This window comes from Microplitis mediator, chromosome 6, assembly GCF_029852145.1.
Source record: "Microplitis mediator isolate UGA2020A chromosome 6, iyMicMedi2.1, whole genome shotgun sequence".
Lineage (NCBI taxonomy): Eukaryota > Metazoa > Arthropoda > Insecta > Hymenoptera > Braconidae > Microplitis > Microplitis mediator.
In genome coordinates, this window is record NC_079974.1 from 2,894,526 (window position 1) to 2,966,614 (window position 72,089).

At 31.4% G+C, this 72,089-nt stretch overlaps 4 protein-coding genes across 8 annotated transcripts; 1 reads left to right on the plus strand and 3 right to left on the minus strand.

Moving 5' to 3' along the window:
* Positions 1–16,242: 16,242 nt before the first annotated feature.
* Positions 16,243–18,650, minus strand: LOC130669551 (uncharacterized). Of its 3 annotated transcripts, none has more exons than XR_008990215.1 (3): positions 17,074–18,650; positions 16,781–16,973; positions 16,243–16,416 (listed from the first exon to the last, which is right to left on the minus strand). XR_008990215.1 is itself a non-coding variant. In XM_057472513.1 (2 exons), the coding sequence occupies exons 1-2, from the start codon at positions 18,529–18,531 to the stop codon at positions 16,413–16,415; spliced, it is 1,755 nt and encodes a 584-aa protein (XP_057328496.1). In that variant the 5' UTR covers positions 18,532–18,650; the 3' UTR covers positions 16,243–16,412. The 3 variants fall into 3 exon arrangements, 1 of the variants encoding a protein (XP_057328496.1); XR_008990216.1 differs by having other exon boundaries at positions 16,781–16,991; XM_057472513.1 differs by having other exon boundaries at positions 16,781–18,650.
* A 3,265-nt stretch (positions 18,651–21,915) lies between these two features.
* LOC130669994 (cyclin-T1-like) lies at positions 21,916–22,338 on the plus strand. The gene has a single exon (XM_057473166.1). It carries the CDS (start codon positions 21,916–21,918, stop codon positions 22,336–22,338), a length of 423 nt encoding a protein of 140 aa, XP_057329149.1.
* Positions 22,339–27,567: 5,229 nt separating this feature from the next.
* Positions 27,568–36,055, minus strand: LOC130669996 (uncharacterized). The gene is made up of 2 exons (XM_057473167.1): positions 32,248–36,055; positions 27,568–27,695 (listed from the first exon to the last, which is right to left on the minus strand). The coding sequence occupies exons 1-2, from the start codon at positions 36,053–36,055 to the stop codon at positions 27,568–27,570; spliced, it is 3,936 nt and encodes a 1,311-aa protein (XP_057329150.1).
* A 12,256-nt stretch (positions 36,056–48,311) lies between these two features.
* LOC130669509 (uncharacterized) lies at positions 48,312–50,935 on the minus strand. 3 transcript variants are annotated; one of them, XR_008990202.1, is made up of 3 exons: positions 49,143–50,935; positions 48,850–49,042; positions 48,312–48,485 (listed from the first exon to the last, which is right to left on the minus strand). XR_008990202.1 is itself a non-coding variant. In XM_057472461.1 (2 exons), the coding sequence occupies exons 1-2, from the start codon at positions 50,598–50,600 to the stop codon at positions 48,482–48,484; spliced, it is 1,755 nt and encodes a 584-aa protein (XP_057328444.1). In that variant the 5' UTR covers positions 50,601–50,935; the 3' UTR covers positions 48,312–48,481. The 3 variants fall into 3 exon arrangements, 1 of the variants encoding a protein (XP_057328444.1); XR_008990203.1 differs by having other exon boundaries at positions 48,850–49,060; XM_057472461.1 differs by having other exon boundaries at positions 48,850–50,935.
* Positions 50,936–72,089: the final 21,154 nt, after the last annotated feature.

A 72,089-nucleotide genomic window follows, 5' to 3' on the forward strand; every position in this document is an offset into this window, starting at 1 on the left:
CAGGCATAACAAATATTACAGTTTCACACTCGATATTGTCCAGTTCTCTATAGTAAACAGATTTTATAATTTTAAATTGTATTTTAAAAATTACAATCTCACACTGTAATTTTTTCTACAAATTCTTCAAATTTTATTTCCTGAGACAAAAAAATTTTATAATTACAGTTTCATATAGTAAAAAGTATTTTTTTTGCTTGAATTTATACTTCGAAATTGCTAAAATATGATATATAAGCTACAATCTTTACAGTTTCATTCGACAAAAGAGATTCTTTTTTTTCGAAATTCGATATTTATAATAATGATAACTATAGTTTAAGATTAAAAAATTTACAGTTTTATAAAGCAATATCTATTTTTTTCTTTTAAATTTATATAATTAAAATTTTTATATCTATAGCACAATAATTTTTGTTTTTTAGTTATTATTGAATTTAATTGTGTTAATAAATATTCATAACCTTCAATAGAAGTTGTGACAGAATCAGCTAATCCCATGTCCAGTTCATAAATATTGTCCGAATATGACGAAAAATATTAATATTGACTAAAAAAAAAAACAAATTTTCCTTACTATAATTTTTTAGTTTCCTCTTACATTGATTGAGCTTCTCCATCTATATATTAATCAGTAATATCAACTATTGTAGATGAATAGTACCACAAAACCACCAATTAAAAATCAATTTTAACGATATAAACTTTTATTTAATAATTCAAATAATCACATAAAATTTGTGACTTGACGCATTCACATCTAATCAAGAACTGTCTATAAAACAGAAACACAAAGCACAAGTTCAAATTTCTTTGTAGCCGTTTGTTACTCGAGCTATGGGCAAGATGCCTCCCTGAAGCTATTCGACTTATAGTCACTGCCTTAGCGTGAGTGAGATACTAAAAAGCGAAATATTAAATATTGAAAAATAAAATTTTCAAACTGTAAAACTTACTGACTAAAATTTACAAGTTGCTATCCGAAACTGTAATTTTTATTTACAATATGTGAATACTCTCTTACAAATTAATTTAGTTAAAATTACATTTTCGATCGTTAATATTACTATTCCGTATAGTAGAGTTCTTCTTAAGATATAGAATTTAAGAATTACAGTGTGAGCTGTGATTTTTCTCAGATCATTTATCATTCTCGACAATTGATAACTCACAGTGTAATTTTTATATTATGAATAAATAAGAGGAATTATTTCAGAGAGCAAAAAATACATCACCAATAAATTTTAATTTTTACAGTTCCACCTGTCAATTATTAATTTTGAAATAAAGCAAGAATTCAAAATAAAAAGTAAATAATACTTTAAAGATTTATTCAACTAAAATTACATTTTGAACTGTAAAATTTACTGCTTCAAATTGTATTAATTTTATTACTATGACAAATTTCGAAAATTACAGTTTAAGTTTTAATGTTTAAAGATTTTTGCCCCGAATGCCTATTTTTACTGTAGAAACTGTAATTTTTCAACTGCTCTTTTTTCCGTGTTACATTGTCATTGGATCGCAGATACCGACGTAATTACTATTGTTATTATTTTGTATCGGTAACTGCGAGCCACTCATAGGTGAGAAAATTTCCCCTCTCTTTAAAAAAAAAATTCAATTGGCTCGCGGATACCGACGCAGTTATTTTTCTGATTATTTTGCATCGGTAACTGCGAGCCACTCACAGATGAGAAAATTTTTCCTCCACTGCTAAATAAGTTCTCATTGGGTCACCAATACCGATGCGACTATTATTGTTGTTATTTTTTTCAGAACTAACTTCTAACATAAAGGGATTTTTTTTAACAAAATTTTTTAGCCAAAATAAAACACAAACACTTAATAAATATAAAAACACAAAATTAAAACATATCAATAAACTTTGTAAAGTTTGCGAGCAAACGGGTACAAAATAATATAACTTAAGAAACATAAACTATGTAACAACAAACATGTAATAACTAAAATGATAAATAAAGAGAGTTTTAAAAGTAAAGCAACTTTTAACAAAATTTCATGTAACTCTTCCACTATTCTTTCTGATTAACCACAACTCAAATTTTACCACCAATCTTCCCACACGGAAAAATTATATATGCGGCATATATTCAGATTTGCCCGAATATATACGGATATATAATTTTTCCGTGTGGGTTTCCCGACGGAGATTCGGGAGATCCGAACCCTGGTCCATCTTTACCATACCCGGTAAACTGGCTGCATACACCCCCAATCTTCAAGTCTTTTTAAGTAAAAAATGAACTTAAAAAATTGCCCGTGTAAAAAAGTTGCGGTATTCCACAGGTGATCCGCTGAATATCATGTAGAAGTAATATTTTGACACAAATATTTGAATTTCAGATGAATTCTTGATGAATACACAAAGATAGTATAGAAATATAGTTTCAGTGATAGATTGTATGAAAAATTTTATTACAAAACAATTTTTTTTTACGGGGAATTTGGGAGTTTTTTTAGCGAAGTGATCTCGGAGTGACGTGGATTTTATGTCATTCCCAACTCACTCCTGTCCGGAGTTTCAAAATTTCAACGAATTTATATTAAACTGTTAAACACTTCGCAAATTTTTTTTTAGTGTATTGACCTAAAAGAGCTATAATTGGTAAATTTTTCAAATTCATTTTAGTTTAGAAAACAAAAAATTTTTTTGTAGAAAATTTTTTTTCAGGTGGTCCATTATGCCCCAGATATCGCCGATCAGCTTAAAATATCAAAAATAACATGATTTGACCGAAAATGAAAAAAAAAATTTTACTAAATTTTTGAGGGGGGCCTTCATCCCCTAGGTTCCCCTATTAATTCGTTATAGTCCATCGGCTGAAGAGGAGGTCCCGTAAACATTTTGTTGGCACCGGGTAAATCCAACTGTTTCTTATGTATTTTGGGCCAAGGATCACGAAAATTGGGTCCATTTTGTTCAAATGTGGTGCAAACAATTGTTTATAACAATTTAATTGTTTAAATCGAAATAACTCCCGAACAGCTGGTTTGTTGGGGCAGTGTAGAGAAAAAAAAATGTTCAGAATAAAAAAATACACAAATAAGGTATCACATGTTTTTTTTGCATCTCGAATATTTCGCGAGATATAATAAAAAAACGAGCCGGCGCTCGGACCTCTCCCTCTCGCACTAGCGACTGCCTATGCGCGAGCTCTCTCTCCGCCAAATCGCGTCAGATGCTTGATTGGTCGGAAGTTTTTTACATTAAAAATCAAAGAAAAATAAAAAAAAAATCGATTAATTGTCGATACTACCAATCGACAGCATTTTTTCGGAAACGAATTTTTGTCGTATCGTCAAAAGACGTTTTTTGGTAGTGTCGACATTTTTTCGATTTTTTGAACCCATTTCGGACTTTGAAAAAATCCATTTGTTTATAACATTTGTGAACAAGAAAAATTCCGGCCTATCCAGCATCTGACGCGATTTGGCGGAGAGAGAGCTCGCGCATAGGCAGTCGCTAGTGCGCGAGGGAGAGGTCCGAGCGCCGGCTCGTTTTTTTATTATATCTCGCGAAATATTTGAGATGCAAAAGAAACACATGATACCTTTTTTGTGTATTTTTTTATTCTAAACATTTTTTTTCCTCTACACTGCCCGAACAAACCAGCCGTTCGGGAGTTGTTTTGATTTAAACAATTAAATTGTTATAAACAATTGTTTGCACCACTTTTGAACAAAATGGACCCAATTTTCGTGATCCTTGGCCCAAAATACATAAGAAACAGTTGGATTTACCCGGTGCCAAGAAAAAGTTTACGGGACCTCCTCTTCAGCCGATGGACTAAAACTCTTCATTTAGTTACTATCGATTGTCTGAAACATCATGGACTGTGATTTTCTAAGTTTAACGTGCACAAGTGCAGGTACCATTGCGCTGGAGAACTTCGACGAACTTCTGTACACCAACGAGACTGGGACAATTACTCCGTTATACACGGAGTTTTCTACAGGTCTCAGCGTTAACGACGTTTGGGGCTTCAAAGTGGAGGTTAGCCACGACGAAGAAGATGAACACTGGATCTCCTTGGGGATCCTTCCATTGAAAACGGAGCATACCTTAATCAGCTTCGAGCTCGAATGCTGTGTGGTGGATGAGGAAGGTAACATACTGCGACTGCCTGCAGAAATTGAACCTTTCAAAGACTTTTTTTTGAAAGTTCAAGTTAAATTTTAAAGATAAATTATTTATTGAATCATTAATAATAAATATCAATGTCTTGATGTAATATAGGATAAACTATAATACAATCCAAAAATGTAATTGTCACTTTGTCAAATGACAGAGTTGTACTGATGCCGAAATTGTTTTTAGATTTGGAGTTTAACAGTTCTGAGATATATATCTTGCCAGGGACACTACACAGCGGCTGGGCGCGATCTCGTGGCGAGCATCGAACTACTCCCGCTACTGCTGTCTGGTACCGGTGACTTTTCTCTCCTCCATACATATGTTTTTTCTCAAGAAATTTTTTCTCTTGGTTTAAGCAATTTTATTTAGATATTAACTCGTAATTTGAACATTTTAATTTGTTTATGATTATTTGCCTTAAACGCAAAATTAAAACATAAATCACACATATACACGCTTGACGGAGGAAAAATTTCTAATTCCCACCGCTTAAATTTAATACAATACTCAGTAATTTTCACACCACAATTTTTACACAGACATTTACACTACACCGAGTCCAATAATATTTTACAGTGTAAAGAAACTAAAATTTGAAAGACGCATTTATAGGTTTTGATAACGTACAAATGAAGAACCTTATTAGCTAAAGGAAAAACTTTTGTCAGCTATTAATATTGATCCTTAATGTTGTTTAAAATTATCCGATATTTTTGCGAATTATAACTACATCGAAAAAAGTTAACTCGAATCAAGCAAAAATGTTCTTGATTCAAGAACACTTTTTTTTTAACGATTCGGAACATCAAAATTTTCTTGCACTAAGTAAATAATTATCTTATAGTTTTTATTTTGAATCAAAATTTTTTTTCTCAAGTCAACATATTTTTATGCTTAAATCGAAAATTTTTGTACGACAGTTCAGTTTAAGTATTCCAATTTATCTTAAATAATTGATATAAATATGTATTTCTATTTTCCAAATATTTTTAACAGCTGAAGTTTTCTAAAAAAATTGAGATATAACAAATTTTTTGGAAAAAAAAATTCTTTGAAAAATAATTTTTTCAAAAAACAATAATTTTGCAAAAAAAATATGTTTGAGCAAAAGATTTTGATTAAAACTTTTTGGCGATTTAAAAACATTTATTTACTCAATCATTAAGTTTTGAAAAAAAATTAAAAATCCATTTCCTGCCTACATTTAACTCAATTACAGTAACTTGAAAATTTTAGTTCCATTAACTAGATTTATATTTATAACAACTTTTTTATTTTAACTTTAAATTAGCAGTTATAATAGAAAAAATTTTTATTTACATACACTAAAAAAATTAAGTTATAATTAATTTTAAAATTCATATAGTATCAACTAAATTTTTTTAGTTAAAACAACAATTTTCGGAGACTGAAAAATTTTAGTTGCTTTAATTAATTTTTTTTTAGTTTAAGCAACTACTAAATAGTTAGCCATACTAACGCATTAGTACCAATAACTAATTTTTAATAGTTGAAGTCTTTTTAGTTAAAATGACTATCGACTTTTCTCTCAGTGTAAAGATAATTGATGATACTGAAGTTAGCAGACGTCTAATAATTTTTGGTTTTTTTTTTAAGACGATAAACCATAAAAAAAATATTTGAAAAAATTGCACCTGGAGTTTTTTTAATTTTCTACATGTGCATATTTTTATCTTATTTTTTTGCAATTAATTTGTTGAAAAACAAAAATTCAAAAATATTTGAATGTCTGCTAACTTCAGGATGATGGTAATTAATCTAAATCTTCCCTCCAATATTTTTCCAACATTAATGCCTACTTCTCAAATGTCAAAAAAAGTTAAAAATTTCCAAAGGAGCTTGAAAACATCACTCTGAATATATTTTCGAGCTCGAAAATGCTATTACATGGAATCATTTTTTTATGAACTTTTCAAGCTCTAACAATTTACGTTTTATGCTAGAGTTTGAAAAGTTAAGAATCGAAAATTATTAATAAAGAAGCGGCTTTTAAATTTTTATTATCGATTATGTTCTCCGAAATAAATGTGTTGAGGCAGAAATCAATGTCATTGATCAAAATCAAGATTTAAATGAGTTTTGACTTAGGTCAGAGCAATAATATATGGAATATCCGATAAAAACATTAAAGACTGGGTTTTTCAATTTTTTGCTGACAAACTAAGAAACAAGATTTATGACATTATCTGATGATCGGAAGAGACTATACAGAGAAAGAGTTGGTATGTTTTCAGACACATTTTAGCACATTTTATTTTGATTTATCATGAAAAAATAACATAAAAAGTTATTTTTTTAACGTTTCAGCGCCGATATCTTTTGAACTAATCAACTGATTTTGACGTTTGAGGTGGCAATCGGCGCGTTTTCTTGAATTTCCAATAAGAAAATAGACGATTTTCGAAAAATTGGGAAGTTATTGTTTTCACTCCGATTTGCTAAAATCGAAATTTCATCAGATGTCGAGGTTTTGAGGTCCGAGAAAGCTATTCTCACTATTTTCAGAATGATGTCCGAGTGTCTGTATGTATGTATGTGTGTGACCGGTCTATCACTTTCAACTAATGAACCGATTTGGATGGATAAGGCGGCAATCAAAAGATCTGGTTGGCCATCAACTTTTCTGAAAGTTTCAGATCATTTGATCAAGTGGACTCGAAAATATTGGCGGATTACGGAAAAAAAAATTTTTTTTTTTCAGTTTTTTATTGATTTTTCAGAATCGACTCATACGATCATCTTCAAAATCTAATCAGCTCTAGGAATTGATAAAATACATCAATTGACGCCTCAACCATCAAAATCGGTCAATTCGTTCCGTAGATATCGTGGGAGAAAGAAATACTAAAATGTTTTTTTTTTCGAAAACAATGGCACACAAAAGTATTATCAAGCTCCTTAAGCTCGAAAACAGCGGAAAGATTTGGGGCTGGCCCGCAGGGCCAACCGACGCCTAGATTTTTTTTTTTTTTTTTTTGTGTGCAAGTACAGTAAGACAATATTTTGAAAAAAAATTTTTCATATTAGACATAAACAGTCAGGCGCCGATTCTAAAATGTTAATTTTCAACTTGATGGATTTCAAATTTTAGTTTTAAACTCATTGAAAGTAAAATGATCACACCTTAAGTATATCTCATTACTATACATATTTTAGTTATGGATTTGAATAGCCAGGTCATTAAAAGGATCATCGATAAGCTTACGAAATTACTTAAATTTAAAGAGATCCTAATCGCTAGACAGATAAAAATTTTGTGTTATCGTGTACAAAAATTAAATGGTTAAATATTTTGTGTCAATTTGACACCATCAAGTGTAAGTTTAAGGAGGTTCGAGACCGATTATCTTTCTAAGGGGTCTCGTAGATTTTCTATTGTATTTTTGCAAGATTACAACTCCTTCACACTAAAATTTCAATGATAATATATCTTATAAATTGACTTTGTTTTAAGAATTAAGAGAATATATTTTTATTATTATTCCATTAAATCATAAAAAAAATTTTTTTTTAATAAAATAAGTGATTAAAAAATAAACGCGGAAGTACGACAACAGCGCACTAGTTTTTAGTAATTTTTTTATGTACTATTATTGCCTGTATGAAAATAACATATATGTAAAAATGTATGATAAATGTTAGAAAATATATGTGGCGAATTTAACTATATTTTCTGATATATGTTTTTTTATGTTAAAAAATATAATACTCATCTTATACGTGTCCGTCTATGTTTAGCATGTATAAAATATATATGTCAATGATCATATACAAAAAATATATTTTTATCATATATAAAAACATATATATATATTGTGTATGGAAAATAAAGTTTCTTATTCCTATGACCAACTGCAATTAAATTAGATCTAAATTTTAATATACTCTTTAAATTGCAGTTAAAATTTTCAAAATTAGATAATTTGATGCGAATTTATATACCTATATACATATACATACACTGAATAAAATATATGGTGCTATATATAATATGAATTATATGCTACCATATGTGTCATATCATATAAAAATTTTATATTTTTTGAATATAAAAGGAAATATATCAATACAATAATATAAAAAACATATATGAATACATATATTTACTACTGTATATAATTTTATATTAAATCGGCCAAAATCTCTATATGATTTTTTATAATATACAATATAATATATCATATATCAAAAAAATTTTTTGCCATATTGTTACAGGTTGCTGTTTTTGTCATTTTTTTATGTTCTTTTTTTCATCATTTTTTCACCATTATATTTAGAAATGCAAATCATGATTTTTGAAATAAAAACAATTCCTTAATTATTTATTCAAATAATCGAAATATGAAAAAAACGATTGTAAACATTAAGATATTGCTACTAAAAAAAAATTTTTCTTTTTTAAATCATCATTTTCTTACGCTAACAATATGGTGAAAAAAAATTCTCAAAAATATTCAATTAATCCATTTGTTTATAAAAAATTTATAAGCAAATGGCAAGAAAAATTTAAAAAGTAACCATATAATACCTAACAAGAATATGATATTAGTAATAGCTTAAAATTAAAAACAAAAAAATATTTAGCATACATTATTTAAATTTTTAAAGTTTTTGTTACTTCAAAAATTAATAACTAATGACATAAAAAAATTTTTTAAACTTTTATCACGTCATTTTGTTGAGTATGTTTATAAAAAGGTCTCCAAGAAACTGAAAATTTATAGATTAATTATTTAAACTTCTACACCGCCTTCTATGACAACACATACCCGTAAAAAAAACGTTAATTAACAATCGAATAACTTTTTGAAAAATGGTGATACAACTTTTAGTACCGCAAAATCATATTCTTTCAAGTGTCTAGATGACACCAGAATTTTTTCAAATTTTTTAATTAATATTTAATTGCATAAAAAAATGATTTAACAACTACGCTAACTAGAGCGGCGGAGCGCACATGCCTCATCTGCCGCGAAAAAACCGATTCTCAACGTTAATTAAAAATTATAAATATTGGAGCTACAATTCAGGAAGTCAAGAACTTTTTTACTCAAATTTTCTGCTCTTTCAGAAACTTTTTTAATAATTGAACTATCCCTTATACTTTTTGAGATTTTGTCGAAAAGCTGGACGGCTAAGTTTTTTAATGGTTTTTTGCTAATAACAAATGTAATTTTGTTTTGCGAAAAAAATCGAAAAAACACTTTTTTCTGGACGGCATTTTTGATCGTTTAGGCCATCAACAATATTTTTAGGAGACTTGTAACTATTTTTCGAAGATTTTCATCTTCTCGACAAGACTCTTATGAGTAATGATCTTACAGAACATTTTCAGGTAATTTGTCCTTTAAAATAATCCCATTTGTCATTAACGTTAAATATAAAAATACTCATTAGAGTCTAAACTATGGAGATAATGAACTGGGAATTTTCACACATTAGACTGACTACTTAAAATTATCAACAAGATCGAATTTTTTAGAAGTATTGAATGACAATTAACTTCTTTGAGGACCGGGACAAAATGTAGTACTTCTGAGTCAGAATATTGAGACTTACCCCCCATGAAAAAAATTTATAAAAAAAATATATAATAAAATATGAAAAAAAAAATATTTTTTATATAAAAAAATATATTCAAAATACATAAATAATATATGAATATATATAAAATATAAATTAACAATATATTAAATATAGTTTACTTTTGGCCGATTTTCGTATATATTTTACAAATTTTAAATATCTTAGAATGTATAAAAATATACAAAAAAATATATTTTTCATATAAATTTTTTAAATTTTATTTTCTATGTTGGTGATAACCTCAAAAATATATTACTAATATAGTTTTTTTATATTACCATACCTATATTTTGTTGTATATTTTATATATTCTAAGATATATTTTGAATATATTTAGAATATATGAAATCAATACAAAAATCGGCTAAAAGTTGCTATTTAAAATATATTTTTTATAGAACGATTTTTAATTGTTTTTGCTGATATATAATTACATATAAAGAAAATCTGTCTATCAGTTGACCCTGCGGGCCAGCCCCAAAACTTCCCGAGCTCCTTGAGGTCGAAAACATTGTTGTGAATACTCGAAGAGCTCGAAAACAGTGGGAAGATTTAGGGCTGGCCCGCAGGATCAACCGATAGACAGATTTTGTTTATAAGTTTTAGGTTTGAAAAAAAATTGGAAGTTTTAAGACGGCTAAATCGTATATCATAAGCATATGTTGGAAATTTTTTGACATTTGAAAAGTAGGCATTAATGTGGAAAAAATATTATAGGGAAGATTTATATGATCCTGAAGTTAGCAGACATTTAAAAATTTTTGTTTTTCAACAATTTCATTGCAAAAAAATAAAATAAAAATATGCACATGTAGGGAATTGAAATAACTACAAGTGCAATTTTTTCAAATATTTTTTTTTATGATGTATCATCTAAAAAACAAAATTCAAAAATTAATAGATGTCTGCTAACTTCAGTATCATTAATTATCTTTATTAGGCATTAAATAAATAAATATTAATTTTGAAAGAGTTTTGGAGAAAGGATATGAGTTGAGGTATGTATAAAACTTGAGTAAGTGTTTACGTGTAAAAAATTTGGTGGCCCTGAAAAGGGCCGTTTTCAACTCAAAGTTCGGGAACTTGAGTATCTAATTATCTGCATTGTCGCCTAGAAAAATGGTCAGCTCTATCTGTAAAATTAGATTTCCGTCCACCAGTAGACGCAATAAGTCGGGGTCACTTCGTTTGAAGAAATCTCCGAGGTATATGTAATTGTCGTAGTCGTTGAAAGGATGTATTTTTCTAGGCAGTCTCAGTAGGTTACCTCCCTCATCCACTACACAGCATTCGAGCTCGAAGCTGATTTCGGAATGCTCCGATTTCAATGGAAGGATCCCCAAGGAAATCCAGTGTTCATCTTTTTCGTTGTGACTAACCTCCACTTTGAAGCCCCATACGTCGTTAACGTCGACGGCTGAACAAAACTTCCTGTATATCGGAGTAATTGTCCCAGTCTCGTTGGTGAAGAGAAGTTTATCGAAGTCCTCTACCACAAAGATGCTTGCACTTGTGCACCTTAATTTTTGAAAACCACAGTCCATGATGATTCAGGCAATTGATCGTCACTAAATAAAGAATTTAACTTGCGAGGCGTACAGCGCAACGTTTCGAGCGTTATGACTGCTACTGACCGTGTGACTCATATATAAAGATGGATCACTCCCTCCACTAAATTTTGACTAACTACCAGAATGGTAAAGTTTACCCCCACTCCTTAAAAAGGACCAATCATGACGATCTTATTTTCTCTCTTTATTCTTAATTTTAACTAATTAAAATCGAGGAATCGCATCACTATGAAATATGATCAATGTAAGTGGACTTTTTATAATAATTTGAATTTACACTGGCATGTAAATCCAGCCAACAAGAAATTAAAATCCATATTAATATTTATATTTTAAATTATACTCAAGTTGGGACGATGATGAAAATAAATAAATAAGTACAAATTTTATATCTCGTTACTAGAACCATAAGGGCGTATCTCAAATTATTCTGCAGAACCAAAAAGGCGCAAAAAAAATTTTTTTTTGCTCCAATCAATATAAAAATGTTGAAAACATTATAAAATCTATGAAAAAAAAACGAAAAAAATAATTTTCTTGTTATACGCCTTTTTGATTTTAAGAAAAGACTTTTTAAAGTTTGAGATAGAAATATTGAAACAACGTTGTATGAAAAACGAGTTGCTTGATTAATCAGCTCGCCAATCATGACCGATTCTGATGATTAATTGACAATTATTAGTCCGTCTTTTTAAAAAAAATGGTCGGTCATCACAGAAGACGACATAGATTCAAAATTTAATTCAGTGCATTTAGAAAAAATCATACTTCAACACAAACAAAAAAAAAAAATTGTCGCGCAAGAAAAAAAAAATCTACGTCGATGACAGGCCTAGCTCATTGAAAAATTCAATTTTCCATATAACTAACACGGAAAATTTTTATTCACTTTGAATATTTTTAACTCGTTAACAAATCAATAGATCGCATAGATCAAGACATGTCTATTATTGTGGGCCGACAATCCGATTTTTTTTAATTTTCATTATTAATACCGAAAATATTTTACCTTGTACAAAAAAAAAAATTTTTCGGAAATCGAAAAAAATTTTAGGTCGATATCTTAGGCTCGCCAAATCCCGCTAAAGTTAGAAGTTGTTTAAAATATTTTTCCAACCCATTTTGAGCGGAAATTTAATTCTCTACAAAAAAGGTCATATAATAAAATTACGTAAAGTTGATAGTTACTCAGATAATTGCAATTTTGCTCTTAATAATGAAATTTTCAAGATATTACTTTTTCAAGGTAAAAAATAAATTTTATCATAGAAATTTCGCAGAAAATCCAATTTTCTACGAACCAGACCTAATAAAAATTTATTCAAAGTTGATAGTTACAAAGATAATAGCAATTTTTAGTAAAAACCACCAAATAACGAGAAATGTGACTATTTAAACATAAAACTGCCAGTTTCTGAATAACTATAAATTTCAACTTTTACCAGAAGACCAATTTTGTAAGAAATTTGATTTTCCATGAAACTTACATGATAAAATTTATATTTTACTCGAAAAAGTGATAATATCTTGAAAAATTATATATTCTAGAACAAAATTGCAATTATCTCAGTAACTATCAATTTTACGTAATTTTATTATAGGACCTTTTATGTAGAAAATTAAATTTTCGATCAAAATGTGTTGAAAAAAAAATTTTAAACAACTTCAAACTTTAGCGGGATTTGGCGAGCCTAATTTATTGAGCTAAAATTTTTTTTGATTTCCGAAAAATTTTTTTTTTGTACAAAAAAAAATATTTTTGGTATTAATAATAAAAATTCAAAAAAAACGTATTTTCGGCCCACTCTAATGTCTATATAGGAAATTAAACGCTTTACAAACAAAGTCACTCATCATTTTTTGATAAATCCACCTGTTCAATAGTTATTAATGCTCGAAGTAAAGTTCGAGATCTTTCCACTTTTCCGGCAAAACTATAAGATTTATTATAAATTGTTATAGGTTTTTTTTTGTTGACAATTTTATTTTCTACTAATAATTATCAGTAGAGTTTAAAAAAAAAACCGATTAAAGCTTAGTCTCCCTTAACTTAAATCCTTGCTCCAATATTTTTTCAATATTGATGTCCACTTTTGAATGTCGAAGAAAATTAAAAATATCTAACATTTATCAATTAATTATTTTTAACGTAAAATAACAACAATAGTAATAACGTCGGTATCAGCGAGCCAATGAGGGAATAGTTGAGTGGCGGGAAAAATAACCTGGGTTACGAAAAAAAGTTTATCATTACAAATTTAAAATTTGTTTTCAATGTTACTTCAAGGAAATCTCCCGAAATATTTATATATTATAATTAAAAATCCCTTTACCAAATTTTCGGATTTATTTTGTCTAAAAATATATAAAAATTGTACATATTTTTTTGTTTTCATCAACGTCCCAACTTGAGTACAATTTAAAATAAAAATATTGATATGGATTTAAATTTCTTGTTGGCTGGATTTATATGCCAGTGTGAATTCAATTTATTATAAAAAGATCACTAACATTGATCATATTTCATATACTGTAAAAAGAGCGGTGTTAAAAATGGACTTGTTTTATGAAAATAAATAAAGAATATCATTTATTAACAAGTAGAGTGATCGAGTAAGTAAAAATATTTACAAAGTAAAATATTTCAACACTGGTCTAGAATATTTACACCGGCGGCGGCGTTATTCTCACACCGCTTTCGATGTTGAAATTTAACACCGCCGATTTTAACACCTACACTGCTTGGACTTACCCCGGTGATTTTTTTACAGTGTAGTGATTCAATATCTCGATTTTAGTTAGTTAAAATTAGGAATGAAGAGAGAAAATCAATATTGTCATGATTGGTCCTTTTTAAGGAGTGGAGGTAAAATTTACCTTTCCGATAATTCGTCAAAATTTAGTGGAGGGGGTGGTCAAAGTATACACACATGTCACACGGTCAGTAGCACTCATTACGCTTGAGACTTTGCGCTGTACGCCTCGCACTTTAAACTCTTCATTTAGTTACTATCGATTGTCTGAAACATCATGGACTGTGATTTTCAAAGTTTAACGTGCACAAGTGCAGGTACCATTGCGCTGGAGAACTTCGACGAACTTCTGTACACCAACGAGACTGGGACAATTACTCCGTTATACACGGAGTTTTCTACAGGTCTCAGCGTTAACGACGTTTGGGGCTTCAAAGTGGAGGTTAGCCACGACGAAGAAGATGAACACTGGATCTCCTTGGGGATCCTTCCATTGAAAACGGAGCATACCTTAATCAGCTTCGAGCTCGAATGCTGTGTGGTGGATGAGGAAGGTAACATACTGCGACTGCCTGCAGAAATTGAACCTTTCAAAGACTACGACAATTATATATACCTCGGGGATTTCTTCAAACGAAGTGAGCCCGACTTATTGCGTCTACTGTCGGACGGAACTCTAATTTTACAGTTAGAGCTGACTATTCGTATAGGCGACGATTTGAAATAATTAGATACTCAAGTTTCGAACTTTGAATTAAAAACGGCCCTTTTCAGGGCCACCAAATTTTTCACACGTAAAAACTCAAGTTTTATATATTCTCCATCTCATTCTTCGTCCTAAACTCTTCCAAAATTGATATTATTTATTTAATGCCTACTAAAGATCATTAATGATACAGAAGTTAGCAGACGTCTAATAATTTTTGGTTTTTTTTTTTAAGACGATAAACTATAAAAAAAAATATTTGAAAAAATTGCACAAGTAGTTTTTTTAATTTTCTACATGTGCATATTTTTATCTTATTTTTTTGCAATTAATTTGTTGAAAAACAAAAATTCAAAAATTTTTAAATGTCTGCTAACTTCAGGATGATAGTAATTAATCTGAATCTTCCCTCCAATATTTTTCCAACATTAATGCCTACTTTTCAAATGTCAAAAAGCATTAAAAATATCAAACATATATTTATGATACTCGATTTAGCCGTCTTAAAATTTACAATTTTTTTTCAAACTTAAAAATTATAAAAAAAATCTGGGCGTCGGTTGACCCTGCGGGCCAGTCCCAAATCTTCCCGCTGTTTTCGAGCTTAAGGTGCTTGAAAACATCACTGTGAATATATTTTCGAGCTCGAAAATGCTATTACATGGAATCATTTTTTTATGAGCTTTTCAAGCTCTAACAAGTTACGTTTTATGCTAGAGTTTGAAAAGTTAAGAATCGAAAATCATTAATGAAGAAGCGGCGTTTAAATTTTTATTATCGATTATATTCTCTGAAATAAACGTGTTGAGGCAAAAATCAATGTCAGTGATCAAAATCAGGATTTGAATGAGTTTTGACTTAGGTCAGAGCAATAATATATGGAATATCCGATAAAAACATTAAAGACTGGGTTTTTCAATTTTTTGCTGACAAACTAAGAAACAAGATTTATGACATTATCTGATGATCGGAAGAGACTATACAGAGAAAGAGTTGGTATGTTTTCAGACACATTTTAGCACATTTTATTTTGATTTATCATGAAAAAATAACATAAAAAGTTATTTTTTTAACGTTTCAGCGCCGATATCTTTTGAACTAATCAACCGATTTTGACGTTTGAGGTGGCAACCGGCGCGTTTTCTTGAATTCTAGAGCTTATTAAATTCACCTAAAATATGATAAAACCATTGTAGTGGTCATAACTTGACGGGAAATAAAAAAATTTTTTATTAATAATTTTTTGGGGAGGGGTCCTTCGTGCCCCAGAAAACAAAAATTTTTTATTCGATTTTTTATAAAATTTCGACTGATTCTTCCGAAACAGACGGAATATAAACGAATCTGATGGTCAAAAGCCACGACAAGAAAAAACCGGCTTAAGGGGTTAGGGGTACTCAGGGGTATGAAAAAATGATGATTTTCAATAATTTTTTTTTTGTAGTTAATTACTTTATTTGACAAAAATAAAAACATAGCTTTATTAGAACACGTTTCGATTTGACTTCACGAAAATTTCAAAAAAAAAAATTAATAATTCAAAAAGTTATCGCTGTTTTTGTAGAGCCCGTTCCTCCCGAAGTCCTTTGCGGTGATCATCATAAGTCCTTGGAGATTCATCTAAAATCAATCGGACAAGAAAAATTAGTTTTATTAATAGATAATCTTGTGCCTGATCGAAGCTTTTTTTTTTTTTTTCGAAATTAACAAAATGGCGGCCTCAGGAAATTTTTTTCAAATTTTCGAGAAAAAAACCGACAGTTTATTGTTAAAAAAAAATCGAAATTTTGAAAAAAAAAAAAAATCCTTCGATCAGGCACGAGTTTTTAATGTATTTCAAAAGTACAATAAATTTTATTGAAATCTACCGAGCAGTTTTTAAGTTACAGTGATCACCAGTTCAGAAAACATAGTTTTGAGAAAAACGCATTTAAAGTTTTGCTATGGATTTATGTCGAATTATAAGAATTATTTAATAACTTACACTGAGTCATCTATTCCTGGACCATATAATAGCTCTTCAGCCGACATAGCAGCTTCCAAAATATCGATTTGCTGGTGCCTACGTTGCAATCGACCTTCTCGGGTGTTATCATTAGCGCGCTTATCTGCTACTTTGATACGTGCAGCATCCATTCTTTCTGCATACCGATGAGAATTAGGCCCACAATTAAGTCCTAGTGTATTCATCAAGACTAATAATGAATTTATACCCTCATTAAATATACACATAGCAACGTATGCAGCTATTTGTACGATGGTAAAACTAGTATTTACCGTTTTTGGGCATATTTTCCATACTAGTTGGTTAAAGCTTTCATTATTATTCTGATTGAATCCACCTACACATCTTGAAAGTAAATTTTCATTACTAAGATCTTCGTATATAGGCTTGATAGCTTTTAAAACATCAGAAGGTAAAGGAGAATAATCGTGAGAAAAGGTATCAAGCTCTCCTCTTGCTTCAGCGCGCTGGTAAGAGCACCAAGATTCTTCGCCTTTTGGACACATATCATGATTCGGTTTTTCATCACTCGAGCCGTAGTGATAAAAGGTTGCCATTATAGCAGATTTCATATTTTCAATAGAATCACAATGCCGGCGTATTGCTAAACCATAGTACACAGTTAGTTTGTCTATTAATTTTCCTGTGAGCTTACCTCGACCACCAAGACCTTTTTGTTTACTCTTCAGCGTACGTAATCGACTCCCCATCTGCTTTTGGACATGCCCTATACATTCCTTTTTATTTACAGTTGTATTTTCGTAAGGATCTGATTTTATAATTCCTGAATAGGTCTTGGAGTCACCATCACCAATATAGTTGGCATACTTAACTCCATATTTAGTTTCAGAATACGAAAACATTTCGACCATCGCATCCACCTCCATTTTCCCAGAAGACCCTTGATGATTAGCAGAACACACATCTTCATGCGATTGATACCATTCCTCGAACTCAACAGTATTTGTTTTTTTTTTCCAATACTCACATAGCTTACAATATGCACTTTTAATGTTTATGTCAAGAATCTTTCCAGTAAAATAGCCAATTATAGAAGAAACTCCAAATGACGATGTATATCCCCGTTTTTGCCAGGTTCCATCTCCCGATACAGTTAGATGATTTATATCTTCATTTTCAGTTGTTGGCATTGCTTGCTTTTCTTCATTCACAGCTTTCGTCATGAAGGTTTCTGCGACGGCTTTACTACAATTCAAAATCTGTTTCAGTAAAATTGTATGCGTAGATTTATCTAAAAAAGACGGCATGTCCATCAGGCCGCAAAACTTGCACAATCCTTCGTATCCTATTCCTAGTATTCTCATTACAAAAATGAAACGTCTGTTTATTTCATAAGAATGCCCAACGAAAGAACAGGAAGGAATATATTCATTTCCACAGTTATTACATGCAACTACAATTTTGAATCCCAGCCCACGTGTACTTGCTGTTTGAAACACTACATTTCCATCACATTTTTTACATTTTATAAGAGCAGAAATTGCAGTGAATACCTGAATAAAATTTATTATTCGAAATTCAGTACTGCTGTCTTCAGGTACATCATCTTCAGTGTTTTGTTTTAATTTTTTAGAAGATGTACTCTGAATACTTTCATCACGTTCGGCTGTTTTCGGATTAAAAACATTCTTTCTTTTGACTGAACGCGACTTATTAATTTTTTCAGAACTCCGAAGTTCTCTTGAAACCTTTCTAGAATCACGTCCCATGGTTAATAATTTAATTCACTTGAGAAATAATTTATCACAAAACTATCGACTGATCAGTGCAACGACTACAGGTATACTGGCAACCAAAAATTATTTTTCAGTTCTTGTACTACCTACAAATTGTGAATATATGTAGAAGGATATATATATATATATATATATATATATATATATATATATATATATATATATATATATATATATATATAATTATAAATACATTAAAATGGGGAGATATTCATGACAATGAAACCCGAAAGGTCGGTTGCTTGCAGCTGTTTCTAGCTACCTGCTCTCGAATGCCACGTAGCACCCGAGCGTCCTTTGGTCATTGTTAAATAACTCGAAAAGAATTTGTCGGATTCACTTCAAATTTTCACACAATATTTTTAAAATATTATACTTTAAGAAAATGCAAAAAAAAAAAAATCGATTTTTTGAAAATTCTGACTACCCCTAACCCCTTAAGGGGGCATTCGTACCCCGGTCTCCCCTACGTATATCTACTTGGATATTAATCTTAATACATCTCTATATCTGCTTACATATGATTAGATCTGAGCAGATATAATTATATATGCTGATATCTAGCAAGATCAAGTATTTGGATGTATTCGGATATCAACAGATATAACGAGATCTAGGCATATCTGGTTGGATCCAAACGTTTTTTATCGGGCGTGCTATAAAATATAGTTAAAACACAGAGTAATATCTCAAACGAAATAAAAACGAAAACAGAAAACAAAAGAAAACCTACAAAAATAAAAAGTGTTATTGGTTGTGAGTGCTTAGTTAAGTATTAACTCACATTTGTGAGCATAATTATATCCATTAAAAAATATACGAAATTCAAATATATATTTTAAATATTATAAAACAAAGCAGTGCACATTACGAAGTAAACATCAAAGGTGCCAACAGTTATTGTGTTTTGATTAATTAAAATAAGTTGGTATTATCACACAACCCTCGCTCGAAAATCGCTTGTACGAGAGAACTAGCAGCCAATTCAGGGGTCAACAGCGAAGGAGTATTCTAACAGAGAATAAAGAAGATTTAAAAGTATCAGCGTAAAGGTAGGAAATTCAGAATTGACTTCTTTCTTTCTTGACTCAATAACAAATTTCGAATAAGCCTCAAAATTTTAAGTGGCAATAAGGATGCGATAAATCTGGGAATTGGTTGAATTGATGACCAGTTTCTCTACCTATCGACTAACGGAGACATAGTTCATCGGCTGAAGAGGAGGTCCCGTAAACATTTTGTTGGCACCGGGTAAATCCAACTGTATCTAATGTATTTTGGGCCAAGGATCACGAAAATTGGGTCCATTTTGTTCAAAAGTGGTGCAAACAATTGTTTATAACAATTTAATTGTTTGAATCGAAATAACTCCCGAACAGCTGGTTTGTTGGGGCAGCGTAGAGGAAAAAAAATGTTCAGAATAAAAAAAAACACAAAAAAAGTATCACATGGTTTTTTTGCATCTCGAATATTTCGCGAGATATAATAAAAAAACGAGCCGGCGCTCGGACCTCTCCCTCGCGCACTAGCGACTGCCTGAGTTTTTTACATTAAAAATCATAGAAAAAAAAAAAAAAATAATCGATTAATTGTTGATACTACCAATCGACAGCATTTTTTCTGAATCGAATTTTTGCCGTATCGTCAAAAGACGTTTTTTTTTTTGTTCACAAATGTTATAAACAAACGGATTTTTTCAAAGTCCAGATTGGGTTAAAAAAATCGACAAATTGTCGATACTACCAATCGACAGCGTTTTTTATGAAACGAATTTCTGTCGTATCGTCAAAAAACGTTTTTTGGTAGTATCGACATTTTTTCGATTTTTTGAACACATTTCGGACTTTGAAAAAATCCATTTGTTTATAACATTTGTGAACAAAAAAAAAAACGTCTTTTGACGATACGACAAAAATTCGTTTCAGAAAAAATGCTGTCGATTGGTAATATCAACAATTAATCGATTTTTTTTTTATTTTTCTATGATTTTTAATTTAAAAAACTTAGAAAAATTCCGGCCTATCCAGCATCTGACGCGATTTGGCGGAGAGAGAGCTCGCGCATAGGCAGTCGCTAGTGCGCGAGGGAGAGGTCCGGGCGCCGGCTCGTTTTTTTATTATATCTCGCGAAATATTTGAGATGCAAAAAAAACACATGATACCTTTTTTGTGTATTTTTTTATACTAAACATTTTTTTTCTTCTACACTGCCCCAACAAACCAGCCGTTCGGGAGTTATTTTGATTTAAACAATTAAAATGTTATAAACAATTGTTAGCACCACTTTTGAACAAAATGGACCCAATTTTCGTGATCCTTGGCCCAAAATACATAAGATACAGTTGGATTTACCCGGTGCCAACAAAATGTTTACGGGACCTCCTCTTCAGCCGATGGACTATTACTGCTGATTTAAAAAAAAATATCTCCCATTTTACGTGTCAACTTATAATAAAACCATTACAATCTATTACTAACTTTTTTTTACATATTATTTTTTGATATTCATCCAAAAATCATCTGAAATTCATATTTGTGTCAAAATATGACTTGCACATGATATTCAGCTGACCACCTGTGAATTACCGGCGAAATTTCGCAATTTTTCACACGGGTGATGTTTAAAATTAAAACCCGAAACCTGGATGTCAATGTAAAAAATAAATTTTATAATACACATCATAAATTTTTAATTTTCTAATTACAATTTTTAAATTCCAAAAATTAATTTTTCCTGTATAGATAATAAATTTTAATATTTATCTTATAATTATGTACGTTTGAATTGTAAATAAAAGAATACCTATTTAAAATGATACTATTTACTGATTACCGTCATTATGTTATTTGTCGCCTCTTAATGTACACAGGTAATTTATTTCCGTATACTTTAATTTCATAGGAAATTTTAAATCTATTATTTGAGACTTCGGCATAAATATATAATGACAAACTTAATTATTTGCCTATTTGCCATTTGGTCTTTCACAGGAATAGTAATTACGTTCACACGTGAATATGCAGACCTTAATGACCATAATATTGTGAGTTCTAAGTCTAATTACCTTTTCCTAATTACATCAGGTACATTTCTTCAGCCCCAAACTATTACTTTTTAATTACCCCCATACCTATTGTTGTGACAATTTCTTTTGTTATAAAATCCCTTAAATTTTAGTGTCTTGTCAATATTTCCTCACTTTATTCTCGAACTTCATACCCAACAGTTCATCTGAGAATATTTCAAAAGTTACGGAAAAAACCAAATTGTGTTATTTCAAAGTGCTTAAGCTGTTCCAGTGCAGAGTAAGAAAGTTTCCAGTGAAGTTAAATTAACAGTGAAAAATTGTGAATAAAAATGGCTCAAAAGTGGTATTTCAACAAAGAAGAGTTGAAGAACTCTCCTAGTTCCAAGGATGGCATCAGCGCGGAGAAGGAGCTAGATCACAAACAACAAGCCGCTTACCTTATAACTGATTTGGGCAAGCGGCTAAAGTTGTCAGAAGTCTGTGTGTACACTGCCATTGTGTACATGCACAGATTCTTTATTCACCATTCATTAGCCAAAATTCACCGGTATGAAATTGCCACGGCAGCGATTTTTCTGGCGGCAAAGGTGGAAGAAGAGCCACAAAAATCGCAGGCGGTCATCAGCGCTCTTCATGTCTGCCTCAACAAATACGAAGTTCACCAACTGGACACTACTTTTGCCGAGAACCAGGAAAAGGTCAAGGCACTAACTTCAAATGAGCAACTTCTTCTGGCAACACTTGGATTCTAGATAGGGGTTAGTCACCCTCATCATTACATCAAGAAATTCTGTGGGGAAATAAAAGCTTGCAAGGAATTATGCAAGATTTTCCTGCAGATGGCTAATTACACTTTACAAATGACGTCAATGTGCGTGAAATATAAACCGGCAGTTGTGGCGTCATTCTGTATTTATTTCACCATTCAATCATCGCAGTGGAAGATTCCCCAAGTCATAGACGGGAATCTTTGGTTTTGGCTCCTCGACACAACAAGTATTTCATGTTAATAGTAAATAGTAAAATAGTAAATCATATTTTAAAAATTTACTTTTTATTTAATAAGTTTAATATATTTTTTGTAAATAATTAAATAATAATGTAATTAAAATTAATGATAATGCACCATAGACTTAATCATGTCTTTTGAAAAATAAAATATTAATAAAACGAAATCCTCTTTTTGTTTTGATTTTAATATAATTAATTATTTTATATAAGTAATTTTATTTTAAGAGTAATAATTAATTTTTATGACAGTAAAGTTAGCGAACATCTGACAATTTTTTAAACTTTGAAATAAAAATTAAAATGTTTACAAAATAAAAAAAAAAATTCATATTTAGACAATTCGAAATTCAGTAGATGCATTTTTTAAAAATTTTATTACTTTACTTATTTAATTTTTTTAGATGTAATTAAAAAATTGTCGGATGTCTACTGCACTTACACTTAGTTAATTTTTCCAAATTACATTTTTATAAAATTTTTTAATGAATGCAGAATAAAAATCAAAAATTTAATTCAAAATATCACTTTCTATTTTTAAAAAATACAAATTATCTTCGAATAAAAAATTAAAAAAAAAATATGATCCTGAAGTTAGCAGACAGTTAAAAATTTTCAAACGTATTTTTCAAGAATTCAATTAAAAATAAAATAATTGCTCATAAATAAAATTAAAAAAACTATAGGTGCAATTTTTTAAAATGTCATGTTTAAAAAAAAAATTCAAAAATTAGACGTCGGCTACTTTAAGTGTCATAAATAGGGCTAAGATTTTTGCTTTAATTTAAAATCAAGCAATAATAAATACTGGTGTCAAATTTTTGAAATTACGGAAAAAATATTGGTTGTCGAAAAAAGTTTTTTGAGCAAAAGTCCTAGGAAATTTAATTAAAAAAAAAATGTCTCTTATTATTTTTTCTTAGGACTAAAAAGAAAGACGTAATTTAAAAATTAAGATTTCCACAATTATCAAAAATTTGAATTATTCATATGAATATTAATTTTAGAATTGCGGTGAAAATATTGGCCGTATAAACAAATTTTTCGATTAAAAGTTGTTCAGAATTTAATTAAAAAAAAAAATGTCTTTTATTATTTTTTCTTAGGACTAAAAAGAAAGCCGTAATTTTAAAATTAAGATTTTCATAATTCTCAAAAATTTAAATTATTCATATGGATCTTAATTTTGGAATTACGGTGAAAATATTGGCCATATAAAAAAATTATTTTAGTAAAAGGTGTTCAAAATTCAATATAAAAAAAAAATGTCTCTTATTATTTTTTCTTAGGACCAAAAAGAAAGCCGTAATTTTAAAATTAAGATTTTCATAATTCTTAAAAATTAGAATTATTAAAATAAATGAATAGAAACTTTATTGATATAAAATTTTTGAATTTTTGAGGTCGGGAAAAGAAAAATCGGTTTATTAGTGAAAGCAGACAAAAAATATCGAAATATATTTTGAAAATTATGAATTTTTAACTTCCCGCTAAGAAAATTGTAAATTTTCAAAAATTCGGGAAGTTATTGGTTTCGGTCCGATTAACGACAATCGAATTTCCATCAGATGTCGACTTTTGAGGTCCTAGGAAGCTATTCTGACTGATTTCGAGATGATGTCCGAGTGTATGTATGTATGTATGCACGTACGTACGTATGTAAATACCTGTATCTTTTGAACGGATGAACTGATTTTAAACTTTAAGGTGTCATTCGACGCGGATTGTCAATATCTTGAAGCCGTGAGAAAATTGAGCTTGATCGGTAGGGCTCGTTCAGAGATATTCCAAAAATAAAACTTTTTCAAAAGTGTTCTTTTTGGATAACTTTTAATGTGCTCGATGGATTGATTCGAAAATGAACTGAGCTCTAGAGCTTTATAAGCCGCGTCGAATGCCACCTTAACCATCAAAATCGGTTTATTCGTTCAAAAGAAACCGTTGTCGAAAGAATTAAAAAAAAAAATTTTTTTATTTTTTCTGAAATATCTCAAAAACAACTTGATAAATCGAATTCAAAATTTGATCAGCTTTAGAATTTGATAAAACGCGTCGATTGCCACCTCAACCGTCTCGATCAGTTTATTCGTTTGAGAGATATCGTTGGAGAAAAAATGGTAAAAAACGTTTTTTTTCGAAAACAACAGCATACAAACGTATTGTCGAGCTCGAAAATGTATTCACAATAATGTTTTCGAGGTTTTTGAGCTCGAAAACAGCGGGAAGTTTTGGGGCTGGCCCGCAGGGTCAACTGACAGACCGATTTTTTTTTCATTTGTTGCTTTCATTTTATACTCAATACTCTAATTCAGTATAATAAATTGCGATGTCGCCAGTAAAAATTTTTAAAATAAATTTAAATATGTTGCTTTGTCAAAATTACAAATTTTATAATGCCGTCATGCTATACAATACGTATAGTAATTTTTCTATAAAATATTACGTGAAAAATACCGTAAAATTCTTTAAGTGTAGATTGAAAAATTAAAATTATTTCATTTTATTATTCCTGTAAGTAAATTAATTACACTTGAGTACCCAAGATGTCAAAGAAAATCATCGAGTGTCAAAATTTTTATCACCGAAAAATTCCATATAATTTTTATAGGCCACCGGAAATTATACAAAATTTTTCTCGTGACTTTGATTACATTGTCATTGGATCGCAGATACCGACGTAATTACTATTGTTATTATTTTCCATCGGTAACTGCGAGCAACTCACAGATGAGAAAATTTTTCCTCCACTGCTAAGAAAGTTCTCATTGGGTCGCCAATACCGACGCGACTATTATTGTCGTTATTTTTTTCAGAACTAACTTCTAACATAAAGGGATTTTTTTTAACAAAATTTTTTAGCCAAAATGAAACACAAACACTAAATAAATATAAAAACACAAAATTAAAACATATCAACAAACTTTGTAAAGTTTGCGAGCAAACGGGTACAAAATAATATAATTTAAGAAACATAAACTATGTAACAACAAACATGTAATAACTAAAATGATAAATCAAGAGAATTTTAAAAGTAAAGTAACTTTTAACAAAATTTCATGTAACTCTTTCACTACTTTTTCTGATTAACCGCAACTTAAATTTTACCACCAATCTTCCCACGCGAAAAAATTATATATGCGGCATATATTCAGATTTGCCCGAATATATACGGACATATAATTTTTCCGTGTGGGTTTCCCGACGGAGATTCGGGAGATCCGAACCCTGGTCCATCTTGACCATACCCGGTAAACTGGCTGCATACACCCCCAATCTTCAAGTCTTTTTAAGTAAAAAATGAACTTAAAAAATTGCCCGTGTAAAAAAGTTGCAGTATTCCACAGGTGATCCGCTGAATATCATGTAGAAGTAATATTTTGACACAAATATATGAATTCCAGATGAATTCCTGATGAATACACAAAGATAGTATAGAAATATAGTTTTAGTGATAGATTGTATGAAAAATTCTATTACAAAAAAAATTTTTTTTTACAGGGAATTTGGGAGTTTTTTTAGCGAAGTGATCTCGGAGTGACGTGGATTTTATGTCATTCCCAACTCACTCCTGTCCGGAGTTTCAACATTTCAATGAATTTATATTAAACTGTTAAACACTTCGCGAATTTTTTTTTAGTGTATTGACCTAAAAGAGCTTTAATTGGTAAATTTTTCAAATTCATTTTAGTTTAGAAAAAAAAAAAAATTTTTTGTAGAAAATTTTTTTTCAGTTGGTCCATTATGCCCCAGATATCGCCGATCAGCTTAAAATATCAAAAATAACAAAATTGGACCGAAAATGAAAAAAAAAAATTTACTAAATTTTTGAGGGGGGCCTTCATGCCCCAGGTTCCCCTATTACTTCGTTATAGTCCATCGGCTGAACAGGAGGTCCCGTAAACATTTTGTTGGCACCGGGTAAGTCCAACTGGTTCTTAGGTATTTTGGGCCAAGGATCACGAAAATTGGGTCCATTTTGTTCAAAAGTGGTGCTAACAATTGTTTATAACAATTTCATTGTTTAAATCAAAATAACTCCCGAACGGCTGGTTTGTTGGGGCAGTGTAGAGGAAAAAAATGTTCAGAATAAAAAAATACACAAAAAAGGTACCATGTGTTTTTTTTGCATCTCAAATATTTCGCGAGATATAATAAAAAAACGAGCCGGCGCTCGGACCTCTCCCTCGCGCACTAGCGACTGCCTATGCGCGAGCTCTCTCTCCGCCAAATTGCGTCAGATGCTGGATAGGCCGGAATTTTTCTAAGTTTTTTACATTAAAAATCATAGAAAAATAAAAAAAAAAAATATGGAAAAAATCCATTTGTTTATAACATTTGTGAACAAAAAAAAAACGTCTTTTGACGATACGACAGAAATTTGTTTCAGAAAAAATGCTGTCGATTGGCAGTATCGACAATTTGTCGATTTGTTTAACCCAATCTGGACTTTGAAAAAATCCATTTGTTTATAACATTTGTGAACAAAAAAAAAACGTCTCTTGACGATACAACAAAAATTCGTTTCAGAAAAAATGCTGTCGATTGGTAGTATCAACAATTAATCGATTTTTTTTTTATTTTTCTATGATTTTTAATGTAAAAAACTTAGAAAAATTCCGGCCTATCCAGCATCTGACGCAATTTGGCGGAGAGAGAGCTCGCGCATAGGCAGTCGCTAGTGCGCGAGGGAGAGGTCCGAGCGCCGGCTCGTTTTTTTATTATATCTCGCGAAATATTTGAGATGCAAAAAAAACACATGATACCTTTTTTGTGTATTTTTTTATACTAAACATTTTTTTTTTATTCTACACTGCCCCAACAAACCAGCCGTTCGGGAGTTATTTTGATTTAAACAATTAAATTGTTTTAAACAATTGTTTGCACCACTTTTGAACAAAATGGACCCAATTTTCGTGATCCTTAGCCCAAAATACATAAGATACAGTTGGATTTACCCGGTGCCAACAAAATGTTTACGGGACCTCCTCTTCAGCCGATGGACTATATACTCTCATGCATCCGAATCCTACAATGAGTTTAACTCCTAAGGAGTGGGGAGTTATCGAGGAGCGAGCGGCTTTTGGGGAGTAACTTTCTATCCCTGATAAAAAGTAAAAAAATCCATATTTTCTTAATAATAATGTAGATAGGGGAGGTTGGGACACGAAGGCTTTCTTAAGCCGCTTTTTTTTTTGTGGCTTTTAACCATCAAATTCGTTTACTTGCCGTCTATTTCAGAAAAATCATCAGTCAAAATTGTGCAAAAAAACGAAAAAAAAATTTTTTTTTGCTGCGGAACGAAGGGCTCCTTTCCCAAAAAATTAAAAAAAAAATTTTCTTATTTTCCGTCAAGTTATGACCTCTATAATATTTTTATTATAGTTCAGGTCAATATGTGATATGTGGGGCAAAATGGACTACTCGAAAAAAAAATTGTAACGAAAAAATTTTAATTTTTCCTTTTCCGTCAAGTTAATTATTTTGTTACAATTTTTTTTTATGGTCCATTTCATTCCACAAGTTTAAATATAATATTCATTATGATGCCAAAGAATAACTGATAAAGTAGTAAAAAATCTGTGGCACAATGATTGATATTTATATAATATTCTTTTGTACTTTTTTAAATTTTCAGCCTGTAAATGAAATATTTGAAAGAATGGGATAACTTTTTTTTAAATAAGGATATCCAGATACGGTCCAGATCAGGAACTCGTCAGGCTGACCCGATGGCAAATAATTTTTTATTTCAAATTTTATAAAGTTTTATAAAATTTTATTAAGTTTTATAAAAATTTATAAAATTTCATAAAATTTTACCAGGTCATTTTCAGTATAAAGTTTTATGAAATTTTGTAAAATTTTACAAAATTTTATAAAGTTTTATAAAATGATTTTTTTTTCCGGGACGTGTCACCCATCCAATTAATGTCCAACCTCGATGCTGCTTAATTTTCGTTATTGGAGAATCGTAGTCTGCTTCGCTCGTCTATTGGTCACTTAAAGCTTAGATAAATTCGTTGCTATATTCATGAATTCTTATCAGCCATATGTCATAGTATTAATTCATAATTATATATAAAAAATAAATTTAAATAATTTAACTATCGACTGTTTAATGGACATAGAATTTTGAAATTAATTAAATTTATTGATTTTTAATGAATTAAATTTTGGAATTAATGGCGAAAGCTTTGAACTTTTTCTTGAGTAACGACGATTTAATTTAAATTGCTAGTTGACAAAATAAAAGTTTAAAAACATTAAATTAAAATTATCACATTATGTAATATATATATATATATATATATAAATATGTAAGAGAAAAGGATGGTGGGATAGGTAAAACGAGGTACTTCTAAGATTTTATAAAAAAAACTTTTTTTTTTTAAATCTTTTATAACTATCCCAAAATTACTTTTGTAAATATAATTAAGCATTATTTTGAATTTTTTTCGTTTAACTCTTTCAAGAATCGAGTGCTCGTCGAAAAATGTTAAAGACTATTGTATTATCATAAAAACTATTAAAAACTTGATTATCTGCCTTTGCATCCAATAATTGTGTAAAATATAATTTTTCTCAAAGTAAATAATTTACAAAAAATTTTAATAAAATCAAACTTATTCAATATTCAGAATTTTGTTTTTTTTTTTACATTTTTTGGGGGTACCCTGTGTATATTTAGGTAATCAATTATGTTTTTTATAATGTAATTTTCATTTTGTTTATCACCATATTTTATCTGCAAAAATAAAATTTTTCTTTTATGGCCATTGAAAATTTTGTCTATTTACTTTGAATTTCTAACAATTTTTATAATCATTTTTAATAAACTTTACCAAATCGTGTGAAATTTTATCAATTTTAGCAAAATGCTACCCCACACTATATGCAATAGTAACATCAAATTCTCTAAAGTTTTATGAAATATTATATAATTTTATACAATTTCATACAATTATATCGAATTTCATTTAATTATTACTTCCCTCACTACAAGATCTTACTTTATGAAACTGTATAAGATTGTATAAAAATTTATATAATTTAATGAAATTGTATAAAAGTTCATCAGCTCTAGGATTCAAGAAAACGCGCCGATGCTTTTATTTTTGCGACTTTTTTTTTTTTTCGCTCCCATCCCGAAATTTTGTTGGAAATACCCCCAAAAAAAATCCCTGAGAGTTTGAGCCCTTAATATTAATATTAAGTACTCTACTACAGCGTGTGAAGATTTCCAATTTAAAATACACGTAAACTTGGGTTTATATTTTTAAACTTCTTATTTTTAACTCCGCGGCATTTTATGATATCATCTCGCCCAAAGTCGCGATTTTCTTAGAATTAAATGCTCTACAAAAGTAGTCATGGTCGCGAAGTCGTAACTCGTACAGGTGGGGTAGTACGGACCGCTAAACTGAATTTTTTCATAGGATTCTTGTTTTTTCTCTCAACAACAAAACCTACAGAAAAAATGCAAATGACAATTTTATAGGAAATTCAATTTCCTACAAAAAAGGTCCTTAGCACCGTATCACTTAGATCGATATTTTCTGAGATATTAGTCAAATAAAAAATCAATATTTTCTAAGATTTGATTCGACATTTTATGGGAATTCAATGCTGCGTAAACTTCAATAATTAATATCTCAAAAAGTATCAATCTAAGTGATTCAGTGCTTGTTTTTTATCACAATCGCGGATGGGATGTTAATGTTCATGCAATTGTAATAATTTAATAAGTTAAATTAATATCTTATTAATGTTTCTTTATTTTGAATTTCAATATAGTAACTGATGTGATTTAATAATGAACAAAATGCTTTTATAAATTAATTGAACAAAAATGGTGAATATAAATCAATGAACAAATTCGGTAATAACTTCAAAATGGAATTTGCTTTGAATTTTGGTAAGGATGAGAACTAGGCAAGTCTCAACTAAACGGTTTGGGTTCTTGGTGGTAACTGTCTTATTATTTTTGTCTTGTATCTGAGACCCTTTAACCTCAGGACCCTTGAACTGTATGTAAAAATCTAAGTGTTTAGAAAAGGTGGGAAACGTCACATTGTGATTGGGAATCAGCAATTGTAGGAGTAACAATCCTTGGAGTAGGAGGAGGTATTGCGAGAAAGGATAGACCAGAGAAAAGAGCGAGACATTAGAAAGGCTAGAAATTATTTAGAGAAAACTGGAGACCATATGATATCGACATAGGCTTAGGACAGAAGACATTTAAAGGAAAAAGGCAATAAAGTAATTTAGTTCAGCTGGACGACGTCGTCTGGGAAAATAAGTTTAAATTTTACTTAAGGAATAAATTTTAAGAGGCCTTTAGGATTAAGTTGTAAATTATCTAAACTCAAATTCAGAGAAACTCACATTTTGAAGTTTTACAATATATAAAAAAAAAGGGTCTTAAATCATAAAACTAAAATATTGTCAAACAATGGAATTAAAATTGGCTATGCTCTCAACGCCGATAGTTATCTTAAAAATATTTGGAATAAAATAAAAATTAGAAATGTTGAACTACAATATTATAAAAATCAGTCATAACTTTAAACATTCTCCCCCCGTTGAGAGGTCATAGCCGAGCAACTTAATGTCTCTAAATATTCAATTTTAGCTCTGATTGGAATCATCGCACACAGGTAAAATTGCAAGTTTTTTAATATTTCGAACAATAGTATATTACACTACAAGGGAAGAAAGTTGAAATTCCTGCCCTGTGTGATAAGATGCCCGAGGCGAAGCCGAGGGCATCATGACACACAGGGTAGGGCTTTCAACTATCTTCCCGTGTGGTGTATACGATTTTTCTTTATACCTGGTCGAAAGTACGTTTATTAATTACATTTTTGAATACTATAAACAATACAACCACGTTCTGCCTTCAGCTGACAGGTCGGCCATGTTTTTTTTATTTGCTCCCTATTGACGCGCCTCTTTCGGACATACATAAAACTTTAATTTTTTTCCGTCTCTCTTTTTTTTTTTGTTGCGTTTTTGATGCCTGCCCCGCGACATTTGAAAGCACGAGCGAAGCGAGTGCGTCTGGTCGGCGGGGGCAGGCATCAAAAACAAAACAAAAAAAAAGACATAATTATACTTATAAAAAATAAAAAATAAAAAAAAATTATTTTTTTTCGAAAGAAATAAATTTATGCCTATGAACAAGTTTTTTTTCCCTGCCAATAAAAAATATATAAATGAATACATAAACTTTCAATAATTAATCTCGCCTCTGCATCAAAATCTTTTATCACCTCATCCTCGTCCATAAAGTCATCAGATGATACTTTTTCAGTCATTTTATTATTGCAAGTACACTGTTTACTTAAAATATCACAAACAACGAGACACAAAAACACTGACATATATATAAATAAAGCAACGATCTATGATGTTATCGTCAAAAATTTTATTGATAAAGTGGTAGACGTTCAGTAGATGGCAGCAGCCGGCTGTTTCCGTAGGCACGAAAAAATTTTTTGCTCCCGGCGATATAAGTGGGGCGCGTGTAACTCCACCAGGAGAGGGAAATGAGACTTTAGGCCTTAAAATTAGGGAGGGAAGTGCGTACTTTCGACTAAGGGATAAAGAAAAAGTATTTCTTGAGGTTTTCACTTTCACTGTACGAATAATACCATCATCACCTGGATAACATTCGATAACTTGCCCCATCACCCATTGTGCTGGTGGGGAATTATCATCTCGAAGGAGAACGACTGCTCCCTGAGTAATATTAGGCTCAGGTTTGTCCCACTTCGTTCTACGAGTGAGTTCATTAAGATATTCTAAGCTCCACCGCTTCCAAAAATCTTGTTTTACCTTTTGAATATGTTCCCAGGTTGATAAGCGGTTAGTTGGAATATCTGTAAAATCATGACCTCGAAGGTTGGTCAGCGAATCACCAATTAAAAAATGGCCGGGGGTAAGGACTAAGGGATCGTTTGAATCTGAGGAAATAGGAGTTAGTGGTCTTGAATTTAAGATGGCTTCGATTTCAATTACTAAAGTGTTAAATTGTTCATATGTGAACAGCATTTCATGTCCAGCCACATGTTGTAGAAGCCTTTTAAAACTTTTTACTGCAGCTTCCCATAAACCTCCAACGTGAGGGGCCTGTGGTGGAATGAAATGCCACTGAATGCCTTTGGTAGTAAGGTACCCTTGAATTTTTTCTTGAGCCTCAGCCGTGGAAAGTTCATCGGTCAATTCTCGTAAAATATTATTTGCACCAACAAAGTTGGTCCCATTGTCACTATATATATCTTGGCACAACCCACGTCGTGAGACAAATCTTCTCAATGCTGATAAGAAACCTTCGGATGTCAAATCAGTAATTAATTCAAGGTGGACTGCTTTCACTGCAAGACACACAAATACAGCAACATACGATTTGATTTGTGCCCGATTGCGAAATTTCTTTTCCTTAAGGATAAACGGTCCACAGTAATCTACTCCAACTTGGCTAAACGGACGTGAGGGATTGACTCGAGGCTTAGGTAGATTACCCATAAGATAATTAGTAGTAGGAGGTCTGGCTTTACAACATTGTACACATTTGTTGAGGATTTTGTATACCTGGCTTCGACCTTCAATAATCCAGTATTTGCGCCGCAAAATGTACAATGTTTGTTGCACTCCGCAGTGTAAATGTATCCTGTGTGTATGACGAATAAAAAGATTGGTGACATGGTTATTTTTCGGTAAGATAATAGGATGTTTTGCATCAAAGGGTAAATTAGAGAAGGATAAACGACCACCGACTCTCATTATCCCATTATCATCCAACATTGGGGTTAATTTTGAAAGTTGAGCATTTGTATGTTTTGACAAGTCCAATTTATTAAGAATTTTAAGATCTTCGGCAAAAGCTTGACGTTGAACTGCCTTAATTACTCGAATCTCTACTTCCCGTAATTCTTTTACTGTTAATGGGCCTGTTGTTTGACGCCCTCTTACAAACCTGAAGCAATAAGCCAACGAACGCATCAGACGGTCAAGATTCGAAAACTTGTCAAATGTTGTAAATTCTCTTTTGGTGGTAAACAGACAAGTGAAGCGCCGTTGCTCAGGTATTTCTTTACTGAAATGTAAATTAGTGACTGGCCACTTATTCTGGGGCTCGCTTAACCATAGAGGTCCCTTTCTCCAAATTTTCATTGAAAGAAAGTCAGCAGGTAGAACCCCTCTTGACACAAGATCTGCAGGATTATCTTTTGTGGGTACATGGTGCCATTTGTCAATAATCGTTTTGTTTTGAATGTCTGCCACTCGGTTGGAAACAAACGTTTTTAAATGCTGAGGTGATGTATTGAGCCAATGTAAAACTATAGTTGAATCAGTCCAACAATAAATTCCATCAAATGTCATCTTAATGGCTGAAACTGTAGCTGTAATTAACGTTGCTAGAAGTTGTGCACCGCACAACTCTAATCTTGGTATGGTAATTGTTTTTAATGGAGCAACCCTTGATTTGGCACACAATAATTGTACTCGCGTCTTACCTTGATGGTCAAGTACACGCAAATAAACGCAAGCACCATATGCCTTTTCACTTGCATCTGAAAATCCATGTAGCTGTATATTTTTTATTGTTGATGACATAATCGTCCGGGGAAAAGATATCTGGTTCAATAACTGCAGTTGACTGCAGTAGGTTTTCCATTCAGTGTGAAGTTCCAGTGGCAAAGATTCATCCCAATCGAGTTTCTCGGACCATAATCTCTGTAGAAGAATTTTAGCTATGATAATAACAGGTGCTAATAGTCCTAGAGGATCAAAAATTTTCGCTACTTCAGACAGAATAGTTCTCTTTGTGATTTTAGTCTGGTTTGTAATGGTAATAGCATTAACTGTATACATTATGCTATCGGTCTTTGACTCCCAGCAGACGCCCAAAGTCTTTAATGTTGTGTCGCCCAACTGTAAATGAGGGTTAATGTTTTCTTTGGCAATATCCTTTAATACCTCACTGTCATTTGATGCCCATTGACGAATAATTAAACCAGCCTTGGCAAGTATATGGGAGACTTCTTGTCGCATTTGAATCGCTTCTAATTTGGTTTGGGCTCCAGTGAGTAGATCATCTACATAAAAGTCCTCCGTCAGAATTTTGGCTGCTATGGGAAACGAGTGACCTTCATCTTGGGCCAGTTGATGTAAACAACGGATAGCCAGGTATGGTGCGGGTCTAAGTCCAAAGGTTACTGTATTCAATTCATAGGATTGTGTTTTATTACCATGATTCCATAATATACGTTGAAATTTTCTGTCTTCTTTCCGCACTAAAAATTGTCGGTACATTTTTTCAATGTCACCTGTTAAAACGATTGGATGCTTTCGAAAACGAATTAAAAGTGAAAAAAGGTCCGATTGAATAGTAGGTCCAGTGAACAGTTTATCGTTTAATGATATACCTGTTGTTGTACTTGCTGAACCATCAAATACAACTCTCACCTTGGTGGTCATGCTTGTTTCCTTTATTACAGCATGATGCGGAAGATAATAACTGGTGGTGGCTGTCGGTTGATCATGAATTAGAGACATATGATTTAAATCTAAATATTCTTGTATAACTTGGTGATATTGAGTCTTTAAACTTGGATTTCTTTTTAATTTTTGTTCGGTGTTTATCAATCTCTTGAGGGCTAAGTGGTATGAGTCTCCTAATGCTGGAATACGTGGATTGAATGGTAGTGCTACTACGTAGCGACCAGTTGGATCTCTTGTAATATGTTTTTGGAAATGCTGCTCACACTCCTCTTCCTCTGGAGTAAATCTTTTGGAGCTTGGACATTCTTCAATTTCCCAGAATTTATTTAGGTCAAAATCATTGATATTTGTAACATGGCATGCTGCTGGTTTGACGTATTTACTTGAAGGCGCTGCTCCACCTATAATCCAACCAAGCAGTGTTTTCTGAAGGAATAATTCTTGCTGTGCAGGTAAAGAGATTTTGATTTGACCTATACATAGCAGAGAGAGAGTAGTACCTGCACCTATAAGCAGGTCAATTGGTGCGGGCTTATAAAACAAAGGATCTGCTAACTTAATGTTAGATGGAATTTTCAATGTTTCTTGATGAATAGGTTGATCCGGTACTATCTGAGAAATCATTGGTATAATTAGAAAGGTAAGTGTTTTCTTGTATTTATTTACTCGGGATGTAATTGTCGCTGTGGTTATTTCATTACAATAGGTGGTCATGGTATTCAGTGCTCCAACAGGTACACGGCATGTGCTTGTTTTCAATTTTAAAAGTCTTGCCATACTCTGAGTCATAAAATTTGTTGTGGAACAGGTATCTAGTAAGGCTCGACAATGGATGGGTTGTTGGTCTTTATCTAAGACATTCAATACAGCGGTGACCATTATGTCGTTCGACACAGTATTTAATACTAAACTAACTTGTTTTTCTTCTCCTGGTGTTGCTTCATTGGTGTGCATATTTTGATTATGTAGTCATGCTCGTGTTTCATTACTCGTAGTTGCATAATTAACATTCCAAGTTTGGGCTAAATTATCATCTCTTTGAAAATGTAGCAACGTATTATGACGTTTTGAACATATTTGACATGATGCTTTCGATGTACAAGACTTGATACTATGCCCTTTTCCAAAACAATTGTAACAGCGATTAGTATCCTTAATTACTTTACGTCGGTCATCTATGGACAAATTTCGGAATTTTTCACAGGTATATAACAAATGATGCTCGTGGCAGACAGGGCAGGTAATAGCTGGGTCGACATTCTTATTGTTCGAAAACTTATTGTAATGGTGATTCGAATTGTTTGTAACGTGAAGTGCTTGAGAAAATGGTTTATGCTGATGGTTATCTTTTCGAGGTAGTGGATTAGATGATGTTTCATTAGACCGAGACGTGTCACCACAACTAGCTCGTTTTTCTAGAAATTTTAATAGATTTTTATACGATGGAACTTTTTCATCGGTCAAAGTGAGCTCCCAATGCCATATGGTCGTTGAATTAAGTTTTGATAAAATTAAATCTACTAAAGGAATATCCCACGATGATACTGGTGCTTTCAAATTTTCTAATGCTCTGGTATGCTGGTGGAAGGTGTCTACCAATTGATTAATTGCGGCAGCTGAATCTTTTTGCAATTTTGGATATTCGCGTAACAACGACCAGTGACGACGCGTTACCCGACGGACTGATTCATATTTTTCTTTCAAAATATTTAATGCGACTAAATAGTTGTCATCTGTAAGCTCTAAGGATTCAATCGCGCTTGCCGCCTTCCCAGTAAGCGACAACCTTAAATAATTTAGTTTTTTGACTGGTGGTAAATCTTCTTGGTCAATCAATGTTGCAAATAAATTATAAAATGCTGACCATTTTTCGACAGTTCCGTCAAAAGTCGGTAATGGAATTGTTGGTAATGTGACCGCTGCTTTCGGTTTGGTTACGCTCGTTACTGCTCTTTGTGCATTATCTGTATTCACGGGAGTTGGAGTTAATCTTTGGATCAATGTTCGCGCACGAGATGTTTCTAAATCAAAACTGGCTACATATGACATACGGTTTTCAATCTCATCTTCGGCTACCTCTTCCAATTCAGTTTGAATTGCGTCGAATTTTTCGAAGGCTTTTACGGTAGTATTTAAAGTAGCTTGTATAAAATGAATATTTCGATGTTCTGGATCTGCTATTGCCGCATCAACTGCATTTTTTAAGGCAGTTATAGTAGCTTGAATGTGACCGCGTTGTCTTTTAAGTCGGCTGTGTTCAACCATATTGAATTATAATTTATAAAGAGATGCGTACAAAATAGGAAAGGTAAGTGATGATCTTTCGGTGGTATAACAAAGGAAAATAATTTTCGGCCAATTTTTTAGGTGAATAATAAAGACCAACCTACCTTTGCTGCTGCTGCTGTTGCTGACAATCACTTGACGTTGGCTGATCTACTGGACTCGTTTCTGGGTTGTTCTTGTAATCCGCTGTACTGATTGGCTCTGCACTTGTAGTTTCACCACTTTTTCCAACTTAATTTTTCACTATTATTTCACGTTGCACAACACTTTATTAAAATCCGGCTCGAAGGACCATGTTTTTTATCACAATCGCGGATGGGATGTTAATGTTCATGCAATTGTAATAATTTAATAAGTTAAATTAATATCTTATTAATGTTTCTTTATTTTGAATTTCAATATAGTAACTGATGTGATTTAATAATGAACAAAATGCTTTTATAAATTAATTGAACAAAAATGGTGAATATAAATCAATGAACAAATTCGGTAATAACTTCAAAATGGAATTTGCTTTGAATTTTGGTAAGGATGAGAACTAGGCAAGTCTCAACTAAACGGTTTGGGTTCTTGGTGGTAACTGTCTTATTATTTTTGTCTTGTATCTGAGACCCTTTAACCTCAGGACCCTTGAACTGTATGTAAAAATCTAAGTGTTTAGAAAAGGTGGGAAACGTGACATTGTGATTGGGAATCAGCAATTGTAGGAGTAACAATCCTTGGAGTAGGAGGAGGTATTGCGAGAAAGGATAGACCAGAGAAAAGAGCGAGACATTAGAAAGGCTAGAAATTATTTAGAGAAAACTGGAGACCATATGATATCGACATAGGCTTAGGACAGAAGACATTTAAAGGAAAAAGGCAATAAAGTAATTTAGTTCAGCTGGACGACGTCGTCTGGGAAAATAAGTTTAAATTTTACTTAAGGAATAAATTTTAAGAGGCCTTTAGGATTAAGTTGTAAATTATCTAAACTCAAATTCAGAGAAACTCACATTTTGAAGTTTTACAATATATAAAAAAAAAGGGTCTTAAATCATAAAACTAAAATATTGTCAAACAATGGAATTAAAATTGGCTATGCTCTCAACGCCGATAGTTATCTTAAAAATATTTGGAATAAAATAAAAATTAGAAATGTTGAACTACAATATTATAAAAATCAGTCATAACTTTAAACAGTGCTGAAGACCTTTTTTGTAGGAAATTAAATTTCCTATAAAGTTGTCATTTGCATTTTTTCTGTAGGTCTTGTTGTTTATGAGATAATGAGAGAAAAAACAAGAATTCTATGAAAAAATTCAATTTAGCGGTCCGTAGTACCCCACCTATATGAGTAACGACTTCGCGACAACGGGCACTTTTGTAGAGCATTTAATTCTGAGAAAATCGCGACTTTGGGCGAGATGATATCATAAAATGCCGCGGAGTGATAGAAGTTTAAAAACTAAAAACCCAAGTTTACGTGTATTTTAAATGGGAAATCTTCACACGCTGTGCTCAAGTACTTAATATTAATATTAAGGGTTCAAACTCTCAGGGATTTTTTTTGGGGGTATTTCCAACAAAATTTCGGAATGGGAGCGAAAAAAAAAAAAATAGTCGCAAAAATAAAAGCACCCTAATGTTTATATATATTTTTACAAACATAAAACTGAAGATTTCATGGTATAAAATGCTTTTTTTTTAAATCTCGATACGATTATTATTCATGAAGTAACAGTTTTGCAAAAATCACTAAAAAATTTCTAAAATTTTTTTTTTCCTTTAATTTTTGGTATGAGTGTGTTTTTTAAATTATTTATGTATAATAATATCGAAATTTTTAAAATATTGAAATTATAAGTTTATATATAAAACGAGAATATAATTTGAGATGTAATATCATATGTATACAATTACATATATTATAAATTATATGGATTATAATAATATTGAAATTATACATTAATTTATAAGATGAAACATATATTTTACGTTATAAATTAATATATAAAGCGGTCATATAATTATTGATACAATATCACATGTATATAATCACATATATTATTAATGATATGGATTATTATAATATTAAACGTATACATTATTATATATGATAAATCATATATTAATAATTTTGCCGCCATATATGTTTAGTTATTTACCATATATTTTTTTATATATTATCGACAGTATATGGTTTTTTCATATGGGCGGATATTCCATACATTATTGCTCTGACCTAAGTCAGAACTCATTTGAATCTTGATTTTAATCACTGCCATTGATTTAATCAAGCGATGACATTGATTTCTGCCTTAACACATTTATTTCAGAGAACATATAATCGATAATAAAAATGTAAAAGCCGCGCTTCGAGTTTCATTAATGATTTTCGACTCTTAACATTTCAAACTATAGCATAAAACGTGAGTTGTTAGAGCTTGGAAAGCTCATAAAAAAAATGGTTCCATGTAATAGCACTTGAAGAGCTCGAAAATATATATTCACAATGATGTTTTTAAGCTCCTTGAGCTCGAAAACAGCGGGAAATTTCGGGCTGGCCCGCAGGGTCAACCGACGCCCGGATTTTTTTTTATGGTTTATCGTCAAAAAAAAAAATCCAAAAATTATTAGACGTCTGCTAACTACGGTATCAGTAATTATCTTTATTAAATAAATTAATGTTAATTTTGAAAGAGTTTTGGACAAAGGATATGAGTTGAGGTATTTATGAAACTTGAGTTAGTTTTTACGTGTAAAATATTTGGTGGCCCTGAAAAGGGCCGTTTTCAACTCAAAGTTCGGGAACTTGAGTATCTATTTATCTGTATCGTCACCTAGAAAAACAGTCAGCTTTATCTGTAAAATTAGATTTCCGTCCACCAGTAGGCGCAACAAGTCGGGGTCACTTCGTTTGAAGAAACCCCCGAGGTATATGTAATTGTCGTAGTCGTTGAATGGTTGTATTTTCGCAGGCAGTCTCAGTAGGTTACCTTCCTCATCCACCACACAGCATTCGAGCTCAAAGCTGATTTCAGAATGCTCCGATTTCAATGGAAGGATCCCCAAAGTGATCCAGTGTTCGTCTTCTTCGTCGTGGCTAACCTCTACTTTGAAGCTCCAAACGTCGTTGACCTGGAGACCTGAGGGAAACTCTATAAATATCGGAGTAACTGTCCCAGCATCGTTGATGAGGAGGAGTTCGTCGAAGTACTCCAGTTCAACAGAGTATACAGTTGTGTACGTTGAAATTTGGAAGTTACAGTCCATAATGTGTCAATAAATGATGAATGTAACTTGCGAGGCGTACAGCGCAACGTTTCGAGCGTAATGACTGCTACTGACCGTGTGACGTATATATATATATAAAAACTTTGACTACCCCCTCCACTAAATTTTAACCAATTACCGAAGAGGTAAATTTTACCCCCACTCCTTGAAAAGGACCAATCATGACGATATTCATTTTCTCTCTCCATTCTAAAGTTTTACTAATCAAAATCGAGAAATTGCATCACTATGAAAAATGATCAATGTAAGTAGACTTCTTATAATAAATCAAATTTGCACTGGCATATAAATCTAGCAAAAATTTTTCCAAACTTTATCAATTTGACCCCGTCTGATTTTAATGACTCGATTAAATTAATAAAAGGAAAATTATTTACTGATTAAAAATTGAAGTGAAATAGCATATGGTGGAATCTTTTGACAAATATTTTATTTACAAAATTACTAAAATCCCTATATCACGTGAACGGAGAACTTCAGCCACTTTACTAAGAGGACCTTTTTCGTAGCGAATAAAATTTTCTAAAAAATCGTTATTTGCAGTTTTTCTGTAAATTTCGTTACTTAGTTAATATCAACTAAAAACGAAAAAATTTTTTTTTCGTTTTTTTGCACAATTTTGACTGATGATTTTTCTGAAATAGACGGAAAGTAAACGAATTTGATGGTTAAAAGCCACAAAAAAAAACCGGCTTAAGAAAGCCTTCGTGACCCAACCTCCCCTATCTACATTATTATTAAGAAAATATGGATTTTTTTACTTTTTATTAACAATCTAAAGCATTAAAAAATGAAATACGTACATAAAGCAATCAAGAAAATTTTATTTTTCCGATTATTTTGTTTTTTTATTAATAAAAGCTACATTTTCTTTGATTTTTTAAGTGAAAGACATAAATAATATCATTCCAAGTAAAGCATTAATACCGTCAGTTGAATAATCAAAAACTTGTTTATCTGGTGCAACAAAATGAAAATTCGATATCTCAACAGAATTTATATAAAAACCAGCGAAAATGCCAACTGATGAGTGTCGATTTAACCACTATGACCGTTCACGATTGACTCAAATCATTATAATTGAAAAACACCGACAGCCGTTTTGTCCAGTGAGACGACTTGAAGTACTGGAGAGGAATAGCGCTCTCTCCATGGTCCGCGCCACTTAACACTAATCATTTTTAGAAATTCGAGTATAACATTTTCTGTCAATCTGTATTTTTTGAAATGTTAGCCTAATAAAAACATCTAAGATATATTTCTTCTGATAAAAGAGAGAGTGAGAGAAAAAGATAGAGTTTTGACTCTCAACAGAAGATTTCAATAAATTAACGACATGTAAGTTGATTTTTTTCTCAAGCTCTGGGGGCGATCACTGGCTGGTAGACCTTAAGTAGAATTAAGTTCTTTGCACATATCTGTTATCGTTTGTTTTATCCAAATATTAAAAACTATAGTATTGTTTAGTAACGATTATTACATTGTTACAAGACTCAATAAAATTTTCCATTAACTAAGATATTTTCCAGCAGGCGAAATGAAAACCGGAAATTTTTTGAACGAAGTAAAATAGTTTCTTGAATTGTCAATCTTGAATTGAGAAAGAAATTCTTAAGTCAGAATATATTTTATACTTGGTCCAACAATAGAATTACTCATTTCAAAGCTTGCATTTCTCAGTATAATAAACATTATTCTTAACCTATTTATTTGCTGGCATCAAATAGTATAATATTTAGCGCGATGACAGATACATATGTTGTCGTTGGCTGTCTTTGGCCGAATTACCCTAATAGCACAGCTTGCTCTAGCAAAAGTTTACTTACAAAGATTTCCTCGAATTTTTCTTCAAATATCCGTCAACTTCGGACTTTTCTGTTTTTGACAACAATTTGCATACAATTTTCTAAACAATTTGACGTAAATTTACCACCCGAATCAGAATGCAAATTCACTTGAAAAGTTGACTAGAGAAAGTTGTCGTCAATTTTTAGGCAAATTTTTACATCAATTTATTGTTATTTTGACTTAAAAATTGTACAGTATTGTTTTACCCTTAAAACTGTAGGCAATTTTATGTATAAATTTGCTTACCTTCTGAAACGGTAGGAACGAACATTTCTGACTTTTTTTTATAGTAAAACTTTACCTTTAAATTGAGCAAAAATTAACCCCAATTTTTTCTTTTTAACTTTTAATGTCAAATTGTCGATCAATTCGGGCAGCAAATTTCAGGCAATTTTAATATCAAAGTACTGGCAATTTCGAGCTAAAGTGGCAATTAGGGTATATGTATAAGGATATACATATACATGTATATTAGGGTGATTCGTTTTGAACGACTTTTTTTTTTTTTCACTACCACTTGAAAATATTGTTATAGATATGGAAAAATAAAATTCCTTGCAAATTTTAGCCCTCAATTTTAATTTTAAGTACTTCATAGTTGATTTTGAAGTTTTCCCATTAAAAATACATAGGAAAGTTGGGATTTCTTTTTAATTCTCTATATGTTGCGTAATCACAACTACATTCAAATTTGAATGTAGTTGAACTTCCGGCAAACAGAGGCAGCACCTACTGGGGCCTAGTGTCCATCTATGAGAACTTGACTTGCACTGTGCGACGCATGCGCATGAATTTATCCTGCCTCGTGGCAAGAAGACCGACGCCATTATCTATTCTTTTATACAATTTCAAGTGTCACCACGTGTTTTGTATAATCTATTCAAATTGCGCTCATCTCGAGTAACTAATTAAAAGTAATCAATCAATTACATTCAGAGTTCATTACTCTATATAAAAATATAATTATTTTTATAATCGCGAGCTCCAGAGCTCATAAAATAATTAATAAATAACATCAAGAAATCCAGTGTTCTACAACCTGTTCCTGACGAGGTTATTTTCGACGGAGAAAGCAACAGGTGCATTTTTTATTAAACATTTACTTGCTATCAGTGCTCAATTAATTTAAAAGACTCAGTTTTATTATTTATTTAATTATCATTATGCTCAATTTCTTAATTAATTTAAAAGTTATGTTTCGCTCAGTAGCCTCTGCTATCATGCTACCACGTGTTCAACAAATAAATTAAAATCAGTGTAATTTATCATGAGCTCATTAAATTCAATTCAATTAAGTGATCATCACTATTAAAACTCAATAACAAAATATTTATGTATTCAGTGCTATTAAAAATAGTAATTAATGTGTTCACTTCGCTCAGTAACCTCTGACATCATGTTACTTATTATCATGACATTTTTGCATTCAACTCAGTGTTCAATTAAACTCAACTTGATTATTTTTAATTCATTATTTACTCGAGCTCAACTCAATAATCTGTATTCAATTATTCACGTATTCATGAGCTCAGACAATTAACAGTATTTATAAATTAAATAAACTATTTAATTTGCAACCCAGTGATATTTTGTGCTGTGACAAATAAAAATATTGTTATATTTTTAAATATGCGTATTTTTCAAACATCCCAACCACCAACCAGTCCTGACATGTTTTTATTTAATTAATATTACAACACTATAAGTCAGCCGCATTACAAGTTATCAGGTCACCGTTTGCAGCATTCGTTAGGCAATTTGATACTGTTCAAAAGTCTCCTTAATAGTTTTACTCGGACTCTAATTGTTTTTTCTGTATTGGTTCTGAAGATAATTTGAGTTTTTAGTTGATATTAACTAAGTAACGAAATTTACAGAAAAACTGCAAATAACGATTTTTTAGAAAATTTTATTCGCTACGAAAAAGGTCCTCTTAGTAAAGTGGCTGAAGTTCTCCGTTCACGTGATATAGGGATTTTAGTAATTTTGTAAATAAAATATTTGTCAAAAGATTCCACCATATGCTATTTCACTTCAATTTTTAATCAGTAAATAATTTTCCTTTTATTAATTTAATCGAGTCATTAAAATCAGACGGGGTCAAATTGATAAAGTTTGGAAAAATTTTTGCTAGATTTATATGCCAGTGCAAATTTGATTTATTATAAGAAGTCTACTTACATTGATCATTTTTCATAGTGATGCAATTTCTCGATTTTGATTAGTAAAACTTTAGAATGGAGAGAGAAAATGAATATCGTCATGATTGGTCCTTTTCAAGGAGTGGGGGTAAAATTTACCTCTTCGGTAATTGGTTAAAATTTAGTGGAGGGGGTAGTCAAAGTTTTTATATATATACAGGGTGTCCCAGAAGTAAAGGTACAAAAAAAATAGGCATATACATCTCGTAATTCTGAGTAGGAAGTTCCTTTGCCATTTTTGCATCTGAAGCAGCTGTAATTAGTTATTAATTAAAAACCATCAGCCAATGAGTGATCAGATACAGAAGAAAGTTGAGGAGTGGGAAAAAGTAAGCAGCAAGATCCATGACCCTTCTTTAACTGAAGGTACCTGCTGCTTGTACTCAATAGACCCATAGAAAAAAAAAATTATTTGTAGGTAAGAAAATAATTTTTGCCACGAACTTTGGGAGCATGACTCCGATAAAATTCAAAATTAAATAATTAAAAAATAATAATACCAAAACGAAATAGACAAACAGCAATTTTTGAAAAATAAATTTTTTTTTTTAATACAATTGGCATGAAAAAAAAAGTTTCAAATTGGTTTTATCAAAAGTAATAAAACATTTTTTCATTACAAGCAAAGTTTTATCTCTCAAAAATTAAAAATTAATCATTTTCATCGGCAAAACGAGCTTTAAGACTCCAATTCCATCGATTAGACAATATTCGATTGTCAAAACAATTATACGTCATTAAAAAAAAATTTTAGGTCTCAATCTCTAACACTTTGAGCAGTAATAGTTTTTGAGTGATTGTAAAAAAATCAGATAAATATATTTTACAAATTTTTTCCTACACGGAAAGAAAATTATGGCAGCGGTTCCCATAATTTTGTGAAATTTTTTCCTATACCATCATAGGAATTACGACCATAAATTATGGGAGCGGTTCCTATAATTATAGGAATGTTTCCCATAATTATAGGAATAGTTCCTATAATTATGGGAATGATACCCATAACACTATAGGAATGATTCCTATAATTATAAGAATGGTTCCTATAATTTATAGGAATACTTTCTATAATTCGGAAATTCTGCAGCTTACATTAATTTTTTCTTAGAAATGTCACCTAAAAAGTCTTTTAGGTTGATTCTTCCTTTATGATGTGATAAATTCAGGAGTTTGGTACAATACTTTTTTACTGAGTTATCGATATTCAATGTAAAAATGAAACTTTTGACATTGAGAATTAATTACTTAGCAACCAACAAATATACCGAAATTCAAAGTAGTATATTAATTACTTATGGCTATCCTCTATAAGGCGTTTTTGTTGAAAAAAGTTATTTTTCAAAAAACTTCTGGTGTCGAAAAGAAATGTATTAAGCAGTAAAGAACAGTCACGTCTTATAGTAAATAGTTTAAAATTTTTAAAACCGCTTAGTGATTTTCTGTATGATTGTTGGTTGCCATGTAGTTAATTTTCAAAGTCAAAAATTTCATTTTTGCTTCGATTACCGATAACACAGTGGAAAATTATTGTATAAACCTTTCAAACCTCTCAAATTAAAGAGGGAGAATTGAAGTATAAGAGTGTCGAACGGACATTTTTTTCTTATGAATTTAAGGTTGATATTTTTAACTAAGTAAAAAGAGTTGTTTAAACATTGCATTGAATTGTCAGGGAGAAATTAAAAAAAAGTTCTTATTTTGAATATTGGTAAATAAAGGTAGAGGAACTAGTTTTATGGTAGGATTAACATTTAATATGCGGGCTGGGAGCATATGAAGATCTAACGGTGGAACTGCCAATGGTAACATAAAATTTTTCAAAAGATCATAAAATTTTTTTAAATTTTTTGTATAGATATTTTCTGTTTTCCTTTTGGTGTGTTCACTTGGAACGTGAACGAAAAAGTTAGTAAAGACTAACCCGTGAATCCTATCTCTAGTCAATGTTCAAAATCGCTGAAACCATATGTTGAGCAAAGTATTTTGGCTTGTGCCGAATTTAAGGTTGATAATTTTTTTTTTATAGCATAGGATTATAGGATGCCGAGGTTAAAAGGTTTAAAAATTTAAATGTAGAGTTGTTTATGACATGTTGTAAAATCTTATTTTAAACAAATTTTGTTTAAAATTGTTGTTGTACATCTGGTCTTGGCTTAGAGGTGGTTAAAAATTGTCATTTTACCTTAAAATCTTATTTTCTTGAGCTGATTCTATTCAGTTTCTACTTTGTTCTCAAAGACGATACTTCCAAAGTAACTTCAAATACTTCAGTGTAAAATGGTGTTCTCTAATCAAGAATATGCTGACATGCATTACATTTACGGTCTTTGTGACGGAAATACCCGCGAAGCTAGTCGCGTTTACGCTGAACGATATCCAGACCGTCATTTACCTAATCCGCGAGTATTTCAAAACGTTCATCAGCGGTTATATGACACCGGAAGTTTTGCCACAGCAGTTCGTATTGGACGTCCGCGTAATATACGAAATGTTCAGACTCAAGAAGCTGTGATCGAGGAAGTAGAAAATAATCCGCTATTAAGTACACGACGTCTAGAAAGACGATTGGGAGTATCAAAAACTACAATTAACCGAATCACCAAGACTGAGCGGTTACATCCGTATCACGCCCGAAAGTCCCAGGAATTACAACCCGGTGATTACGGCTTACGAGTTCACTTTTGTGAAGAGCTTCTTCGTCGCAATGAAGAAGATCCCGATTTTTTAAAAAAAATATTATGGACTGACGAGTCTCTCTTTCCTCGTGCTGGGAGTTTCAATACGCGAAACACTCATTATTACGCGTATGAAAATCCAAAGTTCCGTAGAATTCGTGGTTTTCAAAACCGATGGTCAATAAACATGTGGGGAGGGATAGTTGGTGATCATGTTTTAACATATTTATTGCCAGACAAAATGAATGTAAGTACTGTAAATTTTTATAATTTAAAATAAATGAATTAGAAATAGTTTCATAATATCAATAATGTTAAATCCACAAGCGCCGATATGTTTTAGATTGTTTACTGCATAAATATTATATAATTAATAATAACAGGCTATTCAAGTAATTTGTCATTAATTTAAATTTAAATTTTTTATCTTTTATTGCAAATTATTAAAAATTGTTGTAAAATCTTCAACATGAACTGTTAAATTAATCTCATACGAATCAATCGATTTATATCTGGTGATCTGTTCACAATGTAATAATAACATTCTCTAAACAAAATAAACCTACTCGACGGTAGTAATATCTATAAGCATTTTTATAAGAGAGAGCATGAGAGTAATATTTCTAAAACACTGGATTACTCTGTATTCTCAGGGAGCACAATACGAGATGTTTCTCAGAGAAGACCTTCCAAGATTACTGGAAGAGCTGCCTGATGAAGATCAGCCAATGTGGTTCCAGCAAGATGGTGCACCAACGCACAAGACTGCTGCAACCACAAGACTTCTGAATGAACGGTATCCTAATAGATGGTGGGGACAAAATGGTCCTATGCGATATCCACCGCGGTCTCCTGATTTAAGGGGTTAGGGGTACTCAGGGGTATGAAAAAATGATGATTTTCAATAATTTTTTTTTTGTAGTTAATTACTTTATTTGACAAAAATAAAAACATAGCTTTATTAGAACACGTTTCGATTTGACTTCACGAAAATTTCAAAAAAAAAAATTAATAATTCAAAAAGTTATCGCTGTTTTTGTAGAGCCCGTTCCTCCCGAAGTCCTTTGCGGTGATCATCATAAGTCCTTGGAGATTCATCTAAAATCAATCGGACAAGAAAAATTAGTTTTATTAATAGATAATCTTGTGCCTGATCGAAGCTTTTTTTTTTTTTTTCGAAATTAACAAAATGGCGGCCTCAGGAAATTTTTTTCAAATTTTCGAGAAAAAAACCGACAGTTTATTGTTAAAAAAAAATCGAAATTTTGAAAAAAAAAAAAAATCCTTCGATCAGGCACGAGTTTTTAATGTATTTCAAAAGTACAATAAATTTTATTGAAATCTACCGAGCAGTTTTTAAGTTACAGTGATCACCAGTTCAGAAAACATAGTTTTGAGAAAAACGCATTTAAAGTTTTGCTATGGATTTATGTCGAATTATAAGAATTATTTAATAACTTACACTGAGTCATCTATTCCTGGACCATATAATAGCTCTTCAGCCGACATAGCAGCTTCCAAAATATCGATTTGCTGGTGCCTACGTTGCAATCGACCTTCTCGGGTGTTATCATTAGCGCGCTTATCTGCTACTTTGATACGTGCAGCATCCATTCTTTCTGCATACCGATGAGAATTAGGCCCACAATTAAGTCCTAGTGTATTCATCAAGACTAATAATGAATTTATACCCTCATTAAATATACACATAGCAACGTATGCAGCTATTTGTACGATGGTAAAACTAGTATTTACCGTTTTTGGGCATATTTTCCATACTAGTTGGTTAAAGCTTTCATTATTATTCTGATTGAATCCACCTACACATCTTGAAAGTAAATTTTCATTACTAAGATCTTCGTATATAGGCTTGATAGCTTTTAAAACATCAGAAGGTAAAGGAGAATAATCGTGAGAAAAGGTATCAAGCTCTCCTCTTGCTTCAGCGCGCTGGTAAGAGCACCAAGATTCTTCGCCTTTTGGACACATATCATGATTCGGTTTTTCATCACTCGAGCCGTAGTGATAAAAGGTTGCCATTATAGCAGATTTCATATTTTCAATAGAATCACAATGCCGGCGTATTGCTAAACCATAGTACACAGTTAGTTTGTCTATTAATTTTCCTGTGAGCTTACCTCGACCACCAAGACCTTTTTGTTTACTCTTCAGCGTACGTAATCGACTCCCCATCCGCTTTTGGACATGCCCTATACATTCCTTTTTATTTACAGTTGTATTTTCGTAAGGATCTGATTTTATAATTCCTGAATAGGTCTTGGAGTCACCATCACCAATATAGTTGGCATACTTAACTCCATATTTAGTTTCAGAATACGAAAACATTTCGACCATCGCATCCACCTCCATTTTCCCAGAAGACCCTTGATGATTAGCAGAACACACATCTTCATGCGATTGATACCATTCCTCGAACTCAACAGTATTTGTTTTTTTTTTCCAATACTCACATAGCTTACAATATGCACTTTTAATGTTTATGTCAAGAATCTTTCCAGTAAAATAGCCAATTATAGAAGAAACTCCAAATGACGATGTATATCCCCGTTTTTGCCAGGTTCCATCTCCCGATACAGTTAGATGATTTATATCTTCATTTTCAGTTGTTGGCATTGCTTGCTTTTCTTCATTCACAGCTTTCGTCATGAAGGTTTCTGCGACGGCTTTACTACAATTCAAAATCTGTTTCAGTAAAATTGTATGCGTAGATTTATCTAAAAAAGACGGCATGTCCATCAGGCCGCAAAACTTGCACAATCCTTCGTATCCTATTCCTAGTATTCTCATTACAAAAATGAAACGTCTGTTTATTTCATAAGAATGCCCAACGAAAGAACAGGAAGGAATATATTCATTTCCACAGTTATTACATGCAACTACAATTTTGAATCCCAGCCCACGTGTACTTGCTGTTTGAAACACTACATTTCCATCACATTTTTTACATTTTATAAGAGCAGAAATTGCAGTGAATACCTGAATAAAATTTATTATTCGAAATTCAGTACTGCTGTCTTCAGGTACATCATCTTCAGTGTTTTGTTTTAATTTTTTAGAAGATGTACTCTGAATACTTTCATCACGTTCGGCTGTTTTCGGATTAAAAACATTCTTTCTTTTGACTGAACGCGACTTATTAATTTTTTCAGAACTCCGAAGTTCTCTTGAAACCTTTCTAGAATCACGTCCCATGGTTAATAATTTAATTCACTTGAGAAATAATTTATCACAAAACTATCGACTGATCAGTGCAACGACTACAGGTATACTGGCAACCAAAAATTATTTTTCAGTTCTTGTACTACCTACAAATTGTGAATATATGTAGAAGGATATATATATATATATATATATATATATATAATTATAAATACATTAAAATGGGGAGATATTCATGACAATGAAACCCGAAAGGTCGGTTGCTTGCAGCTGTTTCTAGCTACCTGCTCTCGAATGCCACGTAGCACCCGAGCGTCCTTTGGTCATTGTTAAATAACTCGAAAAGAATTTGTCGGATTCACTTCAAATTTTCACACAATATTTTTAAAATATTATACTTTAAGAAAATGCAAAAAAAAAAAAATCGATTTTTTGAAAATTCTGACTACCCCTAACCCCTTAACACCAATGGATTTTTTCCTATGGGGTTATATCAAAGGACACGTCTACGAAGAGGAACCTGCTGATCAATTTGAAGCGATGGCAAAAATTCATGCAGCAATAAATAGAATTACCCCGGAAATGCTCCAACGAGTGCGGGCTAACCTCATTAAAAGAGCTCAATTATGTATAAATGCCCAGGGTCGAAATTTCGAATAATCTTTGTTGAAATTAATGTGATTTTTATAAAAATTAATATTTAAGTTAGAAGAAAAGAGTATAGAGAAAAATAAAATAAATTGATTTTTATTAGATCAAATATTTTTTCAATTATCGATCATATTTCCGAAGGTGTACTGTCAACTGATCCCAAAAATTTTATACCATGACACGTGATTCCTACAAATTGATCCGACCGACATTTGGTTGTATCGACAATTGATTCATTATTATTAATTTATTATTCTCACAATAATAACAAAAAATAATTTGTTTTGAAGATCTATAATTAATATAATCTGAAATATCTTATATTTATCCCAAGTTGTCTATGGAATCACTTGTCTGGGATCAGTTGTCATGGAACCGTTTCCGAAATTTTCCTCATAATTTTTTCACTCCAATTATTCTTTACAAAGTTATCTTAAGCAAGCATCTTCAAGTTCGCAGTTTGTGACACTTTTTGGATCAAGTTTATTATCTCGAAAAAATTCTTTTTTAAATAAAAAATAACCTTGACTTATAGCAGATAGTTGTAATTAATTAATACACTACCTCAAATTTCTGTATAGTTTTCGGTTGCCGAATAATTAATTAACAAAGTCAAAAATATCATTGTTGCATTTAATTTTTTTATCTGATTTTTTTATAATTACTCGAAAACTGCTGTTTTTATTCAAAAATTGCTGTTTGTCTATTTCGTTTTGATATTATTATTTTTTGATTATTTGATTTTGATATTATTTGATTTTGAATTTTATCGGAGTCATGCTCCCAAAGTTTGTGACAAAAATTATTTTCTTACCTACAAATAATTTTTTTTTCTATGGGTCTATTGAGTACAAGCAGCAGGTACCTTCAGTTGAAGAAGGGTCATGGATCTTGCTGCTTACTTTTTCCCACTCCTCAACATTCTTCTGTATCTGATCACTCATTGGCTGATGGTTTTTAATTAATAACTAATTACAGCTGCTTCAGATGCAAAAATGGCAAAGGAACTTCCTACTCAGAATTACGAGATGTATATGCCTATTTTTTTTGTACCTTTACTTCTGGGACACCCTGTATATACGTCACACGGTCAGTAGCAGTCATTACGCTCGAAACGTTGCGCTGTACGCCTCGCAAGTTACATTCATCATTTATTGACACATTATGGACTGTAACTTCCAAATTTCAACGTACACAACTGTATACTCTGTTGAACTGGAGTACTTCGACGAACTCCTCCTCATCAACGATGCTGGGACAGTTACTCCGATATTTATAGAGTTTCCCTCAGGTCTCCAGGTCAACGACGTTTGGAGCTTCAAAGTAGAGGTTAGCCACGACGAAGAAGACGAACACTGGATCACTTTGGGGATCCTTCCATTGAAATCGGAGCATTCTGAAATCAGCTTTGAGCTCGAATGCTGTGTGGTGGATGAGGAAGGTAACCTACTGAGACTGCCTGCGAAAATACAACCATTCAACGACTACGACAATTACATATACCTCGGGGGTTTCTTCAAACGAAGTGACCCCGACTTGTTGCGCCTACTGGTGGACGGAAATCTAATTTTACAGATAAAGCTGACTGTTTTTCTAGGTGACGATACAGATAAATAGATACTCAAGTTCCCGAACTTTGAGTTGAAAACGGCCCTTTTCAGGGCCACCAAATATTTTACACGTAAAAACTAACTCAAGTTTCATAAATACCTCAACTCATATCCTTTGTCCAAAACTCTTTCAAAATTAACATTAATTTATTTAATAAAGATAATTACTGATACCGTAGTTAGCAGACGTCTAATAATTTTTGGATTTTTTTTTTTGACGATAAACCATAAAAAAAAATCCGGGCGTCGGTTGACCCTGCGGGCCAGCCCGAAATTTCCCGCTGTTTTCGAGCTCAAGGAGCTTAAAAACATCATTGTGAATATATATTTTCGAGCTCTTCAAGTGCTATTACATGGAACCATTTTTTTTATGAGCTTTCCAAGCTCTAACAACTCACGTTTTATGCTATAGTTTGAAATGTTAAGAGTCGAAAATCATTAATGAAACTCGAAGCGCGGCTTTTACATTTTTATTATCGATTATATGTTCTCTGAAATAAATGTGTTAAGGCAGAAATCAATGTCATCGCTTGATTAAATCAATGGCAGTGATTAAAATCAAGATTCAAATGAGTTCTGACTTAGGTCAGAGCAATAATGTATGGAATATCCGCCCATATGAAAAAACCATATACTGTCGATAATATATAAAAAAATATATGGTAAATAACTAAACATATATGGCGGCAAAATTATTAATATATGATTTATCATATATAATAATGTATACGTTTAATATTATAATAATCCATATCATTAATAATATATGTGATTATATACATGTGATATTGTATCAATAATTATATGACCGCTTTATATATTAATTTATAACGTAAAATATATGTTTCATCTTATAAATTAATGTATAATTTCAATATTATTATAATCCATATAATTTATAATATATGTAATTGTATACATATGATATTACATCTCAAATTATATTCTCGTTTTATATATAAACTTATAATTTCAATATTTTAAAAATTTCGATATTATTATACATAAATAATTTAAAAAACACACTCATACCAAAAATTAAAGGAAAAAAAAAATTTTAGAAATTTTTTAGTGATTTTTGCAAAACTGTTACTTCATGAATAATAATCGTATCGAGATTTAAAAAAAAAGCATTTTATACCATGAAATCTTCAGTTTTATGTTTGTAAAAATATATATAAACATTAGGGTGCTTTTATTTTTGCGACTATTTTTTTTTTTTTCGCTCCCATTCCGAAATTTTGTTGGAAATACCCCCAAAAAAAATCCCTGAGAGTTTGAACCCTTAATATTAATATTAAGTACTTGAGCACAGCGTGTGAAGATTTCCCATTTAAAATACACGTAAACTTGGGTTTTTAGTTTTTAAACTTCTATCACTCCGCGGCATTTTATGATATCATCTCGCCCAAAGTCGCGATTTTCTCAGAATTAAATGCTCTACAAAAGTGCCCGTTGTCGCGAAGTCGTTACTCATATAGGTGGGGTACTACGGACCGCTAAATTGAATTTTTTCATAGAATTCTTGTTTTTTCTCTCATTATCTCATAAACAACAAGACCTACAGAAAAAATGCAAATGACAACTTTATAGGAAATTTAATTTCCTACAAAAAAGGTCTTCAGCACTGAATCACTTAGATTGATACTTTTTGAGATATTAATTATTGAAGTTTACGCAGCATTGAATTCCCATAAAATGTCGAATCAAATCTTAGAAAATATTGATTTTTTATTTGACTAATATCTCAGAAAATATCGATCTAAGTGATACGGTGCTAAGGACCTTTTTTGTAGGAAATTGAATTTCCTATAAAATTGTCATTTGCATTTTTTCTGTAGGTTTTGTTGTTGAGAGAAAAAACAAGAATCCTATGAAAAAATTCAGTTTAGCGGTCCGTACTACCCCACCTGTACGAGTTACGACTTCGCGACCATGACTACTTTTGTAGAGCATTTAATTCTAAGAAAATCGCGACTTTGGGCGAGATGATATCATAAAATGCCGCGGAGTTAAAAATAAGAAGTTTAAAAATATAAACCCAAGTTTACGTGTATTTTAAATTGGAAATCTTCACACGCTGTAGTAGAGTACTTAATATTAATATTAAGGGCTCAAACTCTCAGGGATTTTTTTTGGGGGTATTTCCAACAAAATTTCGGGATGGGAGCGAAAAAAAAAAAAAGTCGCAAAAATAAAAGCATCGGCGCGTTTTCTTGAATCCTAGAGCTGATGAACTTTTATACAATTTCATTAAATTATATAAATTTTTATACAATCTTATACAGTTTCATAAAGTAAGATCTTGTAGTGAGGGAAGTAATAATTAAATGAAATTCGATATAATTGTATGAAATTGTATAAAATTATATAATATTTCATAAAACTTTAGAGAATTTGATGTTACTATTGCATATAGTGTGGGGTAGCATTTTGCTAAAATTGATAAAATTTCACACGATTTGGTAAAGTTTATTAAAAATGATTATAAAAATTGTTAGAAATTCAAAGTAAATAGACAAAATTTTCAATGGCCATAAAAGAAAAATTTTATTTTTGCAGATAAAATATGGTGATAAACAAAATGAAAATTACATTATAAAAAACATAATTGATTACCTAAATATACACAGGGTACCCCCAAAAAATGTAAAAAAAAAAACAAAATTCTGAATATTGAATAAGTTTGATTTTATTAAAATTTTTTGTAAATTATTTACTTTGAGAAAAATTATATTTTACACAATTATTGGATGCAAAGGCAGATAATCAAGTTTTTAATAGTTTTTATGATAATACAATAGTCTTTAACATTTTTCGACGAGCACTCGATTCTTGAAAGAGTTAAACGAAAAAAATTCAAAATAATGCTTAATTATATTTACAAAAGTAATTTTGGGATAGTTATAAAAGATTTAAAAAAAAAAAGTTTTTTTTATAAAATCTTAGAAGTACCTCGTTTTACCTATCCCACCATCCTTTTCTCTTACATATTTATATATATATATATATATTACATAATGTGATAATTTTAATTTAATGTTTTTAAACTTTATTATCCCACCCTTTTTTTTTATGGTCCATTCCATAAGTGTAGGCACTGCTGCTAGAACGCGGTCGAAAAGTTCCCCTTCCCAAGCATCACATACAGCCTAAACGATGCTTGGGAAGGGGAACTTTTTGTCCGCGTTCTGGCAGCAGTGGATGTAGGTAATAATTGAATAAATGTTTTACCTCCTTGAAGAGTCTCGATTGCATTTATCAGTTTTGTGACAGTCTCAGGTTGTTTTTTTTTATTTTGAAATTTTGTGCGTGCACAATTTTTTATAAATGATTTCAATTTAGGCCACTTTTCTTTCAATGATGAACCCAGACCTGGATAATCTTTTTCAAAGTCAATTTGAATCTAATTTAAAATTGAAAAAGTTACAATAATTAAAATTCAATTTTATATTATAAATCATTAAAATAATTCAATTACAAACCAATTCTATACTCCACGTTAACACCTTACACACGGATATCTGAAATAATTCAAGGAAGTTTTATCTCCCATTAGTACGAACTTCCGTGCATTGCTGGTAACTTTCCAATAATTTACCACCTGGTCCCATGGCTGGATTTTTGTATTGAGCCAAGTTAGGAGATTTTGACTCTTGTCTATTTACAAATAAATTAAAACATTTAAAGTGAAAAATTATTTTATAATTTGAAGAAATTGACAATACAAAGTTTCGAAAATAAATTACCCCCACTACTTACCATCTAAACTAAAATTCGATGTTGTAGCAGAAGAATGTTTATTTTCACTTGAAATTCCGGCTGATCGTAAATTTTTTTTTTCTAAATTATAGCGTTCCCAAAGCTTTCCAAACTGGATAGTTCCTCCGTTTTTGGTTTTAGTACTTGGGCTAAAATAAAAAGTTGGATCCTCAGAAAATGTTGCACCTATGTCAGCTGCTAATGACTTGAAACGAGTGGTATTTATTCTGTGAGAAATTAATACAGTACAATTTGAAAAGTATAAACTGATTAGGTCTAAAATAAAAGTCAGGCGTGCAACGTCTAGAGTATAAGCTTGGAATAACCTACTCGAATTTTTCGAGCCTTTCACCAATTTTAAAATTTCTCATGAACAGTAAGATTTGTATTTCACGTTTCAATAATAATTCAACCAATAAGTTTTGCATATGAGGTGTCAAATAATTATTAAGATGAAAAAAATTTAAAATTAATAGCCCATAATAATCTCTACTCAAAAAAGAACGCAAGTTTTCATTGGAATCATATGGTTGAATTGTCGTCTTCGACAAAACGTTCAAGAACGTCGTTGGGGCAAAAAGTGTTGGTGGAGTGGAGACAGTTGGATTGGAATATAAAGGCAGGGAATGATCTGGAATAATATTGAGAATGTTAACTAATTTGAATTAGGAGAAAACAATAGGATGAAATTAACTCAAATTTTAAAAGAAAAAATTATCTATGTAAGTTAAATTTAATTAGAAATCAGTAAGAAACAAAACATTACCTTCAGTTTCAGAGCAACCAGCAGATGTATCCATTGATGTTATCCCATTCATTTTGATGACAAAATAATTTTCTCTCTTATTATATGTCTAAATGAATGTCAAATACATAGAATCATTCACTTATATTACACTAAAAAACATCGTAACAGCACAATAAACACTAGATGAATATTAAGGTTACGCGGATCAAAACAGCACACGGAGAGAAATGAAGCTCAATATAAACGAAAAAATACTGTCTGATTTTCGATTTCTACTAGATCTGTTTAGAGAATCATAAATTATGATAATTTTTATGAAAAATTAGTAGAAAGTAATAAGTACGCAAAAAAAATTATAGAGTAGCATAATGATTTTTGAAGTCTTTGATTTTTAATAACCAACAAATATAAAATATGTTATGCTATGAAAGTAATATCAAAATAAATCTTGACATTTTATAAATTGAGAGTAAAGTTTTGATAAACGTTTGCTATTAATTGAAATGTAAATAAAAATTTGTTACGTCCAGCTAAAAAGCTGAACGTTGTATTTTATTTTTAATTTCTGTTGTATTTATTAAAATTGAGCCGACGACCAGATTTTATTTTTTTTATTATCATTTTTATGTTTCGATAATATTTAGTGATAAGACATGACGAATGTAAAATGCTCTTAAGGGATTAAGACTTGTTTGCTTTGATATTTTTTTTGAAATGCTAGAGCAAACACCTAAATGTAATTTTAATGACCCCTCGGGCAACTGTAAAGGCCCAAAGGCCAGCTGAAACATTTTTCGTCGAAACCCAAAAATATTTTTATCAAAAAAAGTGTACGTGGAATATATTTTTAGTTATAAATAAAAATAATCTTAATCCCTCACTTTATCTTTGAGTGCACTTTTGTCGAGACATCTTGGCATCATAAAACAAATAGAAAAATTGAATTTTGATGACGAAGTAGTCATTACATAAAATATAAAAAATATTCTAATACTTCTTAAAATAAAAATATTCAAATAAACAATTTAAAAGAATAAATAACAATCGAATAAATAATTTTTGAATCATAATATCCAAATAATGAAATTCTAAAAAAAAACAATTAATAACCAAATAAATAATTTCTAAAACGTAATATTTCTTAGATTCAAATATTAAAAGAATAACTAATAATCAAATAGAGTTGGCTGCTAGCCACCTATTTTAAATTTAAATTAGGATTTAATTGACTAACAAAATAATAGAAAATTATAACAATAAATAAATAATATGGGCTCAACGCCAATCAAAAAAAATATAATGTTAATTAAAATTAATATTTTAAGTTAACAAATCATAATGTTATAAAGAATAATAAATAAATTTGAACATTTAAATTTAAAATATTGTTATAAGAAAAAAATTGTACATGTGGATGGATGTGTGGGTGCGCACGCACATAGGCCCACATAGGGGTGTGCCCTTAACGCTTTCCTAAGGTGAAAATCTTAGAGAAAGGGAAAGGACCCATAGGAACTGTGTTCCGATTGGACACAGTTTCCCCCAAACAATAGACGAAATAGGATCCGATAAGAAATTATAAAAGGGGTCGTAAAACAAAAAATAGTTAGTCCCGGACAAGAGGTCCATTGAGGCAGTGAAGTACAAGTCACAGTGTCTTCACGAAATTTAAGTTACACTAGTTCCGTACTAGTTCAGTTTTATATACAGCGTCCTCACGCTTTTACACTAGTTCCGTACTAGTCCAGTTTTATACAGCGTTCTCACGCTTTCGCACTAGTTCCGTACTAGTTTATATTATACAAGTGTCCGCACACTTACATTATTAAGAGTTTTACTAAAATTAGTGATTTTATAAGTTTAAATTCAACTGTCAAAATAAATTGTTAGCGAAATTAATACCTAGAGTCAGTGAAAACTACGATTAGACAAACATCCAGTTGCTGCGACTACAGGTATTGTAATTTTTAAGTTTATGTTGTATTAAAATCAAAACATTTCCAACACACGGAAATTGTATCCAAAATTCTATAGTCCTCTCTAGTTATTAGAACGAATCTTATTGTAAATTAGAGTCGGCTGACTAGCCACCTAATACTTTCAGAAAATAATATCAAGTTTATTGTATTCATATTATCGAATTTTTCAATTTTATAATATATAGTAATTTAATTTTTACATCAAACATCTTTTATTTCAACACACCTCCCAGATAAATACACTCAGTGTGATCCCGGTCTATTGGTCGAAAGACTAGGGCCGAAAATAATAAAAATAATAAATTATGTCCAAAATCACGATACACACCACATTTTGGACGTAACAAATTGGCGCTCGAACAGGGACACATCTGAGTTTATCTGAGAGTTTAGAATATTTGAATTTAAATTTGAGTTTTGGGGAAATAGCTTTACTTCCTTTCTTGCTGGACGCGCGAAAAAGCGCACTAGCTTTTTCCTTCCTCGCTGGACGCGCGAAAAAGCGCACTAGCTTTTTCCTTCCTCGCTGGAAGCGCGAAAAAGCGCACTAGCTTTTTCCTTCCTTGCTGGAAGCGCGAAAAAGCGCACTAGCTTTTTCTTTCCTTGCTGGAAGCGCGAAAAAGCGCACTAGCTCACTCATTCCCCACTGGATGCGCTTAACAGCTGCTCTAGTTCCTATACATGCCTAACACATTACGTAAAGCAGGGCACCGTATTTAATACTAGCGGAAACAGGGACACATCTGAGTTATTTGGGAGTTCAGAAAAATTAAATTTAAATTTAAATTTCATTTGAGGAAACAACTTCATTTACTTTTTCCAAGTTTGGCGCGCGAAAAAGCGTTCCAGCTTCCTTTATTTTTTTTTTTTCCAAGTGTGGCGCGCGAAAAAGCGTTCCAGCTTTCTTTGCTTTTCTCAAGTTTGGCGCGCGAAAAAGCGTTCCAGCTTACTTTACTTTTTCCAAGTTTGGCGCGCGAAAAAGCGTTCTAGCTTCCTTCACTTTTTTTTCCAAGTGTGGCGCGCGAAAAAGCGTTCCAGCTTTCTGTGCTACTTTTATTAAATTCCACTACATGAGACATGAGAAAAATCTTCTTTTTATGCCTTAAAGAATACATAAAGCAGGGCCCGTATTTAATACTATCGGAAACAGGAAGAAATACAGAGAGAACTATAGAATGAATACAAAATAAAGATGAATTAAAGTATAATTTTTTCTTTTTTAAAAAAAAATACAACACCAGAAATTTTTGACGATATGGCTTTGGCACCAAACCAAAACATATCACTACACGATGCCCTTTCGTTCGTGCCTAAATTTGAGGGAAATCCCGGTGAATTATTGGATTTCCTGAAATGTTGTAAAGACGCGAAATCCGTGTTACCTGACGGAGCTGAGGGAAATTTAGTGAAATTAATTTACGGTTTTAAATTAAGCGCGTTTGTCAAAGCCTCAATTAATTCGGAAATTCCGACAAGCATGACCGATTTATTTGCAAAACTGAAAAGGATTTTTGCACCAGCAAGATCTTTGTTTCAACTTCAGGGCGAACTAGGCCGGATATATCAACGTGACGGGGAAGCCGTGTTAGATTTCATGAATCGATTACGGAAAAAAAGATACGAAATCGTCGGATGTTATGAAATCGAAAATACCGAGTTGACTGACGGACAACTCGAAGACTTTAAAATACAGATAGACGCATCGATATTGGGTTGCTTTACGAAAAATTTAAATGACGAGATTGACCAGCGGATGCCAGAGTGTCGTAATGTTGACGAGGCTCTGACAGCCGCGATGAAAATTGAAAGAAAATTAACCGCGCGGAAAGAGTTACGTCGCGAGCAAAACATAGAAAATCAGTACGGTAAGTCTGTGAATTTTGCTGCAGACAAACAAAATAACTCAGCGGACCAGTCCAGTTATTTCTCCAGAAATAGTCAGCAATTCACGTGTCAGATTTGCTATAAAAAAGGGCATATGGCCAAGAAGTGCCCACAAATTAACAGAAGTATAAATAAATACGTAAACGATGAATGTCAACTCCGCGGAAACAGGGGACATTCAGCTCGGGATTGCAAAATTAATCTCAACGCTAAACCTTATATAAGTCAAACAGTAGCTTCTACGAATGTTAACGCAAATAATTCGAGTAAATTTTGTTCGCTACACGAAACAAATACTCACGACACTAGCGAGTGTAGAGTAATCCTACGGTCCGTGACCCAACCCGAAACCGCGTGTTTTTACAGGAAGACGGAGGAAATTAATACTAACACCGACGCGTTGGCCAGAAACTCCGTCGGAATTTTTCATATTACAACTCGCGCCCAGAGAGTAAGAAAAGAGTCACAAAGCACTACTAGACAATTACATACAGAAGTTCTCAAAACTTCTAGACAATTACCTACAGAAGTTCCTGACACTTCTAGACAATTACATACAGAAGTTCCTAACACTTCTAGACAATTACATGTAGAAATTCCAAACACTTCTAGACAATTACATACAGAAGTTTCGAAAAATTCTAGACAATTACCTACAGAAGTTCCTGACACTTCTAGACAATTACCTACAGAAGTTCCTGACACTTCTAGACAATTATATACAGAAGTTCCTGACACTTCTAGACAATTATATACAACAGTTCCCAACACTTCTAGACAACCAAACACAAAAGTTCTCAACACTTCCAGACAATCACATACAGAAGTCCCTAACACTTCTAGACAATTACATGCAGAAATTCCTAACACTTCTAGACAGTTATATACAGAAGTTCCCAACACTTCTAGACAATTATATACAGAAGTTCCTGACACTTCTAGACAATTATATACAACAGTTCCCAACACTTCTAGACAATTAGACACAAAAGTTCTTAACACTTCCAAACAATTATACACAAAAGTGCCCAACACTTCTAGACAATTAAACACAGAAGTTCCTAACACTTCTAGACAATTAAACACAAAAGATCCCAACACTTCCAGACAATTACTCACAGAAGTTCCTAACACTTCTAAACAATTAAATACAGAAGTCCCCAACACTTCTAAATCAAACACAAAATTACCGAACGCTTTTAAATCAAGTACAGAAGTTCCTTACACTTCTAATAAATGGAATACAGAAGTACCGGACATTTCTAGTAACAAATGGTACGGCCTCGAACAAAGGCGGGGTAGGCCGCGTAAACGTTGGAAAAGTCCCAATCATTTAAAATTATTTAATAACGTAGTCACTAAGCTAAAAACTGACAAGGAAACGGTGTACTCATCGAATGTAAGAGATACCAGTTTCTTGTTAAGCATAGTGGGAGCTGAGACCTCGAGCGAGATAACCAGAATCAGTACCAAACATCCCCAAATGTTCAATGCCGAAGACAAGAACTTGGGATGGTTGGGAAGGAAAAAATTAATAGTTTCAAATACAGATAAATTAGACATTTTATTGTACGTAAACGCCAAATTTATATTTGATGAACGCTATCTAAGGTCTCAGGTCCAGACTTTGTACTCAGATGTACTTACAAATAAATGTAGACTAGGAAAGGGGGTGCTGAGAAACACGCTCTCTAATGCATCAACACAGCCGGACGAGGTCGCCTTCAGGTACGTGGAAGGCCCAGGATTCATGGCGGTTGTGGCAGGAGAGGTGATCTACATCGTGCACCGCATTCCAGTGGAAATCAAGATCCAGAAATTTGACGGATGTTATAATCGTATGTCCATGTTACGGGGCAATCAACGACAATTCTTGACCCCAAGGACACACGTAATAATCGACTACACAACAGAGTTGCCCTGCAACTGTCCGCTTTTACAGCATTACGAATTGGGCTCGACTTGGTATAAATTTATGCCAAGAGCCATTAAGACGTTGTCTACAAACACGTTGAAGTCTAATACAACGATGACGTGGAGAGATCAAGGACCCACCAACCTAGCAACTGGTGGGATAGATAAAGTGGTTATGGTAACCATGGTACAACAAATCATCAATGGTACTCGAGGGTCATCTTCTTCAATCAACACCCTCAACAAGGAAATATTAGAACATCTGGTCGAAATACCAAGATCCACAACCTGGGAAAAGTTCATTAGATTCGACACATGGTGTGTCGGTATTATTGAGATCGTCATGCTTCTTCGAACGATCCAGTTGGTAGCAGACACCGCAATCCGCGGATATGCTCTGTACTCAGTCTACGGGAAGTCATTGAGCCTCGTAGGAGTTTTCGGGGACTCGCTGATCTACCCGTTACACATAGGTAGGCAGAGAGAGGCCGAACTGAACGTGTCTCCACAAGTTCCAGTCAAGAAGATGGAAAAGAGGGACAAATTGATACCACCGGCACCCAAGATCTATCCGATCTTGCACAAAGCCGCCATGACCTGATCAACAACTCCGGAAGTCACCGTCGACACACGAACCTATCATCAAGCAACAGAAATCAACAGGACAAGAACCTTCGTTTAGAGATAGCGTGTCAGCATCTTCCGTAAGTTTTTAGATCTCTTGAAAATAAAATTTTGTCGTCGCACTCGCTTGCTTGATTCATTTTGAATCAGCTCGTGCTTCCGTCTAACGGCGGGGGTGTTACGTCCAGCTAAAAAGCTGAACGTTGTATTTTATTTTTAATTTCTGTTGTATTTATTAAAATTGAGCCGACGACCAGATTTTATTTTTTTTATTATCATTTTTATGTTTCGATAATATTTAGTGATAAGACATGACGAATGTAAAATGCTCTTAAGGGATTAAGACTTGTTTGCTTTGATATTTTTTTTGAAATGCTAGAGCAAACACCTAAATGTAATTTTAATGACCCCTCGGGCAACTGTAAAGGCCCAAAGGCCAGCTGAAACATTTTTCGTCGAAACCCAAAAATATTTTTATCAAAAAAAGTGTACGTGGAATATATTTTTAGTTATAAATAAAAATAATCTTAATCCCTCACTTTATCTTTGAGTGCACTTTTGTCGAGACATCTTGGCATCATAAAACAAATAGAAAAATTGAATTTTGATGACGAAGTAGTCATTACATAAAATATAAAAAATATTCTAATACTTCTTAAAATAAAAATATTCAAATAAACAATTTAAAAGAATAAATAACAATCGAATAAATAATTTTTGAATCATAATATCCAAATAATGAAATTCTAAAAAAAAACAATTAATAACCAAATAAATAATTTCTAAAACGTAATATTTCTTAGATTCAAATATTAAAAGAATAACTAATAATCAAATAGAGTTGGCTGCTAGCCACCTATTTTAAATTTAAATTAGGATTTAATTGACTAACAAAATAATAGAAAATTATAACAATAAATAAATAATATGGGCTCAACGCCAATCAAAAAAAATATAATGTTAATTAAAATTAATATTTTAAGTTAACAAATCATAATGTTATAAAGAATAATAAATAAATTTGAACATTTAAATTTAAAATATTGTTATAAGAAAAAAATTGTACATGTGGATGGATGTGTGGGTGCGCACGCACATAGGCCCACATAGGGGTGTGCCCTTAACGCTTTCCTAAGGTGAAAATCTTAGAGAAAGGGAAAGGACCCATAGGAACTGTGTTCCGATTGGACACAGTTTCCCCCAAACAATAGACGAAATAGGATCCGATAAGAAATTATAAAAGGGGTCGTAAAACAAAAAATAGTTAGTCCCGGACAAGAGGTCCATTGAGGCAGTGAAGTACAAGTCACAGTGTCTTCACGAAATTTAAGTTACACTAGTTCCGTACTAGTTCAGTTTTATATACAGCGTCCTCACGCTTTTACACTAGTTCCGTACTAGTCCAGTTTTATACAGCGTTCTCACGCTTTCGCACTAGTTCCGTACTAGTTTATATTATACAAGTGTCCGCACACTTACATTATTAAGAGTTTTACTAAAATTAGTGATTTTATAAGTTTAAATTCAACTGTCAAAATAAATTGTTAGCGAAATTAATACCTAGAGTCAGTGAAAACTACGATTAGACAAACATCCAGTTGCTGCGACTACAGGTATTGTAATTTTTAAGTTTATGTTGTATTAAAATCAAAACATTTCCAACACACGGAAATTGTATCCAAAATTCTATAGTCCTCTCTAGTTATTAGAACGAATCTTATTGTAAATTAGAGTCGGCTGACTAGCCACCTAATACTTTCAGAAAATAATATCAAGTTTATTGTATTCATATTATCGAATTTTTCAATTTTATAATATATAGTAATTTAATTTTTACATCAAACATCTTTTATTTCAACACACCTCCCAGATAAATACACTCAGTGTGATCCCGGTCTATTGGTCGAAAGACTAGGGCCGAAAATAATAAAAATAATAAATTATGTCCAAAATCACGATACACACCACATTTTGGACGTAACAAATTATTATGTGCTATATATTATAGTTTTTTAATTATGGATTTGGCAATTTTTTATAATTTTGTATCAAAAATTATATTCAGCATGAAAATTTTTATTTCAAACAGTATTAAATTCGAAATAAATTCGTTACATTTTAAACTCCTTTGTAAAATTTTTTCTCCGAAAAAATGGTTTTTTTGTTTTATATTATAAAAATTTTACAATTTTCGATCACACAAGAATTAATAAGAACTAAAAATAATAATTGCCACAATAGAATAACAAAATTTACAGATTTTGTCATGATATTTATATTTACTTCAATTTTTGTTATTATTTACTAGGTATAAATTCTTGAACATTGATTCAATTGAAAATTCTAAAGCTAGCATAATAAAAATTCTTAAAATTTAAAAACTTTTAGTTTTGTCAGTTGATAAGTTTCATTGTATGATCAGTAGAAATTCTACTTTATCAGTAATGCGAAATTTCTCGTGCCAGCATAATAAAATTTGTGAAATTCAAACTGATATTTACTCAGTTGAGGAACAACACTTCTAGAAAATCATTAAAGTTTAAAAAATGATTAACAGTCTTTACACCCATTTAATAAGATTTCATTGAAATACAGCTATTTATAATTTTTTGACAATAATTTTTGTTTGTCTTTGAGTAATTTTTACAACGGTGTTTAAACAAAATAATCTTTTGTTCTGAATGTTCGGATTTATTTGGTTATTTTTCTGATCAGTACACCGCGGGAATTCATTAAAGAAGCATCTATTTTATTTAGCAAGTGTCAATTATTCAGTTGAGTTCTGTGGGGTTGTGTGATTGCGAAAATCTTTATTCTTATTGATTTTAATATAATTATGCTTATAAGATTTGTTTGCATAACTATTTTTACGTTTAATAATAAATTACACACTTACGAATAAGAATAAATTATATTTTTTTTTGTTTTAATAAAATAAAAAACTATTTGATGTATCATTGTATGTAATAAATGTAAACCGCATGGATTTTAATTTTATGGAAAATTAGATGTATTTTTATTTATTTTGTATCATCCTTATAAATGTTTATTAAGTTAGATGAGTAGTTATAAGACTTTTTGTAAAATTTATAATATTAATATAATAATTTTAACGAGACTTTTCTTTGCTCTGTAAATTCAATATTGTACGAATCGTAAAATTAATTTTTGAAATATATTGTCAACTAACTACCAATACCAATGCTGCTCAAAAAATATAAAATTAATATAAAATAAAAAATACAGTGTTTTGTGTTGATATTCTCATATATATGTTTCTATCAATTTCATTTAATATTTATACTATACGTTTTTGTATATACATATAAGACTATTAAAGATAATTGATAGAAACATATGAGAATATCAACACAAAACACTGTATTTTTTATTTTATATTAATTTTATATTTTTTGAGCAGCATTGGTATTGGTAGTTAGTTGACAATATATTTCAAAAATTAATTTCACGATTCGTGCAATATTGAATTTACAAAGTAAAGAAAAGTCTCGTTAAATTTACTATGTTATGTCATAAATTTTACAAAGAGTCTCTATAAATTTTTTAGATTAGTAATATAATTTTTATAAAAGTTAATTTAAAGAGTAAAAAAACAAAAATGAAAATTATTATTTTTTTCAATAAATTTTTAAATAATTTTGATCGTATAAGTAAAATAATTAAAACAATTTTTATTATACTAGTGGTACATTTTATTGTCATAAGACGGTGAATATTGCATCCTAGCGACACAATTTTTGTCGTGTCAGTTATTATAACTATAAAATACTTAATAATTTTTATTATGCTCAATCCGAAATGTATTATGTTCAAGAAAGAAATTTTTGTCGGCCGCAACGATATTTTATTATGCTTCAATACAATTAGTAACAACACGCATAACATAAAATATAGGAATATCATACGGTTTCAAGTTTAGTCGGCTAGCATAATAAAAATTTATGGATTTTCACAAAAAATTTCATGGAATTTTCACCTTCATTTTTCTCCGTGTGGATTAAATTATAATCCATATATCAGTTGATTCAAATTATTTCAAATTATTTTGAATCTTTGCAAATCATTTTTCTTAATTAGAATATAGAGGATCGCTTTAAAAATAATTTTGAAAAAATGTATCCTGAAAAAACAATTTTTTTAGATCTCATTTTTAATAAACAAATTATTGATAATACCTTTTCGAATAGAATTAATGTTTAATTTTGAACCAACGTTGTTGTATTCACCACTTTCAAAATCCAAATTTGAATCATGATCAAATTCCCTATTGTCAGAAGTACTTTCACCCTCGTGTTCATTATCTAAATTGATATGCTCCACGTGATCATTCATGCTATTAAAGTTTTCATTCGATTTTTTTGATTTATTCTTTTTTTTAATTTTTTCAGTTTCCTAATAATTTGAAAAAAGTATTAAATGATTTGATTAGAAAATAATAATTTTATGGCATATTGAAAATTTATTTGTTTTGTTTATTAATCATGAGTCGTAATTATCGTTTGGTACTTAAGGCATTTAATTTTTAAAATCTTTTAAGATCTAAAATGATTTTTAATACTGAACATTAATTTTTTTGTAATGAAAAAAAAAATAAATAAATAAATAACTCAAAAAATGGATATGATTAATATAATAGAAAAAATTGTTGTTACATAAATGTGATAAGTTGCAATAAAAATATAAAATCTATAATTATATCACCTATTAAATAAAAACTCTTTCAAAAGTTTAAAGTACTGATTACTATAGTCTGATAAATTATATTTTGTTGTTTTCAAAAAAAAAAAAAATAAAAAAAATAGATCACGTATAATTTTTCGTATTTCTTATTGAAATGTCATGAAGGTTTTTGGTTTTGATTTAGTAACTTCAGTAGCAACTGTATATAATTTAATATTTAAAACAAAAAATTTTACTACAACTGATGCTGATGCTTGTTGATTGTCTTCAAAATTTTCAGCACTCTCATTATGAATTTTTTTATTTTTTTTTTTTTCTTCCTGAGTCTGATGATGCATAACTGCATCCAGGAATCGCATTTTCTTTTGTACGCTTTTTATTTTTATTTACTGTTTGAATTGCTAAAATATAAAAATAAATGTTTTAAGAATGTCTACTGGTAGATAAGTAAGAGCTGATTTTACTTCATCTTCCTCGTATTCGTCTTCTAATTTTCTTTTATGTATTTTTTCTATCTCATTATTATCATTTTCAGTACACTGTGAAAAAAGATTCCTGACGTCAAACCAGATTCGTTTGGCTCAAAGTCCATCGGCTGAAGAGGAGGTCCCGTAAACATTTTGTTGGCACCGGGTAAATCCAACTGTATCTTATGTATTTTGGGCCAAGGATCACGAAAATTGGGTCCATTTTGTTCAAAAGTGGTGCAAACAATTGTTTAAAACAATTTAATTGTTTAAATCAAAATAACTCCCGAACGGCTGGTTTGTTGGGGCAGTGTAGAATAAAAAAAAAATGTTTAGTATAAAAAAATACACAAAAAAGGTATCATGTGTTTTTTTTGCATCTCAAATATTTCGCGAGATATAATAAAAAAACGAGCCGGCGCTCGGACCTCTCCCTCGCGCACTAGCGACTGCCTATGCGCGAGCTCTCTTTCCGCCAAATCGCGTCAGATGCTGGATAGGCCGGAATTTTTCTAAGTTTTTTACATTAAAAATCATAGAAAAATAAAAAAAAAATCGATTAATTGTTGATACTACCAATCGACAGCATTTTTTATGAAACGAATTTCTGTCGTATCGTCAAAATACGTTTTTTTTTTTGTTCACAAATGTTATAAACAAATGGATTTTTTAAAGTCCAGATTGGGTTCAAAAAATCGAAAAAATGTCGATACTACCAATCGACAGCATTTTTTATGACACAAATTTCTGTTGTATCCACAAAAGACGTTTTTTGGTATTATCGACATTTTTTCGATTTTTTGAACCCAATCTGGACTTTAAAAAATCCATTTGTTTATAACATTTGTGAACAAAAAAAAAACGTATTTTTCCTCTACACTGCCCCAACAAACCAGCCGTTCGGGAGTTATTTTGATTTAAACAATTAAATTGTTATAAACAATTGTTTGCACCACTTTTGAACAAAATGGACCCGATTTTCGTGATCCTTGCCCCAAAATACATAAGATACAGTTGGATTTACCCGGTGCCAACAAAGTGTTTACGGGACCTCCTCTTCAGCCGATGGACTATTTGAAGACCGATATCTCGGCGAGAAGTAGACGTATTAAGGTCCATAAAAAAAGAAATTAAAGCTGGATAATGAAGGTATCCGATCCTCATAGTGGTTGAGCAAAAATAATTCTTTCCACGCCCGGAGACCAAAAAAAAAAAATTTTTTAAATTTGAAAATTTTTTTGTCGCTGGTTTTTCTAAGATTACTCAAAAACTGCTGACGCTAAAAAATTTTAAAGTTTTAATCCAAAAAGTAGACACTTGGAGCTACAATTTCCTTTTTTTTCATTTTTGGTGCGACCATTTTTCTTAAAGTCAGGGCCTGTTTAGAATCGCCTAAAAATTTAGAATTTTTTTTGGATCCTTTAATTTTTTCCATTAGTGTATAACGATACTTAAATTTTGATGCTTTTCAACGGAATACTTATAGTAAATAAAACCACTAGAATTAAGTTATGAAGATAATAAAATTATTATTTCATAAGCTTTTTTTTGACAAGTGTCTTGTAGTTTTTTTAGGTTTAAGTAGTAATTTTAAATAGTCAAGCAGTATATTTCAACGATTAACTGTTAATTATAGCAGTTTAAACATTAAAATCATAATTTGACTAACTGAATCGACATTAGTTATTGAACATAACATGAATAATTACAAGTTGAACTACAATTATTATCAATCATTTTTTTTCGTGCAGGAAATTAACTTCTCGACTAGACTATTACGTCTATGAAAACTTTGTCAATGATGAACAGATAAATAAGACATAATATCAACCAAATCAGTCAACTTCATGAGGTCTAAATCGGTACCGACAAGCCAATCACAGCTAAGCATGAGTAGAAGAGGTGGCAGCTCATGTCTCATTCGATCTGATTGGAAGTTGATTTGTTGATAACCAATGAAATACGAGCTGCCATCTCTCCTACTCATGCTTAACTGTGATTGGCTCGCTGGTACCTATCCTTGAGCTAATAAACCTGACTGATTTGGTTGGCATTAAATAGAATCTATTAGTCACTCATCAGACGTATAGATTGAAGTGTCCAGCGATCTATTTTCTTAAAGTTACTTTATCAGTATTCCAAACATGGTGAAGGACAGTGAAGAAGTTCAAGAACTTTGCGGAGAAGTATTTATCACTTGCTGCGAGATAGTTCAAGAGCTATTGTCTCCGTGGCATGAGTCATATGCGTGGCCATTTTACAGGGACTTCAATTTTAAATGTTGGGGTCCCGATAATTACAAGGACATTGTAAAAGTTCCTATGGATCTAACGACCATCTTTCGGAAGCTGGACCAACGGCAGTACAAGTCGATCGATGGATTCGTCAACGACGTACGGTTGATTTTTACCAACTGCTATCGTTGTTTCAATGAGGAGGATAAAATTGTCGTTATGGCTCAAAATCTCCAACATGTGTTCGAGATTTTGTTTGCAAAGAAGATTAACGTCTAAGCGTTAAAATTGTCAAGTTGAGAACTTGAGTTAACAACGGCCCTTTTCAGGGCCACCAAATCATTCAAACGTAAATTACTCTCAAGTAATTTCTATTATTTTGGAAATTCTTCTACTCCAATTGCATGTTTTGGAGTCAGTAACTCGAGTTGAAAGTTGAAACAAAGAAAATTTCAACTTCACACTAAGAAAATCAATAATTTCCGAAAAAATCGGAAAATTATTGTTATTACTCCGAAATTCGAAATTCTATCAGGTGTCGAAGTATTGAGGTCCTAGGAAGCTATTCTGACTATGTTTAGAATATCATCCGTGTGTGGGTGTACACAGAACAGAAGGATATCTTGAACCAAAAAATAATATGTCTTTGAAATTTGTTTCTCGAACTAAGCGAAATTTTGTACTTTATTAAAGTAAAAAATTATTTGGATCAAGAAATTATTTCCCTCGTGAAAGACATCATTTCTCAGTCTGAAAATAAAATTCTTTAAGTAAAAAAAAACTCTCTCGGCCCTAACAACTTTTTTCTTGGTTCGAGAACTTTTTTTTTTAATTCGCAAAATATTTTTCTTGGCTGAAGATTGTTACATTTTTGAGTCAAGAAAAAATGTATTGACCTAGAACGAGTAAGTTTTGACCTATGGAAAATAATTTTTTCGACCACAAACC

Coding starts and splice junctions, on each gene's coding strand:
- LOC130669996 (XM_057473167.1), bottom strand. CDS start 36,055: ATGCACACCAATGAAGCAACACCAGGAGAAGAAAAACAAGTTAGTTTA. Junction 27,696..32,247: donor ATGTTATCCAGGTGATGATG/GTATTATTCGTA, acceptor ACTTTTTATCAG/GGATAGAAAGTTACTCCCCA.
- LOC130669994 (XM_057473166.1), top strand. CDS start 21,916: ATGGCTCAAAAGTGGTATTTCAACAAAGAAGAGTTGAAGAACTCTCCT.
- LOC130669509 (XM_057472461.1), bottom strand. CDS start 50,600: ATGGGACGTGATTCTAGAAAGGTTTCAAGAGAACTTCGGAGTTCTGAA.
- LOC130669551 (XM_057472513.1), bottom strand. CDS start 18,531: ATGGGACGTGATTCTAGAAAGGTTTCAAGAGAACTTCGGAGTTCTGAA.